The sequence below is a fragment of the Hibiscus syriacus genome, unplaced genomic scaffold (assembly GCF_006381635.1).
Source record: "Hibiscus syriacus cultivar Baekdansim isolate YM2019G1 unplaced genomic scaffold, ASM638163v2 tig00116983_pilon, whole genome shotgun sequence".
NCBI classification, from domain to species: Eukaryota; Viridiplantae; Streptophyta; class Magnoliopsida; order Malvales; family Malvaceae; genus Hibiscus; species Hibiscus syriacus.
The window spans coordinates 1,255,717-1,327,805 of NW_024063506.1; the positions used below are offsets into that span (position 1 = coordinate 1,255,717).

Consider the following 72,089-nt stretch of genomic DNA (forward strand, 5'->3'; position numbering starts at 1 on the left):
AACAATGGAAGGTAGGGTCTCCAACGTTTATGTTTGTTTATGTTCGTGTTCATTTATGTTCGTGTTCGTTTATGTTCGTGTTCATTTATGTTCGTTTATTTATTAAATGAACGAACATGAACAACTTATATTCCTTAATAAACGAACATGAACAAAAAAAATTTTGTTCGTTTATGTTCGTGTTCGTTTATGTTCGTTTATTTATTAAATGAACGAACATGAACATACCTTCGTTCGTGTGCGTTCGATTCGTTTACAGGCCTAGTCTTAAACAATGAAAATTAGCAGATACAATCCCCTGCATATTTGTCTGAGTTCGGCAGCTAGCTTGTTTATTATATAAATTCAAGGAATGTTTATTTCAGTACGTCCCTTGCAAACCTAGCTTGTTCAACAAGAAAACTAGACATCGGTTAAACCTGTGGTCCTGCGTTACAGTCTTCTTCTACCTGTGTCTTTTTCAGCTGTTGAGATTCTTCTGCCTCACAGTTTCTTCCCCCGAGCAGGATGTACAATCCAATTACGACTATAAAAGATCCGATAAAACTGTTCATAGCGAATAAAGGGATATTAGAAGCCATATAAACATTTGATAAACAACGATTAATATTTTCGGAAATAAAGTTCGACATAGTCACAGTCGAAATGACAAGGTTATCGTAAGATACAAACCTTCCGAGGTAGATTTGTCAGTGCAGAACGGAGAAATCGAACATGGCAACGAATATCTGCACCAGTGGTGTGAAAGCTGATGTGAAGACAGGACCCTTTTGTTGCACACACCAGGACATTAGCACGTAGCACAAGGCTGATCCCACCACCCCCACATATGCAACCGTTATGAGTTCCAGTTTTTCGTTCAAGATCCATCTGGTGAAGTCCCTCTCGGTTATCAAACTTATGATGGCTAATTGAATCGCCTGAAGAAAGAAAAAATCACGGTGCTTGAATATTGGCATGGATATTCTGGCTTGCAGAAGGAACTATGATGACCAAAAGACAGTACCCGCAGCCAGAAATATCGAACCGACAGCCCATCTCTCTTTCTTACTCTTAGTCTTTCTTATTCTTAGTCGAAACCATCGTAGTAGCAGAGTTCACAGCAAATGGTCGCTTTACCATTTGTAAAGCGACAACACCAAATGGTATGACATCAAAGAGTTAGGAAAGGGCCGGACCTAGTTTAGAAGATAGCGAAAAGCACTTGGCATTTAAGAAATTACCCAAATGGTAGCGCCAACACAAAGGTAATTGCAGGAACCATGTTGAGGAATGCATATGAGAAAGTTGCAGATGTTATTCAAGTCCCAGAAGGAAAAGGTAATGATTGGTGTTTCCCTGGATGAAATTCGATAATGATTTTCTAGTATAATTCATATAGTTGAGCATAACAAACTCAGCTAGCTATTCAGGATTTTATAACTAACCCTATAAGAATTGAAGAAAAGCTGGAATATGATGCGAGCTCTGAGCTTCGGTCTATTTTTTCTGCAAGGAAAACACATATGAAACATATTGCAGCTAGATAAAACTCCAGCAACCAACAGCAATCAAACCAGCTGACATAGTTAAGTAAACACTAGAACCAGAAAACCTACACCTTCACCTTTCCAAAAAGTAGGCAATCGGTGCCACAAAAACAGCAGAAATCGCGTGACAGTACATCAAGATGATAACAATGCTCGTACCATCATCAAGAATCTTTTTGATAAGCACATTCGTTATAGCCATCGCGAAGTTGATAGCTACCATTGCAGTAACAATCTTCTATTGTTGGCAGCAGTTCATCTCAAGCTAACAAAGCAATTAGAGAAAAGACTTGAGCTTCGAAGCATAATTCAGTCTTTCCCAGTTTGGCTATAAATAAACGCTTTCCCTCATTATTTGGAATATGAATTGTTCTCACATTTCAATCACGTCCATGCTTTTAAGCAACAACTTTGCCGCATTGTTTCATTCATGAACTTTCTCTACGTCACCTTTTTGAACAGTGAGAGACTTAAAGAATCAGTGGGGAAAGAAAGATAATGCATCATCAGATATTATGAGTTTCAGATAGATAGATAGATAGAGAGAGATTCATTACTAGATAATACTAAATACTTATCGTGTTTACGAAATTTAATCACGATTAGAGAGCTTGTGTTAATTGCTTAATTCTCCGGTAGACTATTGGTCATAAGCATCTATGAAAGTGGTGACAGACAAGACCAGGCATCTAGTTTTTGAAGAGCATCCAACCCTGAGGATACACATATTGACTGGGCAATGGGAATAGCAGTGAGAAGTGAGAAATATGTCTAGTCTTGGAAGAAAAGAATGAAAAAGAAATGATATTTATTATCTACAATCAATTAATTAGTTGCTTATTTTTTTTTGTTCTTGAATTTAACAGTGACGAAAAATGTGCAGAATATAAAGCTTTACTGAAATCAACGAAGCAATTAGAATAAAAATGAATCAAATTGGTATACAATCGAAAGAATTTGATTTACAAATAGTAGACAAACAAATACAGATCGAATCCAGGTGAAAAAAAAATTACACAAAACGTCTCTGCTTTGAATAATTAGAAAATACCACACAATACAGAAAAACCGAGCAAGATGAGCCAGACAATGTGAACCAAAAGCATAGCTTGGCCAGTAAGCGACGCGCTACCACCACTTCCAACTTCACAGAACCCTAATTTCGCCACACGCGTTCCGGCACAATAGGCGTCGGCGCAACCGCACCAGTAGGCCACCCCGTCAATGCCGCAAACGGGCTCCGTTCGGAAGCATTTGACAGGGCAGGACGTCGGCTTGATGAATCGTGTGCAGATGCCTTCGTTATCTCCGGTGTGGGTGAATCCATCGGAAGGTAAGCGGATAGATCCCGAATTATCTGGCGAAGGTTACGCAATCGGCGCAGAAAAACAAAAGAAGAGGAGAAGGATGGTTAAGACGTGGAAGGGAAATGTCGTGAAGCACAGCATGGGGCTACAATCGAAAGGATCTCCTGCAATGAAGTTTCGATCCGTAACCCTAATCCCCAAATTTGGGAAAATAATCAATTGAGTTGAAGCAAGTCAGATTCGAGCTTTTAACGAGGCAAAGAAAATTAGAAAAGTCGGTTCAACCACCGTCCAGTTTGTCTACCCGACTTTTCATTTTTAATTATTTTCTTATACTTTATTATGCATGAAATCATTATGTATCTTAATTAATATCTAATAAAATAAAATTTGAGTTAATTATGTCAGGAAAATTCTAAAGTGGATGTCAAACACCACTAATTTGATAAGGTAAAATTTATAAATGGACGTTAAACTATATTGAAATGATTTAGATGATAATTTTCGAAACTTATATATTAAGCATTAAACTTTAAATTTTATTACATACAGCAATGCTATCTATTATTAAAAAGATGATGTGTGACATATTAAATTAAAAAAATCATTTAACCTTTAATTGTAAATACAATTTTAATTTATTGATAATTTAATTAAAATAATTTTTATTATATTCGTTGAATTAAAAACAAAATAGATATAAATAAATTAAATATTATTTTAGTGTCATATTATAAATATTGAATTTATATAATATAAATTACTTGATACATTATTAAAAGTTAAGGATTGTCTCAATTATTTTTATTTAAGTTTAGATGTATTTAATTTTATTGATGTGATACTATAATTTTTTGGATGCATTTTTTAAAATTGTGTTTAAACTTCTTAAACAAAAATCAAATGCTTGAATCATATCATTTCACAAAATAATTATATCGGTTGATACTTAAACTTTTTGAATCTCGAAAATTATTTTTTTTTATAAAAAGGGGAGATCTCTTTTAAAATCCATCTTCATACTTCTCGACACACCATAAAATATGCCAAAAAATAGCGAAAAGAGGAAAAAGAATATCTCGAATTTATTAAAACTTCAAATAAATAAAACAAAGTTCAACCAAGTATCAGATAATACAACCAAAATACCAGAAAACTATCCTACAAATAACCCAATAAAGCCAAAGCTAAATCTACAATCCCATTCCTAGTTTGGCTAATTCATCCGCCCTGGAGTTTGCACACCGACTAATGTGGCGCAGAATAACACGATCCTTAGCTATCGCTTCGATCTCTCGGATAAGATGCACGAAAGGGCAAGGGCTTGAAGTGGGCTAGCAATCCATTCTATGGCCGATTTGCAGTCACATTTTAAGATCAATCTAAGCTTCTTGCTCGCATTTAAGTTGAGAAGAAGATTAAGACCACGCATAATTGCTAACAATTAGGCCAATACGGGAGGGCCTTGCCCAATAGCTTTAGAAAAAGATGTCAAACCATTGTTGTTCGAGTCACAAACGATTCCCCCTATGCCACCACCACTCCAATCCCGCTTCGTTGCTCCATCGACATTAATTTTAAGGAAGTTGGGGGGAGGGGGACCAAATCACTGGACTAACGATCTAAAGTCTTTTTAATTAGAGTAGAATCAGCCAATGAAGGATCGCAAACTAAACTGTCGAACAATATTACAGACGCTAGAAAATTGGCTTTAAACCAAGAAGTAAGTCTGAATTTAGTTAAGAATAAGAGTTGGGACGGGTTGACTAGCCATTATAGAACACAACGGCATTTCTAAACTTCCAAATCGACCATAATACAACATACTGAATAAATATTCAGATCGAGTTCTCTGAAGATGAGGAGCAGCAACAAACCATGAAATTAAGAAAGAAGACATGTCACCAGGAAAAACTGAGGAAACACACTATAACCGGAAGAATCTGTTCCAAAGTTCCCAAGACACCTTGCAACCAATGAAAAGATGAGCCACTGTTTCAATTTCTTATTTATATAACGGGCAAAGAGAATCTAAAACAGCCGAGACCCCACGTTTTACCAACTCGGACTTGACAGTGATTTTTGAATGCACCACTTGCCAAACAAAAATTTCCACCCTTGGTAGCGCCAGACCCAACCATATAACCTTTCTCCGGGAAGGAAAATCTGGGTTCGTCTTTGACCAAACAGAGCAGAAGGATTTGATTAAGAACATTCCATCTCCACTCCCACTCCACAAAAGCTAGTTAGACTCCGAGCTGATCAATTTGAAGTTGTTCAACAAGACAAGTAATTCCTCCCACTGAACCAGCTCCCAGTCGAACAGCCTTCTACGCAGGGGAATGCTCCACACCCAACCGGACAGGATCTTCGTTCTGAAATCCGAGATTTTGCCAACCTTATTTTAGCGAGGGCGATAATTCTTGGAAATTTTGTTTTCAATGGATCATCACTCACTCAACAATCAAACCAAAACAGAATTGATTCACCCTTACCCATCTGTGTCCGAAAATTCTCTCTAAGGTAGCATCCAATTGTATCCTCCTTGAAAAACGAATTGTTGATATCCCTCTATAACCAGTATACATAATAAGGTTACTTTTTCTTTGAGAGAACCGCTCCAACATCCATATTATATTTTGAGTAGATTACACCCTTCCACAAGCTATCTTTTTCATTTGTGAATCTCAAGTAGAGCTCAGTTTAATAAGTCATGGTCTAAGATGCCTAATCCACCACTCACCTTTGGTTTACATATGGAAGCCTAATTGATCTAATGAATTCTGCTCCCCTCCTTAGAATCATTCCACAAAAATTTACTCATCATGGAATTCAGCTTCTTATGAACCTGCATCGACATCCCAAACAGCGAAAGGAAGTATAGAGGCAAAGAGGTGAGGACCGACTAGACAAGAAAGAGTCTACCTGCGACCAATAAATTGCTTGATTTCTAGCTATCCAATCTTATATGGAATTTCTGAATCACAAGCTCCCAAAGAGATTGAATTTTTCGTGGGACCAAGCGGGAGGCCAAGAAACGAAGAGAGAAAAGAACCTGGCTCACATTCAATAATCACTGCCCAAGAGTTTAGAATTAATTCCTCAACATTTACTCCATAGAGTTTGCTTTTTGTGAGATTCAATTGAAGTCCCGATGTTAGTTCGAACACACGTAATTTTTTTTTTAACATTCTTGATCTAGCACTACAAAAGATGATTAAATTATCCTCAAACTGCAGATGAGACAGCATAACCGAGCTCTCTTTCCTATCGAAATGGAAACCGCTAAACAATCCCAATTTCATTGCTTTTAATAGCATGAGATTAAGAACTTCGCCAATAAGATTAAATAGTAGTAGTGATATGGAGCATCCCTGTCGAAGTCCTCTATTCATTTGAAAGCTCTCCTAAGGAACACCATTCGATATCAAGGCGGTGGAAATACACTTTAATATCCAAGCACACCATCTATCCTCGAAACCTATTTTCTTCATCACTCAAAACAAAATGCGTTAATTGATAGTATCATATACTCTTTTAAAGTCGATTTTGAAGACCACCTCTTTCAACCCTCTTTTGCGTATCTTCATTTGTAATGAATGAATAATCGAGTATTTGCCTCCCTGGGATAAACACAAACTGAGATTGACCTACTAAAGACCCCATGCATGACCTGCGTCTTCTCCAGAGAACCTTTGATAGAATCTTATAAATCCCCCCACTAAACTCATGGGTCGATATTCCTCCAAGGATTCCGGGTTGACTTTATTTGAAATGAGCGTTTCGAAGGAGTAATTCACACTGAAATCCCATATCTTTTCCTTGTAAAAGTCCTTGAGAAATTTCATAACATCATCCTTTAGTTCAAACCAGAATTAAAAAAAACCATATTGAATCTGTTAGGCCCTAGAGCTCTATTGTGGTCACTAGAAACTACGGCTTCCCGTACATCTTCCTCCGAAAATTGACCTGCCAGAGATGTTCGTTGATCAGTAGACAATTTCAAAAATTCCAAATTGATGTTTTCCACTTCAATCATGGATCGAGGCTTAAAAATGTTTGAGAATAAATCTTTCACACAAGACTTGATGGTGGCAGTATCAGTCGTGAGAATTTCATTGTATTCAATGTGGGATACTTCTTCTAATCCTGACTTGAAAAACGTTGAAATCTCCTCTCAATCATAACAGAACCTTTTAATTTTCCAGACATGCAGCCAGTTCTAAGAAAAATAATTATTTCTCTGACTCAACAGGTAGGCCGTAGATGTTAACGAAATCATAAAGGAACTGATTCTTTTTTTTTTCTTTACAATCAGTACAATAAATCTTCTATTAATGTATCTGTCCATGATACCAAAGCAATTATCATCCCACGGAAATAGGAGCCCTCTCGATGCACCTTGTGACGATGATACTAGATTTTTTTTAAATGTGCCTCCCATATTCCTTGGAAGCGACGGGCTAAAAGATTGTCTTAGTTTCTTGCAGAAGTAGAAAAAGTGGTTTCCTTCTAATAATTAAGTTGCGAACCACCCTAGACTTTTCTTTATTTCCCAAGCCCCTGATATTCTAAGAGATAACGGACAGACCCTTCATTAGCATAGAATAAAAACATCAAAATAACCCAAATAGGTGCTTAACAATCCCCACCCTTATTTCTCTTTTCCAAATTCATAATTTTCTCAATGAAGTTATTCCCTCCCACCCCCACACGAAGGAAAGTTCAGTCAATTTGCTCACCTCCCAGGTGGCCATAGGTTCCTCATAAGCCTCCAAGGAAGAATCGGAGAAATCAAGGGGACTCGAGTCATTATTTACCTGATTGAAGGTTAGGCGTATTTGGTTCCTAATTTTCCTCCTATACACCTTGCTATAGAAATTATCTCCCGCCTCCACGAGTATTGGCTCAACTCGATTTTTGGCTGACAAACCCTGTCGGTCAATATTAGCTTTTGCTTCACAGACTTGGCCATTGTCTAATAAATCTGAGAGGTTATCTTCTTGTTGCAATTCTAAACTATTTGGGATCACTTCTGAATCAATTGGATTTGTAACACCCTGAATCTCGAGTTAGAAGTTTTGAGTTTATTTAAACGGACCTTAGAATAAATTTCTCATAGCTTATGAAGAGTGTGACTCAAGTGGATTTGATTTGGGCTTGAGATGAGCCCAATAAGAGTTAAATAAGATGCTTTTAATCACGAACCAAATGGGGAAGGACTAAATGAGTAATTAGCCCTTTAATTCAAAACAAAGTTGAATCCCATTTATGTGGGATGATCTTACGTCTGGGGCACCTCTTCCTCCCCCCCACACACAATCCTTTGTCTTCTTCCTTCTTTTTTGTCTTCATCTTCCTCTCCAAGCTTCAAGCAAAAGCTTTGGACTTTAAGGTTTCCAAGCATCATTTAAAACTACTATGGTAAGAGCTATAATCTACTTATTCCAAGCTTCAATTCAAGCCCATAATTAAAAGTTTTGGCTGGGTTAGCAAAAAGTAGGTTTAAGTGGGTTTAGGAAATCTTTGGGTTTCAATATGTTTTTAGGGAGTTTTGTGTTGTAGAAATCATTCTAGCCTCATCCTATGTTCAAAAAAGTTAACAACTCACTTTCTTTGTTTTGGTTAGTGAAAGGGCAAGGGGAGAGTTCCAAAGCAAGAGGCAAAGAGAAATTGGTCCTTGGTTGAGTTAAGGATGTTTTCAGCTACTAAACAACAAAGTAACATGTTTTAACTTGTCCATATCACATGTAGGTCATTAAATGTGCATAAATGGTTCGTTTAGCTCATGAAGCATGCTAGAGCAAATCTATGGTAAATTCTATGTTGATGTTTGTAAGTATGAAAGATGACACCTTTTGACCTATAAGACCTTAAATAAGACTCTAGTAACATTTTTTAGTCTTAGGGGAGTGAATAGGTAAGATTAAGATGCAATTACGTGCCCAAACAGGGTACTTCAGGTCGTCAGTAAGTACTGGAAAAATAGTATCGATACTGTTATTCGTGTAGGATAAAAACAAAGTCAAATTTTGAGGGTAGTATCAATACTCCTTCAAGAAGTATCGGTACTGGAGGTTCGATTTCGATACTCAAGGAGTGATATCAATACCAGAGGTAATTTAAGGATTCTAATAGCCATTTTTTGTACTGATACTCATGAGAGTATTGATACCAAGTGTAGAGTATCGATACTCCCCATAGGGGTATCGATACCGAGGTATTTTCAAAACATCAAAGCTAGCTTTGGTATCGATACCCTCATCATATTTTGGGCGGTCTGAGTCAATTGGTTTGGGTGTTCAGGTTTGAGTTTCATAAGGTCATACAAGCTTTAAGTATTCGATACAAGTGAAAACAATCAAGTTAACTGAAATCTCACCTAGAAATCAAGCAAGTTAGGATGACATAAGATTGGCCTTTGTATGACGCTCGACAAATGATCAAGACACCTGAGTTACTTCAGCATTATGAAAATCGTCCCCTATTTGTGAAATATCCAGATATTGTTTGACCAGGTACGTATCCGATGCACATAAAATTTTGGATCGTACCCAACACTCGAGAGCCTATATGTGGGTTTAGGATGTGAATTTTCGATGTACGTAAAAGTTCGGTCCTCACCCCGAAACTCTTGAGTAGGTAGGATAGACGAGGGAGATTGTAATACCCCATGGGGTTAGTTACTAAAATGTAAGGATTTAAAATTTTGCGGTTAAATTTGATAAATTGAAAAGTACATGGACTGATTTTGGAAAATTTTGTCTAGACTTATTATCAAATATTGAATAATGGAAATGCATTATGGTCTTTTAGCAGGAAATGAATTTAATATTCATTCTAAAGTTATTAAAGCAAGTGGGAAAAAGAGATAAAAGAAAGAAAAATCTGGAAACACTGGTTATTTTTTATTCTTCTTCTCCCACCGTAAACCCCATTGTCAAGGTGAGTTCCTTTAAAGTTGGTTATTTCTTTAATTTTTGGGTTAGTTTTAAAGCTTTGAGTGGCATAGAAGATTAAGGAAAGCTTTAAGATGAATAGAAACTAAGAGTTGGTGAATTAAGGATGAATTAGTAAAATGAGTTTTTAAGTGAATGGATGAAATTTGGTTAGTAATTGGATTCTAGAAGCATATTTGACTTGTCAAAGGTGTAAATAAGAAATTTGAAGTCTTAGAAGTGATTGAGAACATGTTTGGATAATTGGTATGATTTTAATTTTAGGTTATATGGAGAAATTTGGATGTTAAAAGGAGATTATTGGATATAAGTTAGTTGGGGCAAGTGATAAGGAGTTTAAAGGGATACATAGAGTTAATGGTAAGAGATTTAAATGAGTTTTGGGTAAAGTTTGAATTAAAATAGATGAAGTCTGAGCAAGGGTATCGGTATTGGAAGAACAGTACCGATACTATAAGGTTAAATTGAAGGATAATATATGAATCAGATAAACAATATTGATACTGATTGAAGTAATATCGAAACTGATGCGGAGGTATCGATACCAAGAGTAAGATATCGATACTGTAATTGAAAATGAAATTCCAGAATGCCAAAATGGTATCAGTACTAAAGTGGGTATTAATATCATATAAGAGAAGTATCAGTACTGATACTATTCGGTCAGAAATGTTAAATTAGGTGTTTTCTTTTCGTTTATGTAAGTTCTAATTGGTTATCCGTTAATGGAAAATCGGTATTGATCTTGGACTTATTGATGTATAGATTTAGATCGTAAGCGTACCGAAAGAATTAATATAGTATGAGATTGAACGAACGAAAAAAAGGATTTCATTTAGGACTTTCGTGAGGCTAATGTGAGGGCAATTTATTATTTTATATTAGATATGAGGCGACTTACGTTAAACCAACCTTGAAGGTTTTCGATCAAAAATAGTTTTATTTATTTTATTTTATGCAATATTTTTATGATCTTTTATATAAATTGTATTTCCAAAGTATTGTTTGATTTTATTAAAATATGAACGTGTTCTATGTAAAAGTGCTTTATGTGAATGTGTTCTACGTAAAAATGCTCTATGCGAAAGTGTTCTATATGGATGAAAGACACTTGAATAAAGTAATGAAAATTAATTATAAAGCTAAAGCCCAAAGTATATGTATGAGAATTAGAGGTATAGTTGGCATGCCAAGAGTCGAGGGTTCTACGCGGTCCTTCGGGACAATTCTACATGGTCCTTCGAGACAAATTCTACGCGGTCCTTTAGGACATATCTATGTGGCACTTTGGTGCATATTCTACGTGGCACTTCAGTGCAAATTTTATGAGCAGTGGTGACTGCAATTATAGTGCACAACCTCAATGTACTCAGATACCTGGAGTTCTCAATGATATGCATTGTGCTACTGAAACAAAGTGATATAAATTGAACAATGTATAAAAGTATACATTATTTTCATGAAATGTATATTGATTTCAGTATACAACGTTTTCTATGAGATGAATAATCAAGTGTTTTTAAATGTTTTATTATACTCATTATTGCCTCACTAAGTCAACGACTTAGCGTGTGATTGTTTCATACATAGGTTCAAAGAGATCCGAGGGTTAAAGCTAGGAGAGGAAAACATATACTTGAAGAAAATCATATCAAAACAATTGGAACTGTAGGTTTCTTATTATTTTGTAATTTTGTTGACATGTATCATATAGTTTTAAATTGTAACGTTCTGATCAGTTTTTGTAATCATACTATTTTACATTCTTGTAAATTATCAAGTATTTATTTTCATTTTAAAATATGAATTTTCAATATTAACTTTTGTTTTTATTCCTCAATGTGACACCTCAGATTCGTATACGGGTCAGTTACGAGTTGGGGGTGTTACATTTATTAGTATCAGAGCTATGGTTTAACTGATTTTAAGTTCAAAACAAAGTAAATTGTGTTTTAAAAAGTGTACATACCAACGAAATGTTAAAAATTTCTGACCTGATAGGGTAATTAGTATGATGTCCTTGCTAATAGAGTTAGTGATTATATCTTAATATATGTCAGACTACGAGGGCTCCCGAAGTGAATCGGGAGATGGACACGAGGGAAGTTGTAATTCACATGCCCCAGTTAGGCAGGGTGAAGAACAGACGCCTCAAGGAGTACCTGTGCAAGATCAAGGAGTATTTTTCAGGAAGTTGAGCACGATTCTGACGCGTTTCCAACTGTTTGCTTCCTCAGCTCCTAGATTGAATGTGGCAAAGGAGCTTAAAAGTCTAAGAGTACCGGAATTTAGAGGAGAAGTTGAGGAAGGTCTCGTTGTTGTGGATCTTTGGTTAAACAACATTAAGATTATGCTGAAGGGTCTCTATTGTTCTGAAATGAAAAAGATGGATGGAGTAGTCTTATTACTATGAGGGCAAACACGGATATGGTGGACTAACGTGACGATGAGAGCTCCTAGGAATCAAGTAATATGTTCGTTCGTTTTAGAAGAATTCAAGAACAAATAGATCGGCGATTAGTTTATTAGACAAATGAAATACAAGTTTATGAATTTGAACCAAGGGAATTGCGCGATGTATGAGTATGAGTGCGAGTTTAATAAATTAAGAAGATTTGTAGCTGAACTGGTCCCGACAGAAAAATACTCATGTGATTGGTTCGTAGAGGGTTTGAGCCCCATATTGAAGGAGCTACTGTTAGTGCCTTTTTATATTTCAAGAGGTGCTAAATCGAGCTAAAACCTTAGAGTGAGCTCAGAATGAAAAATATGGGGAGTAGAAGACCCAGTTGAACAAGACAGCAAGTGTATCACAATCGAAGAAAAGTCGAGGTTCAGGTTTTTGACCTCAATCTAGATCTGAGTCAGATATATCCTAAGGTAGAGGATCAAACCCAGTGAGAGTTAAGCAGACTCAATCTACTGAATATGGAGCTATAAGACCAAGTCAATGTCAATATTGTGGTAAAAATCATAGTGACATATGTCGAATGGTCTCCAGAGCATGTTTCAGATGTAGGGAAAAGAGTCATTTTATATGGGATTACCCATTGATGATCGGAGAGCCTACACAGTCTGAGAGATCATCTATTATACCTCATAGAGATAGAGGATGAGGTAGAGGAAGAAATCAATATAAGTCGACCACTTAATTTGAAATGTGCTCGACTGCTCGGGTCTACAACCTTAAGACTAATGAAGATCGCGATGATCTGGAGATCATTCAAGGTATTTTTCAGTTAGTTGATAAACCTGTTTTGGTTTTGATTGACCCCTGATCAACTTATTCTTATATTAGTAGTAAATTGGTTAGAGAATTGAAAATCCAATTAGAAGATATATGTAATGATGTGATCGTGACTATTCCATTAGGACATAGTGCTCGGGTGAATCAATTGTGTCGAGGGTGTTCCATAAGAATTTAGAGAATTGAATTCCCTGCTAATTTGATGGAATTACCCTTTGACGAGTTCGAAGTTATTCTGGGAATGGATTGGTTGTATCGTTACTATTCCAATGTCGATTGTCGATTGAAGTGAGTAGTTTTGAGAAGTTCTAATGGATTAGAAGTAATTGTGGTAAGTGAAAGATTTGATCCATTAGTCAATGTGATATCGATAATATCGACCAAGAAGCTAATGTTACAAGGATGTCAAGCTTTCATCGCCAATGTGATCGATACTCGAGACATGGAGAGAATTTCCAGACGTATTTCCAGTTGAGTTACCGAAATTACCTCCAGATAGAGATGTTGAGTTTCAAATTGAGGTTATGCGAGAAACAACACTAATTTCGATGGCTCATTACCGAATGACCCCAAAGGAACTGAGTGAGTTAAAAGCTCAGTTGTAAGAACTATTGGATAAGGGATTCATCAGACCTAATATGTCACCTTGGGGTACACCAGTGCTATTTGTAAAAAAGAAAGATGGTTCGATTCGTCTTTGTATTGATTATCGATAGCTCAACAAGATGACAATAAAGAATAAGTATCATCTCCCCATAATCGATGATTTATTTGATCAACTCAAGGGAGCTGCGGTGTTTTCCAAAATTGATTTACGCTCAGGTTATCATCAATTGAAGATACAAGAAAAAGATATTCCAAAAATGACTTTTAGGACTCGGTATAGCCATTATGAATTCGTAGTAATGCCGTTTGGGTTAATTAATACACTGACATCGTTTATGAACCTTATGAATATAGTATTTTAACCATACCTCGATCAGTTCATGGTTGTATTCATTGACGATATCTTGGTTTATTCAAAGACAAATGAAGAGCATGGCGCACATCTTCGAGTGATTCTTCTAACAATTTGAGACAAGAATCTTTATGCTAAATTGTCTAACTGTGAATTTTGGTTACCTGAAGTGGCATTCCTTGGACATGTGGTTTATGTAGAAGAGATTCGAGTGGATCATTAAAAGATTAAAGCTATATTAGATTGGGAAATTCCAAGAAATATTTCTGAAGTACGAAGTTTCTTGGGATTATCTGGATATTATCGAAGATTCGTAAATGACTTTTCAATGATTTCCTCCCCTTTGACCAACTATTAAGGAAATATGTATCATTCACTTGGAAGAATAAATGACAAGAGAGTTTTGAATCCTTAAAGAAGGTACTAACGGAAGCTCCAGTGCTAGTACAACTAGAATTGGGCAAGGACTATACAATTTATAGTGACACTTCCCATAATGGTATGGGATGTGTTTTAATGCAAAATGGAAAAGTAGTAGCATATGCTTTTAGACAACTTAAGCCAAATGAGAATAATTATTTGACACATGATCTTGAGTTAGCTGCGGTGGTATTTGCGTTAAAGATATGACTCCACTATTTATATGGTGAGTGTTGTTACATTTACATGGATCACAAAAATTTGAAATATTTGCTTACTCAAAAGGAGCTAAACTTGAGACAAAGGAAATGGATTGAGCTACTTAAAGACTATAATGCAATCATATATTACTACCCTGGGAAAACTAATGTTGTAGCTGATGCACTTACCTGAAAGACTTTTGTAGCTTTAAGTATGTTAGACGCCCGATTTGCGTTAAAGGACAATGGTGCTCTGATGATCGAATTAAAGCTAAGACCACTATTATTGGAGCAAATAAAGGAGTAACAAAGAAGGGATGATAAGTTCTTAGCGAGAATAGAACAAGTAGAAAAATGTGAAATCAAGAACATTGAAGTAAAGGCAAATGGATGCTTATACTACAGAGACCGAGTTTGTATTCCAAATAATGAAGAGTTGAAGAGAGATATACTTTCTGAAGTACATTGTATTCCGTTGACTATGCATCTAGGAGGAAACAAGATGTATCAAGATTTAAAAGGGTGATACTGGTGGCCAGGCATGAAAAGAGCTATTACAGAGTTTGTTGCAAAGTGTCTAACCTACTAACAAGTGAAAGTCGAACATCAAGTTCCTTCAGGACTTTTACAATCGATCACTATTCCTCAATGGAAATGGGAAAGAGTTACGATGGATTTCGTAATGGGTTTACCTTTGACACCGAATAAAAAGGATTCAATCTGGGTAATTGTCGACAGATTGACAAAGACTGCACATTTCATTCCTGTTCGAATTGATTATATGTTGAACTATACATCAAAGAGTTAGTTCGACTACATGGAGTGCCAGTTTCAATAATATGTGACAGAGATCCAAGGTTCACTTCAAGATTTTGGAAGTCTTTACATGAAGCCTTAAGTACCCAATTGAACTTTAGCACGACTTTTCACTCACAGACAGATCGTCATTCAGAACAGGCAATTCAGGTTCTGGAAAACATGTTGAGGGCATGTGTGATTGATTTCAAAGGATTGTGGGAGAAGCATATGATGCTAGCAGAGTTTGCTTATAACAATAGTTATCAATCGAGTATTAAGATGGCCCCTACGAAGATTTATATAGAAGAAAATGTCGAACACCATTAAATTGGTTTGAATTAAAAGATTGAGACTTAGTAAGGCTAGATATGATCAAAGAAGTTGAAGAAAAAGTGAAGATTATTCAAGATAATCTTAAGATAGATGCTGATCGACAGAAGTCCTATGTAGATTTGAAGAGAAAGGAAATTGAATTCCAAGTATGTGGTAAAGTGTTTCTCAAAGTCTCATCTTGGAAGAAGATTATCTGTTTTGGATGCCAAGGAAAGCTCAGTCCTAGGTTCATTGGACCCTATGAGATCTTAAAAAGAGTTGGACCATTAGTATATTAGTTAAAATTGCCACCAGATATGGAAAAGGTTCACAATATCTTTCATGTTTTGATGCTAAAGAGATATCGATCAGATCATTCTCACATTATAGCACCAGAAAAAATAGAAGTTCAATCTGACATGACCTATGATAAAGAAACAATACAGATTTTAGCACATGAAGTCAAATAACTAAGGAACAAGACGATTTCGTTAGTTAAAGTTCTTTGGAGAAATCATAAAGTAGAAGAGTCAACATGAGAACGTGAAGAGGGACATGAGAAGACAATTTCCTCATCTCTTTGTATAATGAAAATTCGAGGATGAATTTTCTTAAGGGGAGATTTGTAATATCCCAAACATCGAGTCAGTGACTAAAATGTAAGGATTTAAAATTTAGCGGTTAAATTTGATAAATTGAAAAATTCAAGGACTGATTTTGGAAAATTTTGTTTAGGACTTATTATCAAAGATTGAAGAATGGAAGGACATTATGGTCTTTTAGAAGAAATAAATTTAATATTTTTTTAAAGTTATTAAAGCAAGTACGAATATTGATAAATGAAAGAAAAATCTGGAACACTTGGTTATCTTTTATTCTTCTTCTCCTACCGTAAACCCCCATTATCAAGATGAGTTCATTTAAAGTTGGTTATTTCTTTAATTTTTGGGTTAGTTGTAAAGCCTTGAGTTGTATAAAAGCTTAAGGAAAGCTTTAAGATGAATAGAAACTAAGAGTTGGTGAATTAAGGATGATTAGTTAAATGGGTTTTTAAGTGAATGTATGAAATTTGGTTAATAATGGATTCTAGGAGCATATTTGACTAGTTAAAGGTGTAATAAGAAATTTGAATTCTTATAAGTGATTGAGAACATGTTTGGATAATTGGTATGATTTTTAGTTTTAAGTGTTATATGGAGAAATTTGGATGTTAAAAGGATATTTGGATATAAGTTAGTTGGGGTAAGTGATAAGGAGTTTAAAGGCATACATAGAGTTAATGGTAAGAGATTTACGTGAGTTTTTGGTAAAGTTCGAATTAAATGGATGACGTCTAGGCTAGGGTATCATACTGGAAGAACAATACCGATACTATAAGGTTAAATTGAAGGATATATATGAATCGGATGAACAATATTGATACTGATTGAAGTAGTATCGATACTGATGTGAAGGTATCAATACCAAGAGTAAGGTATCGATACTGTAATTGAAAATAGAATCCTAGAATGCCAAAATGGTATCGGTACAGAAGTGGATATCGATACCATAGAAAAGAAGTATCGGTATTGTGGATAGAGTACCGATACTATTTAGTCGGAAATGTTAAATTAAGTGTTTTCTTTTCGTTTATGTGCTAATTTGTTATCCATTAATGGAAATTCGTTATTGATCTTGGACATATTGATGTGTAGATTTGGATCATAAGCGTACCAAAAGAATTGACATCGTACAAGACTGAACGAAAGAAAAAAAAAGATTTCGTATAGGACTTTCGTGAGGCAAATGTGAGTGTAATTTATTGTTTTATATTAGATATGAGGACGTCTTACGATGAGCAAACCTTGAAGGTTTTCAATCGGAAACAATTTTATTTATTTTATTTTATGCAATATTTTTGTGATGTTTTATATAAATTGTATTTCCAAAGTATTGTTTGATTTTATTAAAATATGAATGTGTTCCATGTGAAAGTGTTTTATGTGAATGTGTTCTACGTGAAAATGCTCTATGTGAAAGTGTTCTATGTGGATAAAAGACACTTGAATAAAGCAATAAAAATTAATTATAAAGCTAAAGCCCCAAGTATATGTATGAGAATTAGAGGTATAGTTGGCATGCCAAGAGTCGAGGGTTCTACGTGGTCCTTTGGGACAATTCTACGTGGTCTTTCAGGGCAAATTCTACGTAGTCCTTCGGGACATATCTATGTGACACTTCGGTGCATATTCTACGTGGTACTTTGGTGCAATTTTATGAGCAGTGGTGACTGCAATTATAGGGCACAACCTCAATGTACTCAGATACCTGGAGTTCTCAATGATATGCATTGGGTTATTAAAACAAGTGATATAATTGAACAATGTGTAAAATATACATTATTTTCATGAAATGTATCTTGATTTCAGTATACAACGTTTTCTATGATATGAATAAGCAAGTGTTTTAAATGTTTTATTATACTCATTATCGCCTCATTAAGTCAACGACTTAGTGTGTGATTATTTCACACGTAGGTTCAAAGAGATCCGAGGGTTAAAGCTAGGAGGGACAACATACACTTGAAGAAAATCATATCAGAACAATTGTAAATGTAGGTTTCTTATTATTTTGTAATTTTGTTGGCATGTATCATATAATTTTAAATTGTAATGCTCTGATCAGTTTTTGTAATCATACTATTTTACATTCATGTAAAATATCAAGTATTTATTTTCATTTTAAAATATGAATTTTCAATATTAACTTTTGCATAAAGATTCATCATTAAAGAAAATAAAAGTTTTAAATTGCAATGAATTTTCAGAGAGTCAAAGTTTTGAAAGTTAATGTGACACCTCGGATTCGTATCCGGTTGGTTACGGGTTGGGGGTGCTATAGAGATAAATTCTAATGCACATAAAATTCTAGATCTTACCTCGAGGCTATTCCGTATCAAGATAGGTTGGTGTGTTGTTTGAGATGCATGCAAAATTCCTCTGACCACAATTCTAGCCCTATCTCAATTTGTTTTATTGTACTTTCACATATTTATGACTTTACGCAGTGGATTGTTTATGTAATAAATGGATGTAGTATTACATAGTTATTTTAGTGGCACTAAGCTTGTGTGCTTATCATATGGAATGTGTTTCCATGAGTAAGTCAGTAGAGGATCGACGAGGAGTCTATCGCATAGATACATTCTATATCAACCGTTTTAGAGTATGTCTTGAGTCTGTTAGAGAGCGTGTATTTTATGTGGACCTTTATCTAGTCGAGTCATAAATTTGTTTTAGTTTAAAACTCAATGGTTGTATTTATATTTATTTGGAGACTATCGTATTTGTAAACTTGATTATGATTTTGTTTTATGTTCTGATGAATGATTAATGATAACTTATAATATTTTAAAAGAAATTTTTGGGTCAACTATTTATGATTTCATGAAATCTTGTAATCCATAGATCTTAGGTCGGACTAGATTAAGGTAAGTTATTCCCAAAATTAGGTTAGGAGGAAGACCGAAACCCACCACATGCACTATCATTTAAGTTTGAAAAATATCCCCAAATAAGAGGGCCCACACCAATAAACTTAGCAGGCCTTTGAGAATTTGTGTTATAATGTATAGGGATGGACATTGGAAACGAATCAGACATGTTTTAATTTGACCCGACCCGATTGGATTTTTTTAAAAAAAATTAGGTTCGGGTTTAGGGTGAAAAATATCTGACACGACTCGAAAAATATATAATTTATCTTATATATTTATGAATAATTACAATAATACTTCTCTATATATTTTTTTCAATTAAGTTACTGTTTTTATTGAATAAAAATAATATATTTTTTATTATTTCGAGTCGAGTTTCTAAGTTATATGTCGGGTCGAGTTCGGGTCGAGTGAAATTTTGTTTTAATCGAATCGGGTCAGATCTCAGGTAGATGATCCTTTATTCTCGGGACAGATCTGATGAACCAAAAATTCGACCCAACCCTACCTATGCCTATCTCTAAAAATATAAGCTAAACCCATCATCAACGTGGTCTAGGTCATTTAAAGTATTTCCCTTCGTGTATGAATTAAAAATACTTCTCTCATTAAAATTACCCTCATGCGCCGTCACTTGCTCCTAGCACCTTGAAATCTGTCTATCATCATTATTGGGGTAATTCCCAACCCCTGCCTCCGTTGGGACACCTGTCCTTACTGGACTCTGCACGTGTTCTCCATTAATGCAACCATTCTGGGCTATCGATTGAGGTTTTAAAAGTTCTGGAATGAATCATTCAGGCTCTATATCTCTTTTCGATGAATTATCCGACCAAATATCGATGGAGTTCCTTTCCTCCTTATCTACTTCAATCACATCACTTAACGAAGATATCCCTACTTTCACCGTGATCAGGAAAGACCTATCTTTCAGTCGAATGGTTAATGATCTTGGCACGCCAAAAGGGCTGGCCATTCTGATAATAAATTTTGTAACTGATAGATCTTCTTTAAGCATAGTGTCATCGATATGATCATGACAACACCACCTGACCCTGAAATCATGTCGCAAGGACCCATCACTCGTGCAAAGGCTAAGTTATTCAGGGAAACTCTAACTTTCAGTGTGCTCATATTTTAAATACCCTTATTGAAGAGCCTTTAAACATAGGTTATATAACATATTACATGTTGACATTTGATAAATCTACGTTCACATCTTTATTTTTAGCATACATTTCATCTTAGAGTTTGCATATTTACTTATATTTGTTTTCCATGCATATTTACTTAAGTTTAGTAGGATCATTTTCATCTTAAGCATGCATAATTTCTTATGTTGATTTTTGAGAACATTTCATCATGCAACATTTCTTTTGAGAGCATTTCTTTGAAAGCCTACAAACTTATGATTGCTTTGTTTGTATTGAAGGTATATTCCAAGCCATCCACCTACAAGCCTATTTATACTCATCCGAAGTCAAGTAAACAGACATGATGCTTCGTTTCCTTCATAAATGGCGTGTACATACATCAAGGAGGCTAAAGGACATGATTCATTCAAAGGGTAGTGGATGCATTGAAATCAAGGAGATCAAAAGCTTGCATGAAGCCGAAAAGTTGCTTCATAAAGGTGAGAATTTGAAGTCTTCATGCACGGCATTAAAGGATGCACCTAGACCCTTCATTTTCATCCATTTATGCATGACCTTTCAAGACACTAAAGGAACAACCCATCACTCATTATGCATGACTTTTCAAGCCACTAAGGGAGTTGAATCATCAGCCAATTAAGATGCATTTGGTGTGAACATGAGACACCATAGAGGGATGAATTCGGCCATAAATGAAGCTAGATACAATTGCATAAAACTCTTCAAATTCAAGGCTAAGTGGACTTCATAATTGAGTGCAAGAAGATGAAACATTTTTCTCTTTTAGTGGCTTGACTTTTCACCTTATGATTGTAGCCTATAAATTGCAAAGCATTTGTCAGCATCAATTATCTTTTCAATCAAACACCTTTTGTGAGTTTATCTCTCTTTTAAATTCTTTGATAACTATATCGATTGAGTAAGTTTTTCAAATTTGTGAAATCATTCTATCCACTTTGATACTTAGGTTCCTATCTCTTTATAGATAGTGGGTCTAAGCCCTTATTATCACCTTCTCAAATTAGTTTCTAAAGAACGGGGTTATGGTTCTATAGCATAGTTTCTTCTTTGACAAGTTCGAGATACTATCTTCATAACTCCATCATCCATCTTCACCAACATCCATCTATCATCATCTTCCACAGCAATACTTTGATTAACTGTCATTTCTTTTCCATTACTTATTACATATCTTATTTCATTATTAACTATGGTAATCCATCTTATTTACCTTTGTTGCAGCCATATTTCAATTCTGGGGCTATAGTTGATGTTTCTCCTCGATCAGGCCAACAACAAAGCTATGTATTCTTCTTCAACATTGGAGGAGTGTAGGTGGTCTTACATCATTCTTCGTTAATATACACTAAAGAACCCCACCAATTAGTTAGACCCTTAAAGAAAGACTCTTGCCAGTAGTTTAGAGGAACACCGAGAAGAGAGATAGAGCAAAAAGCCATCAAAATCCCACCTTCCGGGGCAATGGGAGCCAAATTATCAAACCAGAAAAACAACTGCTTCTGCTTATTCTTCCAGACATTCTCTCTTTTCTTCATCTGATTCGAAAGTGACGATACACATGTTAGTAACATATCCCCATCAAGCGATTTTAACATCCACTTCGTTATTACTTAGGGCTCCCTGAACTAAAATTCGATAAATCATTTCCCCCTTCACCTCCCTTATCGAATCTTCAGTGTGATTCGCTTCATTCTATTTGGAACTAATCCGATAACTGCCAATTACGACCTCCTTATATGACTTTCTCCTCTTTTCCGATTGAACACTTCCTCTCTCAACCTGGGATCCATGACATGTTTCCTTCGAGCATCACTTGACCTTTCGTCAACACTTTCTTAGTCACCTTGAATTGATTCCTCTGATATCTGGCTTTCTGTACCGTCACATTCCTTCCATCAATCAGAGTTTCATTGACCTTTTCGATGGCTGAATGAAGATCCTTTTGACCAAAAGTACAGAACTTGTATTTCGATCTTCTATTGTGAGAGGTATGAAAACTTTGACTACCCTGCCATGGTGACTAAACAGCTCCCATAAGGCTGCTCATCAATTCAGGATGTCAAAAAAGGTCGTCCATTCTCCTCCAGGAAATGGTTGCGAAACGTCTCTGATGTTGGGTTGCACGTTGACTCCTGAAACGTCTCCCATTTTTTTTCCTCGTTCTTTTAGAAAGGGATGTGTCGCAACCGTCTTTCGGTTGGGCCCTTTAATTGAGCTTCGACTTAGAAAAATGTGGATTGGAGTCGTCACCGATTATTTATTTAAAATAAATGGGTTGATCGGATACCTTATTTCTTATCTGATCTGCGTCTTACCAGAAATATGTCGGGCTCGGGAGTCGGTTACGGTCAAGGAAAGATTATCATCCTTGAACCGCCCTTTCGGTACTACGTAATTTTCAGTTGTCTTAATTAAGAAAAATAACAAGTTAAATTAAAAGGTAAAGTTTCGATCCTAATTACTTACCCTTGATTGATTTGAAAATATCCTTTAAAAAAATCGAGAAATGTGTTAGATAAATAAGATAAAGAAAACAAATAAGATACAAGGGAAAAATAAAATAAATAAATAATAAAGATAAAAAAAAATAGTAAAATATAATTATAATGTAATATTTGAAAAAAAGAAAAATAAATATATATATATATATATCAAAGTATTAATAAAATAAATAAGCTATATATATACACCAAATACTTAAAAATAGAAAAGTTACCCTCCCAATTCACCGAAAGTGGGGACTTTAGTAGAAATAAGACAAAAAATGGGCCCTCTAGGTTAGTATTATATAATGTTTAATAATAATGATAAAGACACAAATTTTTTTAAATAATATATAATATGAATAAAAAAACGAAATAATAAAAATAATATAAAGTTATAAAGTTAAATATATTACATAAATAAGAAATAATCAAATAAAAATATTAAGATATATATATTTAATAAGGTATATAATAAACTATTAAAAGTATAAAAAATATACGACTAGATAAAAATAATTACAATATATATAGTAATATTAGACTTAAAAGTAAATATTAAAGAAATATATATATATATATATATAATAATAATAAATATAGTAAAAAAATAAATGAAATATTTAATATATATATATATACATATAATAATAACATGAATAATAAAAATAAATGAATAAAATATACATATAATAAATAAAAGGATTAATATACATTTTTAAAAAGCTCTTCCCCTCCTTTAACCGAAAATCAAACCGGTTTTTAAAAATAAGCCTCGGGGTAGATCTAGGTTCGAAACTTCGAAACCCCACCCATTTTGGTCATCGGCGCAACCCATGTTTTGGGTTATTCGAACCAAATCTCAAGAAAAATAACGTGCACATGCAAAAGAAAGAAAAAAGAAAATGCTAAATTTTATTTCCTTTTCGAATCCTTTACAATAGTTTTGCCTTTGTATCTTCCCGTGCTTTCCTCTATGTTTTGTGTGTAAATCGTGTGTTACAATGGTGAGTTACAATGGCTATTTATAGTGCTTGTGGATCATATCTTTAGGAATTTAAATCTTAGTAGAACTCTATCCTATTTTTAGGAGTTTGAATCCTAGCAAAATTTTATCTTATTTTTAGGAGTTTGAATCCTAGTAGGACGAAAATGTGTGTATATAGCTGCCCCTCTTTGCCCATAGTCGTGTAACGGGAATAGGGAAAAGATTAAAAGACACACTTTTCGTTCAGTGGAGTTGAAAATTAACTCTGATGTTTCAATAACTCCCTGTCGAATTGAGTTACAGATGACTCCTCCATCGTGATCGAGTTCATCTTGAAATGATATGAAATTGAAGCCGTAGTTCGGAATTTGAATCAGCACGTGGCTTCCCGTTACCCTTCGATCTTCTTCTCGGTTTAAAGACCTTGGATCGGAATCGGACTCAGAAATCTTCATTGACAGATAGCTTTTTCTTGACTTAAGCTATGTTGTTTGAAAATGGTTGCTTGTCACTAAGGCACGGCTAACCCAGGTCATCTTCTCGACTTGAAAACCTCGACTGCAACCGGAAAGTGCGATTGATGTGTCATCGAGCTGAATGGAGTCGAACTCGACAATTTTGATGACAGATAATCCTTCTTTGAGTTGGATATCCTTCGTCGTGAAGTTAAAATCCAAGTAAGTAGCATTGTTCCGAGTCCAATATCCTCCGTCGTGAAGTTGAAATTGGCTCTGGAACAGGGAAATTGTTTGTTGACAACCAGCCGTCCCTTCGTTGTGAAGTTGAACTTGTGTTGTCTCGAGTCCAATATCCTTCGTTGTGAAGTTGAAATTGACTCTGAATGAAATTTTGTTGACAAGCAGCGGTCCCTTCGTCGTGGAGTTGAACTTGCGTTGTCTGGAGTCCAATATCCTTCGTTGTGAAGTTGAAATTGGCTCTGAGATTGGGAAGTTGTTGTTGACAAGTAGCGGTCCCTTCGTCGTGAAGTTGAACTTGCGTTGTCTGGAGTCCAATATCATTCGTTGTGAAGTTGAAATTGGCTCTGAGATTTGGAAGTTGTTGTTGACAAGCAGCGGTCCCTTCGTCGTGAAGTTGAACTTGCGTTGTCTGAAGTCCAATATCCTTTGTTGTGAAGTTGAAATTGGCTCTGAAATTGAGAAGTTGTTGTTTACAAGCAGCGGTCCCTTCATCGTGAAGTTGAACTTGCGTTGTCTGGAGTCCAATATCCTTCGTTGTGAAGTTGAAATTGGCTCTGAAATTGAGAAGTTGTTTGTTGACAACCAGCCGTCCCTTCGTTGTGAAGTTGAACTTGTGTTGTCTCGAGTGTCACGATATCCTCCGTCGTGGAGTTGAAATCGCGGATGTTTGGCTTCGAGCTAGACATCCTTCTTTGTGAAGTTGAAATCTATTCTCGAGCAAATTGTGTCGTTTCAAGAGAAACTGTCTCAAGGGAGACAAAATTTGTTTGAAGGAAAACATATTCAAAGATTTCGTTAAATTGCTTTCAAAGTTTATGTTTGGAGAGAAACTGTCTCAAGGGAGACAAAATTCGTTTCAAGGGAAACTATCTCAAGCGAGATAAAATTCATTTCAAGGGAAATGTTTTCAATGTTTATGTTTCAAGAGAAACTGTCTCAAGGGAGACAAAATTTTCTGTTTCGAGGAAACTATCTCAAGAGAGAAAAAATCATTTCAAGGGAAATGTTTCAATGTTTATGTTTCAAGAGAAACTGTCTCAAGGGAGACAAAATTTTCTGTTTCGAGGGAAACTATCTCAAGCAAGATAAAATCTTCTTAAAAACAGCCTTGAGTGAAATGAAATGCCTTTTTTCGAGTGAAAACGGTCTCAAGCGAGACAAATTTGTTTTAAGAAAAACAATCTTGAGTGAAATAATCTTCTTTCGAGAAAAACAGTCTCAAGTGAGACAAGTATGTTTTAAGAAAAACAAATTTGAGTGATAATCATCTGCATTAAAAGACTGTCTTAAGTGAGATAAGTTTATATTGGAAATGTTGAATCTGGATGAATGTCGATCTTTCAATTTGTCGAGTTGGCTTTTAATCTCATCTTCTCCCTGAAAGATCTGTAAAATGTATATGGATGTAACTATCCTGATGATGTATGCTTGATGTATGCCCAAATGAAATTTATTTGCTGTTGAATTTGCCCTCAAGGGAGGAAAATCAAGGTTTTTATTGCTCATGATGATGAATTCAAAGATGCAAATTTCATGCGTCATGTATGTACGTGTTGATGTATATGTTGAGATGTGAGGGAATGGCTACGTGTGCAGTCTTCATTCTGACTTAATTTGTCTTCATTTCCACCAGGGTGTACTCTTGCAGACCTCAAGACAATTTTTTCCTTCCCTTATCAAATTTTGCCCCAAATGGTTTCCTTTGCCTCTGTTTCGATCTTGAGCTTCAAGCGATATTTGTTGAATTCCAATATGCTTCCAGAGAACTTATCTTGTTTGAAAATGCTTTTCTTCTTTCGAATTTTCAAATTTTGAAAAATATCAAAAGAACTTTTGAAAAAGTTACTTCTTTCTAGGTTCACAATTGAAGCAAATCATAAAACATGAGTTCATTGGATATCAAAAGAATCAAACACTCTTTTAATCTTTGATAGCTGCAATCTTTGACAAATATGAAGATCGAAAGTTGGTCTATAGGTGGGTTTGTTTCATCGATTTGGTTATCGTGAAGATCATGGCATGCCCCTCTTTCTTGATTTGGTATTTTGATCAGAGGCGAACAAAATGACACAACTAGCATAATCAATGACTAGACCTTTCAGAACACTTCTGTTTCAGTTCTCTGAAATCTTCCATTTGTTCAAGTTTCTTAAGCTCTTCTAACAAAGGTAGTGCAGAATATCGGTCTAAAAAATGAAATTCTTGAGTGCTCGTGTGAATTTGACTATAACAGGTGTTTCTCAACTCCCTTAGTCTATTATTACCGAAATTTCTTTTTAGATGAATTTGATTTATTTTACCATTATCTGGCTAGCCGAATCCATAAAGTCGGGGCGTTCAACCAATTGCTTTATAGGACAGCTTATAATCACTTTTATCAGGTTTAACTGAAGGGTTCATCATCACAAAGTCTTTGACCTGACAAAAGTAGTGGAGTAAACACCGAATTGCCAAGTGTCCGAGCAATGTCATGATTTGAATGTAATCTATTCATAAAGCCAGGGCTTTCGAGTTTCCTCTATAACCAATTGCCTTAGTGGAATAGCTCAGCTTTAGAGGGACAAATCACTGAAGGGTTCGTCTCATCACAAAGTCTTTGGCCTGACAAAAGCAGTGGAGCAAACACCGAATTGCCAAGTGTCCGAGCAGTGTCATAGTTTGAACATAATCTATTCATAAAGCCAGGCTTTCGAGTTTCCTCTATAACTATTGCCTTAGTGGAATAGCTCAGCTTTAGAGGGACAAATCACTGAAGGGTTTCATCTCATCACAAAGTCTTGGCCTGACAAAGCAGTGGAGCAAACATCGATTGCCAAGTGTCTGAGCAGTGTCATAGTTTGAACATAATCTATTCATAAAGCCAGGGCTTTCGAGTTTCCTATATAACCAATTGCCTTAGTGGAATAGCTCAGCTTTACGGATTTAATTTCTTAAGATTGTCAAGAAGAACTTGTTATAGTCTAGGTGTTTTTGAAAGTCAAGGGATCTCATCTTTAGAGTTCAATTTCCAAACAACTGACCTAAACTAGATTTGCTTACTCGACTATTCCCTCTGTGAAGATCATTATCATCCCTGAACATCATAAACAAGTGTATAAACCAATTAGTTTTGCAATCTCATGTGCTAGTTGCCCTATTCTGTTCGCTCTTAATACTGTCTGAATACCAAACCTTGGATGGACTCTTCATCTTTAGAGTTCAATTTCCAAACAACTGACCTAAACTAGATTTGCTTACTCGACTATTCCATCTGTGAAGATCATTATCATCCCTGAACATCATAAACAAGTGTATAAACCAATTAGTTTTGCAATCTCATGTGCTAGTTGCCCTATTCTGTTCGCTCTTAATACGTGTCTGAATACCAAACCTTGGATGGACTCTTCATGAGAAGAGAAAACTTAGCTCGGTAAGAGAAAAATATATAGTCTGATGTATCTTTTAAATTAGGACCAAGGAGTCTTTGTTTTGCAGGTTTCAATCTTATCATTTGTCAAAGATTTACAACCTCAATTATTAAACAGTTTTTAATTAGGTGATATTCAAGGAATTCAAGATTAAAATTTGCTCATCTCCTAATAAGGAAGCATTTTATTTAAAATGTTTAAACGTCAAGTGACTTAAAAATATTCACGCATAAGAAGTACGAAAGAAAAACAAGTTCAAACAAGATGATATACTTGATAATGCAACAAAATTCGTAATGGATGCCCCACATGACTCTCGATCAGAATGCCCCATTACATATTGAAAGTGAATGACCCTGAATCGATCAGATCTCTTACGTTTTAATGCCCCACAATTCTCAGTGGTGTGCCCTGAGCTCCCAATATGATAGTTGTATACGGCGTTAATATCATGACCTTTAGGATATGGGGCCTCTCTAGGTTTTGATTGAACTAGAGTCACAAGATTTTTTTCAACTAGCGTTGGGAGTATGTAACATCCCAAATTATGGGTTAGTGACCAAATTGTAAAGTTTCAGAATTTGATGATTATAGTAGAAGAATGAAGTAGTTCAATGATTATAGTTAAACGACATAGACATATGTGATTATATGAAAAAGAATATAAGTTATGTGATTATGAACATGTGGATATAGGTCTAGTTGAGGATATAATAACAAGATATAAATTACACGAGTTAAATATATGAGAATTAGTATAACCAACTTATGAGATGAAATGAAAAGTGAGACAAGTTAAATAACATTGACCTATAGGACAATATGAAAATAATATATAAATTAGGAGACATTGACAGAAGTGATATATGACATGTAAGATAAGCTATATGGGAAGAGTTATGGGCTTAAATGAACATATAATATGAGTCATATAGTAAAGATCTATGAAGCTATAGGAAGATGTTATGGGAGTTATGTGATGATAAGTTATAAGAATATATATGGGTAACAAGTTATGTGAAATTGAATTAAGTAAATATATGAAACTAGGATATAAATAATGTGAGATAAGTTATAGGGAATTGATATATGAACTATATGAAAGTATGTACATGAATATATGTATAAGTTTATATGTTATTCTATGTGATATATGATGTATATATGAACATATGTGAATAGATATGACATGTGTTACATGAAAAAATGAGAAATGATATAATCCATATGAAATGATCTACGTGATTACATGTAATACGTGATTACATGCACTTGAGATAAAGGTTATATGATATGAGATGTATGTTCACAAATACATATGGTATGTGACAGAAGAAAAGGAACAAGTGATATGAAACATAAGAATAATGCCCATAGTATATGATGAGAGCTATAGGTATAGTTGGCATGCCAAGAGTCGAGGGTTCTACGTGGTCCTTCGGGACATGTATGTAATTATGTGGAACCTATATGTAGTACTTCGGTACACTTATTGGAGCCATTGTATTATGTATGTGGTTCTTAAGGAGTAGTCCTTCGGGACATAGTGGTCCTACGGACATATACAGTGGTCCTTCGGGACATAGTGGTCCTACGGACGAATACTGAACTAAGGTTCGGTGCCCCATGAGGGAATTGATACGATCTGTGGTGACAGCATTAGTGCACAACCTCAATGTACTCACATACCTCTATTCTCAATAATATACATGGGCAATTGAAATACAAACTTTAAAGTGAAAGTGGTACAAAGAAGGTAAGTTTCGTATGTGCATGATATGATTATATGTTATCGTGTAATAGATACATGCATATTGAAATGTCATGATCAAATGTTTAGAATACATATTCGGATGAAATGGGTATTGATTGGAAAAATGTATGATATTATATGATATATTTAATGATAATGAGTATTTGTACAGGTATGTGTTTTGTTATATGAAATATTCTATGGTTTTTATTATATGTTTATGCCTCACTAGTCAACGACTTAGCGTGTGATTGTTTCACACGTAGGTTCGAGAAGAGTAAAGAGCAATATGGAGCAAGACAGGTCAGTTCTCCTTACCAAATGTCATCAGAAAAGAGGTGAATATACGTATTTTAATAAATAAGTTTTAGTTGGCATGTAATCAAAAGAATATATTGTATAAGCTCTGAATAGTTTTGTAAACGTTTGAATAAGTTCAATGTTATAAAAGTTTTTAAATTACTCACTATTTTATATGAATAAATGTTTGAAAAGACAATGTGACACTTCGGACTCGTATCCGGGTCGGATACGGGTTGGGGGTGTTACATTTAATAGTATCAGAGCTACGGTTTAGCCGATTCTAGGCTTAAATCAAAGTCAGAAGTGTTTTAAAAATGTACATGCCAACTCAAAGTGAAAAATTCTGATCTGATAGTGTAAGGAGTATGCTGTCTTGCTAAAATAAAAAATAGATTATTATGTGATAATAGAAGTATGATATTAAGAGCTTCGAAAGAAGTGAAAGGTAATAAACCTGAAGGTATAGCATTCACCTGCCCTGGCCAGGCAGGGAGAAGAGCGAACACCTCAGGAAATGCCTGTATAAAATTTGGAAATTATTCTTCATGATTGAAGAATGTTCTGATGTGTTTTCAATTTACTTCTTTAACTCATAGAATGAATGTATCAAATTAGTTGATAAAGTTGCGAGCACCCAAGTTCAAGGGTGGATTTGAGGAAGGTTCTATTGTTATAGACCTTTGGTTGAATGATATGATAGAAGGTTTTCATTCTTCAAAGTGGAGATGTTGAATTGAGTAGTTTTTGTTACTACTTTGGTAAGTTAGAGTATGGTGGACAATTGTCACCATAAGAACGTTAAAGATTAAATGGTGATTAGAATTGTATAAGAGTTTCAAGAATAAGTGCATGATGACCAGTTTAAAAACAGATGAAACTGGAATACACGAGCTTGAAACAAGGGAATTACACTTCCGACTGAAAATGATATATGTGATATTTTGTTAGGACTTGCGCCTTAAATTAAAAGAGTGTTACTGGTTTGAATTGTTATTGTTTCAAGAAATGTTTAATTGTGTTAAAGCTTTAAAGAGAAAAAGCTCAGAACGAAAAGTTTGGAGAAATAAAATCTCATATGATTAAGCGAATTAGTGCTTCATAGAGTTCAGTACCGTCAAAGAGAGGTAGAGATTCTGGTTTTCAATTTCAGACAAGGTATGAATTAGTTGCATTCTCTGCCAGAGAATCAAATCCGATGAGAGTCAGACAGACTCAGTTAGTATGGTCTAGTACTGAAAGATTAAACAAGGATTTAATTGATAATAAGCCAGGGTTAAAGACAACCTTCGAGAATTAGGGTAAAAGTTTTGTTAGAACTTATGAAAATTGAAGCGGGGAAAAGTATATTAAAGGGGTGAGATAAGTATTGAGATTTGATAATTATTGAAATAGTTCTGACTGCAAAGAATGCATATGAGATGGTAAAGAATGAGGTTTGTATAAGTAAAGAGGATTATCAAAGTTATGACGATGCAATGAAGATCAGTAATCAGAAATGAGTGTACGAGATATAAAAGAATATGGGAGTATGAAGGACATGATATGGCTTAGTTATGTATAAGAAGATCTTGATTATAAAAGGATATATGAATAAAGAAATGAAAATGGTTGAGTTTAAAGGATCAGATATGAGAAAGATTTTATGGAAGTGTAGATGATAAGTTTGATATAGAAGTAAATAAAAATGTGTAGGATGATGTGGAAAAGATTGTTTGAATTTGTAAAGTCTATGTTTAATCACATTTGAAGAAGATTTAAATTTGTTTTTTTGGTCAAGTGATGACGAAAGAAGAGGTTGGTTACTATTGTAAGGTAATTAGAGATGGATTTATAATGTTGAGTGAGGATATGGATTTTATTGTCTATATGATAAGTGGCAAGATAGAAAGTATAAAGGGAAAAGGTGCTTGAAAAAATTTAAGGATTGAAAAGTAAGTTTTCTAACATGATAAGAAGTATTAAGTTCAGAAAGCCATGAGAACGTTAGAAGATATGTCCTTTTCAGGATGTGTAGTGAAAATTCGACGACGAATTTTTTAAAAGGAGGGGAGATTTGTAACATCCCAAATTATGGGTTAGTGACCAAATTGTAAAGTTTCAGAATTTGATGACTATAGTAGAAGAATGATGTAGTTCAATGATTATTGGATATACATGATGAAGGTTTTTAGTAATTATTAAAGGAAAAAGGGTAAAATGGTCATTGATCATTTAAGGAAAAAATGGAATTATATACACATGGAAAGGAAGAGAATTCTCCAGAATTCTCTTCTCCTTTCTTATTCTTCTTCACGTGGAAGCCAAGAGCAAAGGTAAGTTTGATTTAGCTTTGATTTCTTGAAAGTTTTAATTTGGATTTGAGTCTTTGAGGGTTAATAAGCTTAAGGAAAGCTTATATAAGTTTAAAACACCAAAGAGATAGAATTAGAAAGGAATTTTATTAAGGGTTTATAAATAAACTTTTGTTATAGAAGGTTTTTGAAGTTCTAAAGTTGGATTTGACTTGTATCAGCTTAATTAAGAAGTATTAAGTGTTAGATTAGATTTGAAACATGTGGAAAATAGGGTATGATCTTGAAATTCCTAAAGAGAGGAGGATATAAGGTTAAAGATGAGATAAATGAATATTAATGAGTTTAATTATGTATATGAAAGTTAGGAATATGAAAGGGGTTGAAATATGAAGGATTTAATCCAAATGAATGAGTTTTCGGGTTCAAAAAGAGGATTCTGGGCAGAGTGCATCGATGCACATTCATAGTGCATCGATGCATCAAGGTTAAAACCCAGAAATTGGTTGAAGGTGTATCGATGCATTGGTAGTGCATCGATGCACTCTTTTAAGATAAAACATCGAATGCAATTAATGCACGATGCATCGATGCATCCCAGTAATAATACAACATCGAATGCATTTTATGCACCGATGCATCAGTGGTGCATCGATGCATACCTTCATTAAAAGATGAAATTGACTTTTCTTAGTCTAAATAGTGAACCGTAAGCTTCTTCCGGAACAATCGATTGATTCAAATCAAAGCAAAGCTAAGGTGAGTGCAATTTAAATTGTACTTATGTACCAATAAACATTGGCTTGCGATGAGCCAGTGATGGAGTCACTATGGTAAGAAGGGACTCCTAAAAATGTTATTTGAATTGTGATTCTTATGTTGCATGAGTGCATGAAAATGGGTACATATGTTATATGTATTGCATATGTTATGAATTGAATGAATATGTTAGTGTGATAAGCTATGTGAACTGGTTTAAATAGTATATGTGATTATATAAGTTTATAATATAAATATGTGATATAAGACATAAGTTAAAGAACTATATGATATTAGATAAGATAAACATATGCTATTATAATTGACTATAGGATCGCGAACTATGTAAAATAGCAAGGACTTATGTGATAGCAAGAGAAATGATATAAATAGATGATATAGATGTAAATGATAAGTTAAACGACATAGACATATGTGATTATATGAAAAAGAATATAAGTTATGTGATTATGAACATGTGGATATAGGTCTAGTTGAGGATATAATAACAAGATATAAATTACACGTTAAATATATGAGAATTAGTATAACTAACTTATGAGATGAAATGAAAAGTGAGACAAGTTAAATAACACTGACTTATAGGACAATATGAAAATATATAATTAGGAGACATTGACAGAAGTGATTATATGAACATGTAAGATAAGCTATATGGGAAGAGTTATGGGCTTAAATGAACATATATATGAGTCATATAAAGATCTATGAAGCTATAGGAAAATGTTATGGGAGTTATGATGATAAGTTATAAGAATATATGGGTAACAAGTTATGTGAAATTGAATTAAGTAATATGAAACTAGGATATAAATAATGTGAGATAAGTTATAGGGCATTGATATACGAACTATGAAAGTATGTATGAATATATGTATAAGTTTATATGTTTTCTATGTGATATGATGTATATATGAACATATGTGAATAGATATGACATGTGTGTTTACATAAAAAATGAGAAATGATAATCCATATGAAATGATCTACGTGATTACATGTAATACGTGATTACATGCACTTGAGATAAAGGTTATATGATATGAGATGTATGTTCACACATACATATGGTATGTGACAGAAGAAAGGAACAAGTGATATGAAACATAAGAATAATGCCCATAGTATATATGAGAGCTATAGGTATAGTTGGCATGCCAAGAGTCGAGGGTTCGTGGTCCTTCGGGACATGTATGTAATTATGTGGAACCTATATGTAGTACTTCGGTACACTTATTGGAGCCATTGTATTATGTATGTGGTTCTTAAGGAGTAGTCCTTCGGGACATAGTGGTCCTACGGGACATATACAGTGGTCCTTCGGGGCATAGTGGTCCTACGGGACGAATACTGAACTAAGGTTTGGTGCCCCATGAGGGAATTGATACGAGTTGTGGTGACAGCATTAGTGCACAACCTCAATGTACTCACATACCTCTATTCTCAATAATTTACATGAGCAATTGAAATACAAACTTTAAAGTGAAAGTGGTACAAGAGGTAAGTTTCGTATGTGCATGATGATTATATTTTATCGTGTAATAGATACATGCATATTGAAATGTCATGATCAAATGTTTAGAATACATATTCATCGGATGAAATGGGTATTGATTGGAAAAATGTATGATATTATACGATAGATATGTTAATGATAATGATAGTATTTGTACAAGTATGTGTTTTGTTATATGAAATGTTCTATGGTTTTTATTATATGTTTATATGCCTCACTAAGTCAACGACTTAGCGTGTGATTGTTTCACACGTAGGTTTCGAGAAGAGTAAAGAGCAATATGGAGCAAGACAGGTCAGTTCTCCTTACCAAATGTCAAATCAGAAAAGAGATGAATAATACGTATTTTAATAAATAAAGTTTTAGTTGGCATGTAATCAAAAGAATATATTGTATAAGCTCTGAATAGTTTTGTAAACATTTTGAATAAGTTCAATGTTATAAAAGTTTTTAAATTACTCACTATTTTATATGAATAAATGTTTGAAAAGACAATGTGACACTTCGGACTCGTATCCGGGTCGGATACGGGTTGGGGGTGTTATAGAGTAACTCCTCATATGTCATTGGGATTGGACTGATGAAAATATTTTCTTTCCTTGGTCCTCTCTGAGTTTGTTTAGAAGTACTAGACGACACAACTGCAACAGTTTTTGGACTTGAGACCGTAACACCTTTGTTGGCGTTGTAGGTACTGACATTGTTGATATCTCCCTCAATTTTTCCTTGTTTTATAGCTAGCTCGATCATCTCACCAACCATAACTAGATCTGAGAAAGTTCCCGATGTAATTGCCACCAGGTGCCCGAAGTAAGGTGCCTTCAGGGTCTGTAAAAATAACTTTTTAGTTTCATTTTCATCCAAGGGTGGATGAACTTGGAAAGACAAATCCCTCCAACGCTGTGCGTATTGTCAGAAACTTTCATTGTGCTTTTTCTCTAGGCTTTGTAGCATAACTCGGTCTGGTCTCATATCGTTGATATGCATGTATTGTTCCAAGAAAGACTTGGCTAAGTCTTTCCATGTCTTGATATGAGTTCGGCTGAGCTGGTTGTACCACCGAATAGCTGAACCGGACATGTTCTTTTGGAAGCAGTGGATCAGGAGTTGGTCATTCCCTACATATCCTGTCATCTTCCGACAGAACATAGTGATATGGGCTGAAGGGCAGCTGTTCCCGTCGAACTTCTCAAACTCAGGAACTTTAAACTTTGGTGGAAGCACCAAATCTGGAACCAGGCTCAGCTCCATTGCATCCACTCCATAATAATCATGGTCCCCTTGGACCATCTTCATTTGATCTTCTAACATCTTGATCTTCTTTTCCATCTTCTTTTCCTTATCCTCCTCGTCAAAATCTGGGACATGATAGCTTCCGGATGAGTGGTCGCGGAATCTTGTATTTGCACCAGATAGCTTTCCCCTTGATAGCATATGAGTCCTCTTGTAATCTGGGTAAGATTTCAGGTGAGACAACCCCTTGTGGGGTAGGTGGTATAGTTACCCCTTCCGGTGAACCTGCCCCAAGCGCACTGGTCTGTTGTAGGCCAACTAACTTGGCAACGATCTGATCAACCAAAGATTCTTGGTTCTTCATGATTGTATTCAGAGTACTCAGACTAATCTGGTTTATCTTATCTTCAAGTTCTTTCTGTAATTTTGCCATGTTCTCCTCGATTTGAGCCATTCTGGCCTCCATTTGTGTTTTTCTTTTTCAAGCGGGTGTTATGCGGATGAGGTGTGTTGAACGCTTGAGGCGGTGTATCCAGTATTTATTCCTTCATTGAGACATTCTTCCGTTAGTTGATGTGAATGCAAAGAAAATAACGAAATGCAGATATGTCTAAATGCATGATACATGAAATATCCGAGGCATTGATCCAAAAATGTGCCTGTTATTGAATATCCTCATTGGGGACAAAAGTGTTTTATCTATTAAGAGACAAAAATATTCTGACAGCTTTTGACATGTTGACTAGTCTTCTGTATTCGTATGTCACTGGTTGAATAACATGTCGAACCACTCCGGTTTCTCTAGATGGGTCGTGCCAATGTTGAGTTACTTTTTGCACTGGCCCAAGAAGTCTTGAATGACTGCATCTCTAGCATCTATCTTTTGTTGAGCATGTCCCCAACGAATGCGTCATTGGAGCCCTCGATTGATAGGAAATATATAAAGTCATTAGTTTGTTCCTTGAATTCGTCAGCAATGATCTCCTATTCCAGCTATCGTTTTGTAATTGTTATCTCTGAAGGGACTCCTAAGATTAGTAACCTTCATCTTGCCCCTGCAACCTCTGACAATCAATTTTTCCAAGATAGACTTTCATTGTGCTTGATGCAGACCCGATTCATTCTGAGTCCTTTATAACGCAGCAAAGTGATATATTCCTCAATTGTGGGCACCACGCCTTCAGGATTGAATATGACATAGTCGCCTTGTAGACTGTCCTCTGTATTTTTATCTCTTATTACAACCCCTTTTCAGTTAATTCAGATTATTTATGTTTAACAAACACATTTTTGGTGGATCAACACCTCTTTTAAATGATGCAGGTGATGAACAACAAAAAAGAGAATAAAACAAAAAGAGTTAGTGAGGTAAATCAAAATAATAATAAAAATGAAAATCCTACCCCACATGATATCTACCCCTCATGCTTATTATTCCTACCGACATGATCTCTATCCCGTTGGTTTGAACAAGTCCTAACGCATAAATTTCTAGTTCACATGCTTTGAACAGAAAGTAAAGCAGGAAAAATTCTGGCATCCTAGGGTTTGAAATGAGGTCTTGAGGTGGGCCCTAACTCCTTGTAGTCTCCGGGTTTAGGTTCTAAAAAGGTACCCGAGTTCTCCTTGCTGGTGCCCCCTTGGGCTTACCAGACCCTTAGTCCTAAACCCATCACAGGCTTGTGTAGACTAAGTTAAACTCGAGAGGACACATTCCCTTATGCCCATAGAATAAATTCACATGAAGGCATAAGGTATATGAATCCCGAAGGTTACTTGCTAGGCCCAAACGATGAATAAATTCACACGAAGGCGTCGTTTTCACCCCCCACTTAAAACGGGTTCGGAGCTCGGGTATAGCCTTTAGATGAAAAAAAATAAAACTTTGAAGGCTGAAATCATGAAAACGATTAGTCCAACTATTTACTCGAAAATAATCAAAAGTAAGTAAAAAGATCGAAATATTACCTTAACATTTAAACTTACTTACCCTTTTCGTTAAAATACAATTGGAAATTACCTTAGCCTGACTCACTTACCATTCCCAGGAGTCGCCAAGCTGTCGCAACCGTCTTTCGGTTGGGCCCTGGAATTGGGCTTCGACTTAGAAATGTGGATTGGAGTCGCCACCGATCATTTATTTAAAAATAAATGGGTTTATCGGATACCCTATTTCTTACCTGATCTGCGTCTTACCAGAAATATGTCGGGCTCGGGAGTCGGTTACGGTCAAGGAAGGATTAGCACCCTTGAACCGCCCTTTCGGTACTACGTAATTTTCAGTTGTCTTAATTAAGAAAAATAACAAGTTAAATTAAAAGGTAAAGTTTCGATCCTAATTACTTACCCTTGATTGATTTGAATATCCTTTAAAAAAAATCGAGAAATGTGTTAGATAAACAAGGTAAGAAAACAAATAAGATACAAGGGAAAATAAAATAAATAAATAATAGTAGATAAGAAAAAAATAGTAAAATAATATTATATATAGTAATATTTGAAAAAAGGAAAAAATATAAATATATATATATATATATATATATATATATATCAAAGTATTAATAAATAAATAAGCTATATATATACACCAAATACTTAAAAATAGAAAAGCTACCCTCCCAATTCACCGAAAGTGGGGGGCTTTAGTAAGAAAGACAAAAATGGGTCCTCTAGGTTAGTAGTATATATAATGTTTAATAATAATAATGATAAAGATACAAGGTTTTTTTAAAAAAAAATAATAATATATAATAATGAATAAAAAAATGAAAATAAAAAATAATATAAAGTTATAAGTTATAATATATACATAAATAAAGAAATAATCAAATAAAATAATTAAAAATATATATTTTAATATAGGTATAAATAAACTATTAAAAGTATAAAAATATACGACTAGATAAGATAATTACAATATATATATAGTAATATTAAACTTATAAGTAAAATATTAAAGAAATATATATATATAATAATAAAATATAGTAAAAATAATAAATTTAATATATATATATATATACATATAATAATAATACATGAATAATAAAAATAAATGAATAAAATATCCATATAAATAAAAGGATTAATTAGATTTTTAAAAAGCTATTCCCCTCCTTTAACCGAAAATCAAACCGGTTTTTAAAAATAGCCTCGGGGTAGATCTAGGTTCGAAACTTCGAAACCCCACCCATTTTTGGTCATCGGTGCAACCCACGTTTTGGGTTATTCGAACCAATCTCAAGAAAAATAACGTGCACATGCAAAAGAAAGAAAAATGAAAATGCTACATTTTATTTCCTTTTCGAATCCTTTACAATAGTTTTGTCTTTGTATCTTCCCGTGCTTTCCTCTATGTTTTGTGTGTAAATCGTGTGTTTACAATGGTGAGTTACAATGGCTATTTATAGTGCTTGTGGATCCTATCTTTAGGAATTTAAATCTTAGTAGAACTCTATCCTATTTTTAGGAGTTTGAATCCTAGTAAAATTTTATCCGATTTTTAGGAGTTTGAATCCTAGTAGGACGAAAATGTGTGTTGACATGATGGATCTCGAAACTTATATAATTTTAATTTTACAAATACAATAACGATTAATAATAATTAGTTATAAATAATTTGATGAATGAAATGTTTCTAAAAATTATAATTTTTAATTTTAAAAATAAATTGTTTTCAAATATTTTTTAAATTCTAATTTTTCTAATTTTTTTGAAATTATTATTAAAAATGTTGAAAAAATCAAAATAAAATTTAGTTATGAATTTTCACCATATTTTTATATTAGTGGTGCATGGTGCACATTATTAGTAATGTACATCAATGTGTCACTAAACTCATCTATTATATGAAGTTTCCCGAAACAAATTTATAGTTCAAATTGTAATATATATACACATGTAACATAACATACAAAACTTTTGAAAAAGAAAGTAACATGATATACACAGGTTATCCATATAATGATGCATGATGTTTAAAATTTAATATAAATTTTAAATATGTTTCACATACTAGATTGACATTTAATACATAAGTAGATCGTTAAACTAATATAAATATAAATTTGAAATTATATAGTTTGAGGATATCTAATGCAATTAATTCATAAAATCAAATAAATGATTGTCGACTAAATGCGTAATACTCGTAGAAGGAAATATAATATGAATGGGTAAACTATGCGTTTAATACATAATTATCAATGTTGATCCATTTTAATACCCAAACTTTCATTTTTTTCAAATCATACCTAAAGTTTAGTTTAGTTTTTTTTTTTTTTAGTACCCCAGTTCAAAATTTAACATTGAGTTTTGAAAAAAGAATTGAATTTAGGAACTAAAATAGACCAAAATTGATAGTTTATGTACTAGACATGATAAGCTTTTAACGGAGGGAGTACTAAAATGAAACAAAACTAAACATTACGAATGATTTTGAAATAATTGAAAGTTAAAGTATTAAAATGGATCAAAATGATAGTTTAGGTACTAATGCATGGTTTAGTCTATATATATAGTTTAGAAAAAAATTGAACTTTGAAAGCAATGTTTCAGATGTATACAATCACAATTCACAGGTTTATTACAAACCAGCACAGCACCATTGACTACAAAGGCTTCAAGTCTGGATTAAATCCTTGTTGCATAGTAGTTGAAACTCGAAAGCCTGTCGAGATCAAAATATATAGCAATATTATTGTAACAATGATATCAGTCGTCTATCGATGAAGTCAAGCACTGCCCTTTGTATGTTTTCCTTACACCAGTACCTGCACAATGCCAATTGCCTAACCATATATGACTTCCATAGCAACTTCTGAAATAAGTAAATGAATTTGAAACCCCCACAGTCATGTCTTAAATATTTTGAGGTTGAAGCAGAAAATTAAAGCATGGCGTGATCATTGGGTTTGCTTAATTTTCTATGCATGTCATATCTATGCTAACCAGACACGAGAAACAGCATGTTTTTTCCATTCCTAGGAATTTATATTATGTAATGGATTAAATATCATGTGTTTTTAATCCAAAAGAACAGACAATATGTCAGATCGATTCCTAATTCAAAATATCAGTCATTTCATCAACACTGCTGCTCATTTGGATATAGGTTGAGATGACATCTACATTCTACAACATGCAAGTCTATGACTCATCCCATATTCGATAAGCTACCCTCAACTTTTGCCTGTATGGTTCAAGCAAGTTTGGTCACAGTCCTGTTTAGTGGCTATTGACTAACGTCTACAGTTCAGTCATAAAGGATTTAAAAACCCTTCATGCAGATGTTCCTCAATAGCTTCCTAAATTTATATGTAGTGAAAACATGACCAAAGACTTTACCAGCAGAATGCTTGCTCCAGAGGACCTCCCCATCAATAGCAGTGAGATGTTGATCATCGAGGCGCTTTCATGTCTTGATTGATTTTACGGCACCCCAACTTCCTCCCTCCATCTTCTCTAAAGATGCTAGTACCACTCTTGCTCTCCTGAACCATCCAGCTTTCCATAGGCATGGTATCCAAAGCCACCGCCATAACACAGTTGTATACCGGTCAACTGACCACAGAAGTCGTTGATGTGATCGTGACCTGTAAACAGCCTTCACATCCCCTGCTTCTACCAAAGTTGTGAAGAAACCCGAGTTCACAGAAGAAGAACCAATGCCTTCTTGTTTCACCCCCCAGTGAAGTTAGACGAGTCAAAACTTGCGACTTCATGCAATGGGATGTGAAAATAGGCAAGCCCAGGTGCAGATGATTTCTGAGCCATTGGTGGGCTCATGTAGGCTCTCTGCAATACAAATAAAATGATTCTATAGGTGTAAAGATGGAATCCAATCAGTCGAATGACAAGCATGCTTATTAAATATGAGTGGCCTTCAAATATTGTACGATTAGAGTCAAACTAGGTTCATACCCGAAGATTTGCAGAAATGCGTTAAAACCACAACTGCTGAGAGGGTTTAATCCAACCATAGTCAGGGATAGCTGGGACCGTCGAGTAATCACCACTGTCAAGGAAGTAGAGATTGAGAATAGATTTGTTTACAAAGCCAGACCCTTCGACTCCACCAGCCTGCAGGATGTAGTTCCCAAATCCATCAATAGCATGTACTCCAATTGGATTGAACTGAGACAGTGTATGATTCAATCCGACTGTGTTTCATGACCCCTTCCCTCGACAATGTGCCTTCCTGGTCATGGTTCCCCAAAACAGCAGCCATGGAATTCTAGCAGCAATTGCAGGGAAAACGCTGCATCCATCGACTTGGCTGAATCCTTGGAATAGAATCCATAGATGTTATCCCCTAACATACATGCAAAAAGTTTAAATAGGGTGAATTCGTATATCACAATAAACATAGTTTAAGGAATGATTATATATGTTATGCTATTAAAACCTAGCAAGAATAAAATTCAGGGTTTAGGCCAATGTCCTCTTGAATCAACATTAAAACCATTAAAACCAAAGCATGAAGATCGTTAAATGCAAAAAACAAAGCAAGCTTGCTCTGCAAGTTAACTACACAATTACAAGTTCAAGATTAAATCTTTCACACCTTCATCTCATAAAGTTCAATATTTTCTACAAACAGCTTCACTTTGTTCTAATTAATAAAGAAAAGAAGAAAAAAAAGGATCATAGGATTACCGGTGAAAACAATAAAATCGGTTTTCTCAGCTTCAATCATGCGGTGGATAAAAGCGGTAGTGTTGAGGTCAGAGCAACCTTGAACCTGACTAGGCAACACATGTTGAAAGTCAAGCCATTTCGGTGCAATTAATGCGTCGAATGAAAATTGTCAAAAACGGTTGGTTTTGTGTTGAAAATTAACAATGGTAAAATTACACATTTAGTCATTATACTTTAGGGTATTTACAAGATTAATCCTTAAGCTTTAACTATAAATACCCTAACCCATTTAGCTTCAAAACCATCCCAAATCATTCTAGCTTTCTCCCAATACTAGAGAATTTAGAGAGTTTTCTTGAGAGTTGTTTTATCATTTTTATCAAGAGATAATTATCATTGTTTTCTCCTTGGTAGATCGAGAGAGGTTGTAATTCTTATTTTCTCATAGTGAAATTCTTTTACGGTTGCCTGTTGTTTTTACCCTATATTATTTAGGGGTTTTCCACGTAAATTTTGTGTCTTCTTTATCTTTATTTTTATTTTCTTAAATTATCAGTTGCGATTTTGCTCTATTCGATAGCCGTATTCCGCAACAATTGGCATCAGAGCCAGATTAGAGTGTGTAATATCTACTTATTATCTTTGTGGTTGCCACCAAAAGATGGATCCTCCAACGTAATAAAGTAAGAAGGTATTACCCATTCTTTGAAGGTTCTAGAGAACTATTCACGATAGTGAAATAGTGAGAGCTATCCGTAATAGAAGCTCTGGCAATGAAATTTGATATTGAAAAGTTCAATGGGGGAAATTTCTCATTGTGGAAATTAAAGATGAAGGCCATCCTGAGGAAAGACGGTTGTCTAGTAGCTATTAGTGAAAGACCGGTGGATTTCATAGATGACAGCAAATGAACGAGATGGACGAAAATGCTATGTCAAACTTTCATTTACTATTAACATATGAAGTATTGTCAAGCATCGAGGAGAAGAAGACAACTAAGGAGATGAGATCATCTCACCAAATTATACGAGGCCACATCGTTGCACAATAAAATTTCCTTAAAGGAAATTGTACACTCTCCAGATGCCAGAATCTACTTCAATGACGGAGTACTTAAACACGTTGAACACTTTTTTTCTCAGCTTACATCCCTAAGATGTATAATAGGAGAACAAGAACGTGTTGAACTTCTACTTCAAAGTCTATCGGATTCGTATGATCAACTCATCATCAACTTGACAAACGTAATGTCACCAGTCTAGTCTTCGATGACGCTGCAGCTGCTGTTCTACAAGAAGAAAATCGATGCAAGAACAAGGAAGACAAACAAGTAAATCTGCAACAAACAGAAGCGTTGACAACGATAAGAGGGAGATTAACAGAATGTGGCCAAAGCAGCAGTCAGAAACATGGTAGATCAAAGTCGAGAAGCAAAAACAATTTAAAGTGCTACAACTATGAAAAGAAAGGTCACTTGAAGAAGGATTGTTGAAGTCTAAATAAAAACTCCAATCCACAAGGCGATACCGTAAATACTTCAGATGATGGAGATGCTCTATGTTGTGAAGCGTCAACCACCGTGGAAGGTAGAAAAAGATTTGCAGATATATGACTCATTGATTCGGGAGCAACATATCACATGACTTTAAAAAGAGAATTGTTTCATCATTATGAACCTGTCTCAAGAGGATCTGTGTATAGTTGCAATGATCATTCCTTAGAGATCAATGGCGTGGGAACCATCAAATTAAAGATATATGATGGAACAATTAAAGTTGTTCAAGATGTGTGGAACGTGAAAAGCCTGAAGAAAAATTTATTATCCTACGGATTGTTGGATAATAATGCAAGAAAGATTGAAACACAGAAAGAAATCATGAAGGTGTTCCATGGAGCGCTTTGGTGATGAAAGGCGAAAAGATAGCAGTAAACTTATACATGCTGAAGGGAGAGACTTTGCTAGAAGCAGAAGCCTCTGTTGTCTCATTTAGTTCAGATTCTGTAATGCTATGGCATCAGAAACTTGGACACATGTCAGAACAAGGAATGAAAGTCCTTGTGGAGCAAAAACTACTTCTAGGCTTAACAAAGGTATCACTTACTTTGTGTGAGCATTGTATAACAAGTAAGCATCACCGATTGAAATTTAACACGTCAAATTCTAGAGGCAAAAATGTTCTAGAATTGGTTCATTTTGACGTATGGCAAGCACCCATTACATCCCTAGGTGGAGCAAAATACTTTGTTTGATTTATTGATGATTACTCTAGGAGATGTTGGGTGTATCCTATTAAGAAGAAGTCAGATGTGTTTTCAACTTTCAAAAACTTCAAAGCACGGGTGGAGCTTGATTCTAGAAATAAGATCAAGTGTTTCAGAACAGATAATGGAGGAGAAACACAAGTGAAGAATTTGATGACTTTTTCAGGAAAGAAGGCATCAAAAAACAGTTCACAGTGGCGAACACTCCTCAATAAATTGGAGTGACAAAGCGGATAAACAGAACCTTGTTTGAAAGAACAAGAGCAATGTTGAGATGCATGCCTAGAAAATCATTCTGGGCAGAAGCAGTCATATCGCCTGTTATTTAGTGAATCGAGCTCCATCAACTGAAATATAGTGAAGACACCAATGGAGATGTGGACTGGTAAACCAGGTGATTATTTAAACCTCCATGTATTTGGAAGTATTGTGTACGTGATGTACAACTTCCAAGAAATTTCAAAGTTGGATCCAAAATCCAGGAAATGCAAATTCTTGGGGTATGATGATGTTGTAAAGGGGTATCGCTTATGGGATCCCACTCCCGCAAAGTGATCATAAGTAGGGATGTTATCTTTGTAGAAGATAAACTACGAAGAAAAGAATGATGATAGCGTTGAAAAGTTAGAGACTACACAGATACATGTGAAAAGAAGTTTGAACAATGAGATTTTCTGAAGCAGAACCAACATATGATGAACAAGAACCAGAGAGTTATGAAGATCCAACAACTCGTCAATCAGATCGTGTGAGAAGACGTCCTAATTGGCACTCAGATTATGTTATAGAAGGAAATATTGCATATTGCCTTTTAACAGAGGACGGTGAGCCATCAACATACCAGGAGGCAATAAACAACTCAGATGCTTCACTGTGGATGATGGCAATGCAAGAAGAAATTGAAGCCCTTCATAAAATAATATATGGGACCTTGTGTCACTACCACAAGGAAGAAAGCCGTTGGTAACAAATGAGTCTTTAAAATCAGCGAAATGGTGACGATCAAGTTGAAAGATATCGTGCAAGATGGTGGTAAAAGGATGCTCAAAAGAAGGTATTGATTTCAATGAATATTTCTCCAATGGTTCAACTAACAATAATTCGAGTAGTCTTGGCAATGTGTGCTACATTGAACTTACATCTAGAGCAGCTAGATGTTAAAACAACTTTTCTTCATGGAAATATTGAAGAAGATTTACTGCTCCAACCTTAAGGTTTTCAAGAAAAGAAAAGAAAAACTTGGTTTGCAGGTTAAACATATCTGTACGGTCTAAAGTAGGCGCCAGGTGTTGGTATAAGAGATTTGATTCATTCATTATGTGTCTTGTCTTGGATACAACAGACTTCCCTTGTGCTTATTTCAAGAGGTTTGGTGATAACGATTTTGTTATATTGTTGTTGTATGTGGATTACATATTGGTTGTAGGACCCAACAAAGATCTATTAAAGAATTGAAGGCACAACTGGCTAGGGAATTTGAAATGAAGGACTTGGGATCAGCAAACAAGATTATAGAGATGCAAATTCACCGAGACAGAAGTAATAGGAAGATTTGGGTTTCACAAAAGAATTACTTGAAGAAGATCTTATCACGTTTCAACATGCAAGATTGTAAGCAAATTTCTACCATTCTTCCTATTAACTTCAAATTATCCTCCAGTATGAGTCCTAACAGTAAACAAGAGGATGTAGATGTCTCGAGTATTGTATGCATCAGCAGTTAGAAGTTTAATGTTCGCTATGATATGCACAAGACCAGACATTGCACAAGTAGTGGGAGTGGTTAGTCGGTACATGGCGAATCCAGGAAAAGAGCATTGGAATACAGTAAAAAGGATCCTGAGATACATCAAAGGGACCTCAAATGGGCATTTTTACAGAGGATCAAATTTACTAATCAATGGTATGTAGATTCTGACTATGCAGAGGATTTGGATAAAAACAAATCTACTACAGGATATGTGTTCAAAGTTGATGGTGGAGCTGTAAGTTGGGTTTCAAAATTACAGTCAGTTGTGGCTACGTCCACAAAAGAAGCATAATATGTAGTAGCTATGTAACACCCCCACCCGTACCGACCCGGATTCGAGTCTGAGGTCACATTGACTTTTCAAACTTTGACTCATGACAAAAACTCGAGAAAATTTAAAACTTTCATTAAAGTCATAGCGGTTTATTTAACTCAATCATTAGTATATGCCACTATATTCAATATACAGAATCCATCTAATTCATACATCTTTCTGATATGACTTCGTAAGAAGTAACTGACCTGTCTTGCTCCTCTTTACTTTTTTTCTAGCTTTCCGGAATCTACGTGTGAAATACTCACACGCTAAGTCGATGACTTAGTGAGGCATAAAAACATATAATTCCTACTAATGCATTCATAATCTATACTACTATATCATGCACAATCACATTCTGTCATGCAACCACTATCCACTTGTACACACACATCGTTCACATATTCTTATCATATATCATTATAAGTAATTCAATTTAACAATTGATCTAGTACCTATTATATTAGTTTTGTCATATAAAAGACATATCATTTCTCAATGAAGGACACATCACAGCATATAATTCTTATAACAGGTTTCATAGCACAAAACATGTAAATCTTATGTAAGGTATTTATTATTATCTCTTTTAGTCTTATTTACGTTCTTTCTTTTTGTCATATTTCTTGCATCTATTCCTCTTAACCAAGCTATATAACATCCTCATATCATATATATCACTTCACACCATAAAGATTACAAACCAATCACATACTATCATGCAAGGTTCTTTATATTATTTCTTTTATTAGCCCATGTACATATGTGAGAACCATAGATATGTGAGTTTATAGAGGTTGTGCACTAATGTTGTCACCACAGCTCATATAAATTGCACCAAAGTACCACGTAGAATTGCACCATAGTGCCGCGTAGAAATGCACTGAAGTGCCATATAAGGTTGTCCCTAAAGACCACATATAATTCATTAAGAATCATATACATATGCCAAGGATCAAGTATGTGTCTCAAAAGACCTCACACATGTTCCAAGGAATACATATATGTCCCTAAACCATAGACCCTCGACTCTTGGCATGCCAACTATACCCCTAGCTCTCAGACACATAATGGGCATCTTCTTTTATACTTATCATTTCACATAACACATAGTTCACTTTCACATACCATGTAGCTTATATAACTTTTCGTGTCATTTTACATTTCTTGACACCTTGCTTACATTCTATTATTATGACTTCTCATAATTACATATACACATAATCTTATAGTTCATTCACATAGCTCATCATAATTTTCATAGATCACCCCATTCACGTAGTTCATTTCCATATATTCACCTGCACCTATTATGCATTTCACATAACACATAGTTCACTTTCACATACCATGTAGCTTATATAACTTTTCGTGTCATTTTACATTTCTTGACACCTTGCTTACATTCTATTATTATGACTTTCATAATTACATATACACATAATCTATAGTTCATTCACATAGCTCATAAATTTTCATAAGATCACACCCATTCACGTAGTTCATTTCCATATAATTCACCTGCACCTATTATGTTTCTCATATAATCGCATAGTCTTATAATATTTCATACTACCTCATACATCACATCACCTAGATACATACTCAAATACTCATAATTATATAGTATTTAAATTATTCCTATTCACATCATTCATGGTCATATAGCTTCCATTCTCCATAAATCTTATAACTCAAATGCACAATTTCCAATAATTGATCATATCATTACTACTGTCTCATTTATGTTTCTATTATTTATATAACCTTTACACATATTTACCTAATTCAGTTTCACATACTTATCACATATGCAAGTCTTCTAATAAATCATCAAAAGCTCCTATAACATCTTCCTATATCTTCATAGATCTTTACCATATAATTGATCTTACATATCCCTATAACCAGTTCTATCAATATCTCCTAATATACATATATTTAATCTCATATTGTTCTATATGTCAATGTTATTTAACTATATCACATTTTATTTAATCCCTTAAGTTGATTCCACCAATTCCCTTATATCTAAATCAGTAATTTATATATTTTTCCATATTTATGTCACTTTCCCTTGTTCACATAAGTCGTGGTTACTTTACATAATTTGTGATCCTATAAACTTATATCCCATGTTCATATATCTCATATAACAATTTTCCTATAATACATAAATCATTGTCATAAATACATATCATATAAATTCGTACAACATAACATATAATACGAACAAAAACATATCACACAATATCAAACATAATCATACTTCTACTCCTACAATCATATTGGAAACAGACTTGTCGCAAGTCTAATTTCCATATACAATTCGTATATTATAATAATACGCACTCACCTGGCCTCACAAGTCAATACCGATCTTATCTTTTTGATCGATCTTACTTGCCAAATATTCCGAAATTGCTTTACGCTTAGAATCTCAATAAATGTACATTTTAAGGCAATTATTAGATACCTACACCTTGTAATTGGTATTAGCAACTTAAACGAACCTATTAAACCAATATTCACAACTTTCCTTTAGAGGGGGAATCGATTCCCTACTGTGGGGGAATCGGTTCCCCTTGAATGGGTACCGATTCCCATTGAATGGGTACCGATTCCCCTAGCCCAGGAAATCATGTTTTGAGCTCGAAAATCACTTCTTTTCAGCTCCACACTTCTATTTCACTTCCTTTAATATTCTTAATCATATATACATACTTAAACTAATTTATACCCATTTATTTCATCTTAAACCTCAAAATTATCTCCATATAGAAATCAATAATCACACCAAATTTTCCATGTTACTCAAACTTAATTCTAACACTTCTAGCTTCTCATTCATATATGACAAGTCAAATTCATCCTCTAAATTCATTTAAACTTTCTTATTCAAAATTTCACTTAAAAACTCCAATCTTTGATCCATATTATTTTTCATCTTATAGTTTTAAGATAACTTAAGCTTTCCTTAAGCTTAAGTATCATCTTATGATTAAAACCCAAGCTTAATTTCAACTAAAAACCAACTAATAAGAAATCTCACCTTTGCTCTTGGCTTCCACATGAAGAAGAATGAGAGAAGAGAACTCTGGAAACTGGAATCTTGCTCCCTTCATTTCCACGTGTTATATCTATATAAAGGAGGAAGAAAAAAAATCTTTCTTGTGAAATTACTATTATACCCTTCATATAATCCAATAAGGAATTATTCATATCTAAATCATTAAACTTTCAACTATCCTACTTTTATCCCCAAATTCTAAAATTTTACCATTTAATCACTAACCCGGTATGAGGATGTTACAAATCTCCCCTCCTTTTAAGAAAATCCCTGAATTTTCATTGCACACTTATTGATAAGAACATTCTCCTAATGTTCTTATGTTGTCTCATCTACTTACTCTATCCTTCCTTTGGTTCTTCAACTAATTTTTATATTCATTCATTTACTGTCGCTTATCATATAACCAGTAGCATCAATTTTTTATCGCTCAAAATTCATAACTCAATCAAATTCTTGAGCAATCTTTAATTGCCTTGCAATAATAACCAACTTTTATTCCAACATCACTTAACTACTTCTTAACTTCCTTAATACATATAAATCATTCTTTATTCCTCTGATTAAATCTGCTTGACCAAGAACCATAACCTTTATCACATCTGCTTCTTTAAACTTTATCTTTCATTTCCTTATTCCATTATTCCTTTATTCAATAAGAATAAAAATCTTCTTATACAAATCATATTTCTTTCATGCTCACATGCTCTTTTCCTCACTTATGCTCATCTCAGATTACTGATCTTTATCATCTCTTCATACTTTGATAATCAACACTCCTTGCACAGATCTTATTCTTCGTAAAGTCCTTATTCAAATCACAATACATATCCTTGACTTCCTTCAAATATAATAAGTTTTATCTTTCACCACATCACCCTTACATAATCAAATCCATAACCATTTACAAATTTACGCCATACTCTGTTAGCTTATCCTGTCATCATCTTTAATCTTTTAACTACATTCTTCATCACTTAACTTTTTTAGTAACAGTTCTTCCAATCATATGCACTCTTTCGGTCGAAACTAACTTAGTATTTATTTGTTTAACTTATTCAAACTCACATTCTTACTCGTTCACAACACAATTTTTCCTGGGTTCAAACTCAGACATTACCCTTTCCTTCTAAATTAATATCATATTCATTCTTAACTCCTTATTTAATCTTCCAGTACCAAACTCTATTATTCAAACGTATCTGTCTTTCCTCAGATTTGATCATTTGATATGGAATAAACTAATTCCAACCAAGGTTGTATTTGAAACCCAAACTACCAGTTCTTTAATCTTCTGAACTCTCTCATTAGAACTTTAACACTATAACACTCCTTCCATCGGAGCACAATCCATTCACAACTACTTGCATATCTCATTCCTTACTTAGCCTAATAGTAATTCCTTCAGTTTATCAAATTGCACTCTTATCCATACACGTTGCAATTCCCTTTGTTTCAAATTCATAACCTATATCCATATATTTTATACATTTTACTGATGCACTTATTGAGCTCTTCTGCAAATACTCACCACATCATTTGATCTTTTAACTTTCTTATGATGACACTTGTTCACCATATTCTATCGTATCCATGAAATAAGAATACTTCATATCACTTTCCGATTCGAACCTGTGAAAACTCTATCATTATTCTAATATGATTTCAACTTTCTGAAATCAGTCTTTGATCTTATGAGACACTTCGAGGTGTCCGCTCTTCCTCCTTCCTGGCCAGGGTACTATATTAAACTATATTCTATTAGCAAGACAACATACTCCTTACAATGTCAGATTAGAAAATTTTTCACTCTGTTTGGCATGTACACATTTTATGACACTTTGGACTTCGGTTTATGCCGAGGATCGGCTAAACCATAGCTCTGATATCATTAATGTAACACCCCTAACCTGTACCCGACCGGATACGAGTCCGAGGTGTCACATTGACTTTTCAAACTTTGACTCATGACAAAACTCGAGAAAATTTAAAAACTTTCATTAAAGTCACAATGGTTTATTTAACTCAATCAATTAGTACATGCCAACTATATTCAATATAAAATCCATCTAATTCAAGACATCTTTTCTGATCTGATCTTTGGTAAGAAGTAATGACATGTCTTGCTCCTCTTCACTTTTCTTCTAACTTTCCGGAACCTACGTGTGAAATACTCACACGCTAAGTCGATGACTTAGTGAGGCATAAAAACATATAATTCCTACTAATTCATTCATAATCTATACTTGCTATATCATACACAATCATACATTCTATCATGTAACCACTATCCACTTGTACACACACACCATTCACATATTCTTATCATATATCATTATAAGTAATTCAATTTAACAATTGATCTAGTACATATTATATTAGTTTTGTCATATAACACGCATATCATTTCTCAAGGAAGGACACATCACATCATATAATTCTTATAACAGGTTTCATAGCACAAAACATGTAAATCTTATGTAAGGTATTTATTATCTCTTTATTAGTCTATTTTCGTTCTTTATCTTTTTGTCATATGTTCTTGCATCTATTCCTCTTAACCAAGCTATATACACATCATCATTCATATATATCACTTCACACCATAAAGATTAAAAAACAATCACATACTATCATGCAAGGTTCTTTTATTATTTCCTTTATTAGCCCATGTACACATGTAAGAACCATAGATATGTGAGTCTATAGAGGTTGTGCACTAATGCTGTCACCACAGCTCATATAAATTGCACCGAAGTGCCATGTAGAATTGCACCGTAGTGCCGCGTAGAAATGCACTGAAGTGCCATATAAGGTTGTTCATAAGGACCACATATCATTCCTTAAGAATCATATACATATGCCAATGATCAAGTATGTGTCTCAAAATACCTCACACATGTTCCAGGGAATACATATATGTCCCTAAGGACCGCATAGACCCTCGACTCTTGGCATGCCAACTATACCCCTAGCTCTCAAGACACATAACATGGGCATCTTCTTTTATACTTATCATTTCACATAACGCATAGTTCACTTTCACATATCACATAGCTTATATAACTTTTCGTGTCATTTTACATTTCTTGACACCTTGCTTACTTCTATTATTATGACTTCTCATAATAGTATACACATAATCTTATAGTTTATTCACATAGCTCATCATAAATTTTCATAAGATCACACCCATTCGCGTAGTTCATTTCCATATTCACCTGTACCTATTATGTTTCTCATATAATCGCATAGTCTTATAATATTCATACTACCTCATACATCACATCACCTAGATACATACAAATACTCATAATTATATAGTATTTAAATTTCCTATTCACATCATTCATGGTCATAGCTTCTATTCTCCATAAATCTTATAACTCTAATGCACAATTTCCAATAATTGATCATATTATTACTTACTTGTCTCATTTAAGTTTCTATTATTTATGTAACCTTTACACATATTTACCTAATTCAGTTTCATATACTTATCATATATGCAAGTCTTCTAATAAATTATCATCAAAAGTTCCTATAACATCTTCCTATAGCTTCATAGATCTTTACCATATAATTGATCTTACTTATCCCTATAACCAGTTCTATCAATATCTCATATATACATATATCTATTAATCTCATATATTCTATAATTCAATGTTATTAAGTTATCTCACATTTTATTTAATCCATTAAGTTGATTCCACCAATTTCCTTATATCTAAATCATGTAATTTATATATTGTTCCATATTTTATGTCACTTTCTCTTGTTCACATAAGTCGTGGTTACTTTACATAATTTGTGATCCTATAACTTATATCCCATGTTCATATAGCTCATATAACAATTTTCCTATAATACATAAATCATTGTCATATAACATATATCATATAAATTCATACCACATAACATATAATACGAACAAAACATATTCACACAATATCAAACATAATCATACTTATACTCCTACAATCATATTGGAAACAGACATGTCGCAAGTCCAATTTCCATATACAATTCGTATATTATAATAATACGCACTCACCTGGCCTCACTAGTCAATACCGATCTCTTATATTTTCCTTGATCGATCTTACTTGCCAAATATTCCGGAATTGCTTTATGCTTAGAATCTACATAAATGTACATTTTAAGGCAATTATTAGATACCTACACCTTGTAATTGGATATTAGCAACTTAAACGAACCTATTTAACCAATATTCACAACTTTACTTTAGAGGGGGAATCGGTTCCCTATTGTGGGGGAATCGGTTCCCCTATGACATTCTGGAATTTTTGGTTCAGTTGAGGGGGTATCGATTCCCCTTGAATGGGTACCGATTCCCATTGAATGGGTACTGATTCCCATTGAATGGGTATCGATTCCCCTAGCCCAGAAATCATGTTTTGAGCTCAAAAATCACTTCATTTTCAGCTCCACACTTCCTATTTCACTTCCTTTAATATTCTTAACTCATATATACATACTTAAACTAATTTATACCCATTTATTTCATCTTAAACCTCAAAATTCTATTCTCCATATAGAAATCAATAATCACACCAAATTTTCCATGTTACTCAAACTTAATTCTAACACTTCTAGCTTCTCATCTCATATATGACAAGCCAAATTCATCCTCTAAATTCATTTAAACCTTCTTATTCAAAATTTCACTTAAAAACTCCGATCTTTGATCCATATTATCTTTTTCATCTTATAGTTTTAAGATAACTTAAGCTTTCCTTAAGCTTAAGTATCATCTTATGATTAAAACCCAAGCTTAATTTCAACTAAAAACCAACTAATAAGAAATCTCACCTTTGCTCTTGGCTTTCACACGTGAAGAAGAAAGGAGAAGAAGAGAACTCTGGAAACTGGAACCTTTCTCCCTTCATTTCCACGTGTTATATCCTATATAAAGGAGGAAGAAAAAAATCTTTCTTGTGAAATTACTATTATACCCTTCATATAATCCAATAAGGAATTATTCATATATAAATCATTAAACTTTCAACTATCCTACTTTTATCCCCAAATTCTGAAATTTTACCATTTAATCACTAACCCTGTATTGAGGATGTTACAAGCTACACAAGCCGGTAAAGAAACAATCTGGTTGAAGATGCTACTGGAGGAGCTTGAGCACAATCAAGAGTATGTCTCTCTCTTTTGTGATAGTCAAATCACCTTGCATCTAGTAAGGAATCCAGCATTTCATTTAAGAACAAAACACATACTAGTTCGGTACCACTTCATTCGTGAAAAGGTGGAAGAAAGGACGATAGATATGCAGAAAATCCATACCAAAGACAACATAGCATATTTCTTGACAGAGGCGATAAATGCCTGATACGTTTACTTGGTGTCGATCCTCTTGTGGCATGTTAGAAATGTAAGCAACATGAAGTTACAAGGTATAAATAATTGTGTGAAGATATGATGTTCCAATCAAATCTTCAAGTGGGAGATTATTGAAAGTCAAGCCATTTCGGTGCAATTAATGCACTGAATGGCAATTGTCAAAAAGGGTTGGTTTTGTGTTGAAAATTAGCAATGGTAAAATTACACATTTAATAATTATACTTTAGGGTATTTGCAAGATTAGTCCTTAAGCTTCAACTATAAATACCCTAACCCATTTAGCTTCAAAACCATCTCAAATCATTCTTGCTTTCTCCCAATACTAGAGAATTTAGAGAGTTTTCTTTAGAGTTGTTTTCTCCTTTTTATCAAGAGAGAATTATCATTGTTTTATCCTTGGTAGATCGAGAGAGGTTGTAATTCTTATTTTCTCATAGTGAAATTCTTCTACCGTTCCCGTGGTTTTTACCCTATATTATTTAGGGGTTTTTCACGTAAATTTTGTGTCTTCTTTATCTTTATTTTTATTTTCTCAAATTATCAGTTGCGATTTTGCTCTATCCGATAGTCGTATTCCGTAACAGCACATCCTCACACGGTGTCATTCTACAATCAACATAGTGCATGTCCGCCACTTGTAGTATCTTAAACTTCCCGTTCAGACCGAACCTCAACGTACGCGGTGGCTCCTGCGTTATATGGTAGTTTCGCGACTGGGAGGAGGCTGAGGCGTTAATAGGTACAAAACAAAGGCAAAGCAGAGCAATCGCAACAATAAATCCTTGAAATGGAAGTGAAACCCAAAGTTTCCTCTTGTTGAGGTCAACAAATATGAAAGAAGAAGCTTGAGCCATTGTTGCTCTTTCTCCTTCCCCTTTTTCTTCCCGGTTTATAGATAATGACACAGCAAAGTTTCCCCTTTGCTGGGTTTTAGGCAATCAGATAGTCGATAAGTAAACCACTAAGAAAGAGGACCACAGATTCAGAGTCATGTGATGCCCTTTGGTTTCTCCGTTTACCATCATCATATGTCGTTCCTATTAAATATTTTTAAAATATTAAAATCTTTTAATATATATAAGTATTAATTTTTTTTCAGTATTTATTCATATAAAAATAGGCCAAAGAGTACAAATGGTTCCGACCATAGAGTAATACTTTATTAAGTATAAACTATTAAAAGTTATAAAATGATCATTTGATTATTCATTATGTTCTAAATTTTTCATTGTTCGTTAAAAAATAGACGATATTTTTAGTTGAACATTAAATTGTTGAATGTTATATGATAAAATTTAATTCCAAAATCTCAAACAACTATCATATCTTAGTCATCGTGTTAATGTCCAACTTAAACAACCGTCAATTTTTTAACGGAAAAGGATGAGTCTGAAATATAATTAATAGTCGGGTGACCATCTTGTAACTTTTAATAGTCGAGAGACTCAACAAAGCAACACTCTATAGTCGAATGATCAATTTATAACTTTTAATAGTCGAGAGACTTAATAAATCAGTAACCTATTGTCGGGCACATTTGCATTATTTAGCCAAAAAATCAAATCAGCATCACTGTTGTTTGTCGTCGGGATCCAATATATGCTTAAAATGAGATCTACTTTGGAGTCAGAATTGAAATAAACTGGAGAGTGCCAACCAGGCAAAGTCTAAAATCACGAGATTGAGAATCCGTGAGCTTTAATATTTTTACATGTTTTTTTCGAAGTCAAAATCTGCTGCTTGAGAGTTACTTTCGGTAAATATTTCAATCATTTTACATTTAGATTTCAATCAAAGCAGAAGATTTGAGCCAAGGAACACATGCTTAGGTTGTCTTTAGATATAACCTGTATGCTTCAGCTCTGCACTCTTGCTTCAACATCACGGTAACATAAGCTAAGCACATACTATTGTTAATCAAGGCTCCAAGCAAACACGACCAGCCACCCCGCCACTAGGGGAGTACAAATTCGGATATCGGATACGATTCGATCCGAAAATTTAGATCACTATTTTTATGATCAGTGTCCGATTTTGAAAAACCGTTTATCCAAATTTTTGGATATTCGAATTTTCAGATTGGGTATCTGAATATCCGATATGAATATATCACTAAATAAAATAATAAATTTATATTTGAAACAAATAATTTTATTCATCATAGACTTGAAGCACCTGGCAAATTCCTTCTCATCTTGTAGCTTTCTAAGAAGCACAGGAACGAAAAAGGAATCTATTTTCAAGTACCCAATACGTCCCTGACACGGGTACGTGCCACTGTGGCGGGTATGGTAGACCAAACTCGAGGACGACAAATGCTTATCTGGGGACGTTTCGATGACAACATGTGACTATCACATGCATCTCTGGGGTAATTTTAGTATTTTACATTAAAAAACAAAACCTAATTTTGAGAAGCACGGATCTCAGCATTTGCACCTCTCATCTTCGCTTTTTCTTATTGGAAATTGTCGAGGTTCCTTGGAAATGAAAGGGATAATAGAAACTTGGAACAAGATGGGCAAAGGAAAACCGACCGATAAAGAACTCAAGGAGGAGGTAAACAACTTTCTCACCTTTGAGTTTTTGCTTTGTGTTGGAATTTGTAAAATTCTCTTGTTAAGCTTGAAAAGCTTTTCATAAAATGATTTTCCAGTGTTCATTTTTCTTATTTTATTGCTTGTTTTTCATCTTTTAGAAGAGAAAAATGTCCCAATGTAATTTCAATATTAAAACTTAGTTCAAATTAGTTTCAGTCTTGAAGCTTAGGTAAGCAGCTTTCCAGTGTGCTTAGTCCGGTTAAGAATGTTGTTTGCACTTCTCTTCACCAGGTTCGTATAAAAATTAAAGAAGTTAATCTCTGGATTTGGTCTATTTACCATGTTAAACTGTAATTTAGTATATTTTAGCACTTTTGTTTAAATGTTTATTTTGATTGAATTTTTTTTATCAAATAAGTCTCTTCATTATAATTAAAAATTATTTTAAACTATTTTTAGGAAAAAATCTCATTAGTATAACATTGTAAAACACAAATATTAGTACTATACTATATCAAAATAGTAAAAAAAATGAAAGTATATCAAATTAAGAAGTACTGAACTCCAAATTTTAATATAGTAGAAAAGTCAATGATTAAATAAGAACTCGTAATATACTTTGAGCTTCTTAGAAAATTGTTTGAGTTCCTATAAAAATAATTGATGCTGATGTTTGAGTTTCTTGTTTTCGTACCTGTCTTATGTATGATTTTGAACTCAATTGATTTATTTTTTTTAATTTAAATAGATCAATTTAGTTTAAATATAACATCTCAAAGTGATAGTGGGACTGGAAGTAATAGTGGGAGTGCGTCAATTTCATCGTCCCAAAATGAGAATTTTTCTCCAATGTGGGATTATGTGACAAAGATAGCAAAACAAGGGACAATTAGAGGAACTTGAAATTTTCGATGTAACAATTATGATGAAACTCGTACTGAAAGTTATACTAAGATAAATGCACATTTGCTTCAAATTTCAAGTGAAGGAGTTGCAATTTGCAAAAAAGTAACTACAAATCAAAAACTTGAAATGGTAATATTGGCCGAGGAGTGGGAGAAGAAAAAGAAACAATGATCAACTAGAGATGTTCCTTTACCCTCTCAATCTCAAGCTAGAGTTGAGATTGATTCTTCTTCTAAGAAGAGAAAATCTAGCTTGTCACCTCTTGCTAGATCATTCGGCATGAATACTAAGGCTCATCTAGATGAAAAAATTGCAAGAATGTTATATACCGGTAGTTTACCCTTTAATATTGCTAAAAATTCTCATTATTATCATAGGGCTTTCACTTTTGTTGAAACTCACAATATATATTATTATTTCCCCTGGTTATAATAAATTGCAGAAACTCCTGCAACCGATTAAAGCAACATGACAAGAAAAAAGGGTTGATTATTATGTGTGATGGTTGGAGTGACCTAACAAGAAAACCTCTAATTAATTTCATGGCTACTTCTAGAAATGGGCCTATGTTTCTTTAAGCTATGAATTGTTTTGGTGAAGTCAAAGATAAGTTTTTCATTGCCAATTTGATGAATGAAGTCATTGATGAGGTGGATCATCAACATGTGGTGCAGATTATTACTGACAATGCAACTAATTGCAAGGGGCAGGAGAGATTATTGAAAGCATGTATCCTCATATTTATTGGACATCATGTGTTGTCCATACACTTAATCTTGCCTTGAAGAACATTTGTTCGGTAAAAAATATCGAGGAAAATGAGGAAACATATGACTTGTGTCATTGGATTACTGAAATTCATGGGGATGCCATATAAATCAATAATTTCATCATGAACCACATCACAAGATTGGTAATCTTCCAAAGACTTAGTCCTGTTAAGTTACTTTCAGTTACCAATTTGTTTTGATCATTGTGATGATTAAGAGGTTTAAGCTCATCATGCATGGACTTCAATCAATGATCATAAATGATGAATGGAATTCTTATAGAGAGGGGGAAAGCAAACTTTGTGAAGAAAAAACTTGTGAGTGATGATTGGTGGGCTAAAGTAGCTTACATCATTGATTTCACACAACCCATTTATGACATGCTTAGAGTATATGACACTGGCAAGCCATGTCTTCATTTGGTATATGAGATGTGGGATTCTATGATTGAGAAAGTGAAGTGTGAAATTTACAAGAAGGAAAAACATTCTCTTTCAGATTTCAATCCTTTTTATCATGTTGTTTATGAGATTCTTATAGCTTGTTGGACAAAGAGTTAAACTCCTCTTCAATGTCTAGCTCATTCACTAAATCCAAGGTATGTAGCTTTGTTAGTTTAGAATTTTATATTCTCAACTCTTAGTTAGTTGATATATGTGTAATTTTCTTTTTAATACGTTGAAGGTTTTATAGTGATGGTTGGTTAACCGGGGATCCTAGTAGAGTTGTTCCTCATAGAGTTTGTGAAATATCTTAAGAGATAATGAAGTGATTTCGTAAGTTATTTCCAAATGATGATGATTATGACAAATTCTTAGACTAATATTTTTGTTTCTCACTTAAAAGTAGGCCTTTTGAAGATTTGATTTCTCTTACAAAGAGGTATTCTTCGGATCTGAAAAGTTGGTGGGCTAACTGTTGAAACATTTTAATATTTCGATATAACAAATTAAGTTAAATGGATTTTAAGATTTTCCAAATGATTTTCTAAGTATATTCGATATAACTATTCGAATATCAAAACATTACTCCAAATATTTCAAAAATCATTTTTGATCCTTACTTAAGTGTAAAATTAAGTTTTAATCATAAAACAATTTCAAAATATTTTATAAAGTATTTCGAACCAATTCAAAGTCAAAAATTCCAGATTACTCAGAGGGAACCGATTCCCCCCCATAGGAGGAACCGATTCCCCCCTGAATGGTTTGGCTCCGAGATTTCCAGAATGCTCGGAGGGAACCGATTCCCCCCAAGGGGGTACCGATTCCCCCCTGTTCAACGGTCGAAATATTTGAATTTTACACTTAGGGAACCGATTCCCTATGAGAGGGAACCGATTCCCCCCACTGTCCAAGCTGTTTTATTAAATGTTTTCACACTAAAACGGCTATAATATCTTCTCTAATTATCCCCAACGTTCAGAAGTGATCCAAGGTGTATTTAAGCAAGCTTAGAAGCCATTGATCAATAACAAGAAATATCAAGCAACTAGAATCAAGAGAAAATCAAAGAGAAAGCATCAAACCTCAAGTTTGAGCATTTCAAGCCCATTTTCATTCAATATTCATTTTGCTTTCAATAACACTTTTTGTGCTCAGTTGTATTCATCTTTGAGTGTTCTTTTCTTTGTTCTAGAATTGTGCAAACATCTTACCTTGTGAGGTTTTCTTGTAAGTTTGCAAATTTGTATCTTCTCTTTGAGAAAAGAGTGTTCTCAAGAGTTGGGGTATACTCTTGAGGGAATTGTAAGGTTATCTCTTTGGCCTCAAAAGAAAGAACAAATTAGTGAATTTGTTGGAAAATCCTTAGTGTGGATAGCTAAGGTAGTGGACGTAGACTTTGTTTGAGAAAGTCGAACCACTGTAAATCGCTGTGCAATTATTTTCAATTTTCTGCAAAAGCTTCCACAAAATTTTTATTGCCAATTCACCCCCCTCTTGGCCAATTTCGTCATTCGATTAACTCAACAATTGGCATCAGAGCCTAACTCATTTGAAGGTTTAATCGCCTCTTGAGTCGATCCGGGAAGAGTTACATCGATTACAAAGTCATCAATGGCCTCCACTTCAAACTTCGATTCCGGTCTCGATTCGATGCCCGTCAACAAGCCTCATTTCTTCAATGGAGCTAACTATGCCTATTGGAAGAATAGAATGATGTACTTCATTCAAGCAAGTGACATGGGAGCATGGAATGCTGTAGAAGAAGGATACATCAAACCTCTCACTCATCCAAGGTTGTGGAGTGAAGGAGAGACAAAAATGTTCCAGCTCAACTCCAAAGCCATCCATATTATTTTTTGTGCTCTTGGACCAGATGAATACGGAAGAGTTTCATCGTGTACAACCGCCAAAGAAATATGGGACAAACTTCAAGTCACACATGAAGGTACAGATGAGGTAAAGAAATCAAAATTAGTATTCTAACGCATAGCTATGAAAATTTCAGGATGAAACCAAATGAAGACATCAAAGCTATGACGGATAGATTTTCAACGATTGTCAATGGTCTCAAATCATATGGAGAGATCATCTCAAATGAAAAGCTTGTGAGGAAGTTAGTCTACTCCCTCCCAAAATCATGGCAATCAAAGAAGACGGCAATCATCGAGTCTAAGGACCTATCGTCCTTAACTCTTGAAGAACTTATCGGTTCACTCTCACTCATGAGATGATGCTTGAAGATGAGGTGGACCTTGATAAAGTTGAAGAGACACCAAAGGAGAAGGAGAAGAAGAAAAACATTGGAGTTGCTCTCAAATCCACAAAAGATGAGAGTGATTATAATGATGATGATGACGAGGAAATGGCATTGTTTGCCAAACGGTTCAGAAAAATGATGAGACCTTACCAAGGAAGAAAAATTCAAACGAAACGAAGGCCTCAAAAATGAACCAAAAGAGAAGGACCCAATCATTTGCTATGAATGCAAAAAAGCCGGGGCATGTCAAATATGATTGCCCACAATTGAAGAAAAAGGGTCAATCAAAGAATAAGCACAAGGCTCATGTGGCTACATGGAGCGATGAAGAAGGTTCCGATGAAGAGGAACAAGAAGTAGCAAACTTGTGCTTGATGGCATTCGGGGAAGATTCTAAGGTAACCTCTAACTCATCCGATTTGATGATTTATCTTATGATGAGTTATTTGAGGAGTACAATGGGTTGGCTTCGGATTATGAGAAATTGTTTTTAAAATATAAAAATGATGTTTCAAAATTGAAAAATGAAAACAAACTCATATCCAAAACCAACAACGATCTTGAAAGTAAAATCAAAAATTTGCAAATCAAACTAGAAGAGTTTGAAAAGAAAAAATTTAGATTTGCAAAATTTACTTTCAAAGATCAATGATGATCATCAAAAGAAAATTGATGATCTTAAAACTTCTTTTGATAAAGTTGGAACAAAAACATTTTGAAAAAGGTGAAAATTCAAAATCCAACTTTGTTAGAAAAAGTTTTAGAAACTACAATCATAGAGGTCCCCAAAGAACCTCTAATGGAAAAATCATTAGAAGTGTGTGGGTTCCTAAAGAACTCATTACTACTAAAGATAAAAATATCCTACACAATGGATACCTAAAGGGACTAGGATTTTGGAAACTAATGAATATGGACCCAAAAGAATTTGGGTACCAAAAATCAAAAATTAATCTATGTTTGTAGGGAAAGGAGCATTGCTACAAGGCACGGGAAACAAATTCAAACTCATGGTACCTTGATAGTGGATGCTCAAGACATATGACCGGAGACAAAAGCCGGTTCATTGAGCTTAACGCCAAAAATGGAGGAGAAGTGACTTTTGGAGACAATTCAAAAGGTCACATTGAAGGTATTGGTACAATAGGTAATACCTCTTCCATACAAATTAAGAATGTTTTATATGTGAATGGATTAAAGCATAATCTATTGAGTATTAGTCAATTATGCGATAAAGGATTCAATGTCTTATTTGAAATTAATGGTTGTAAAGTCATTGACATTGCATCTAATCGGATTATGTTTGTTGGTCATAGAATAGGAAACATTTACATGGTGCATTTAGATTCTATTGATATGACTAATTTATGCCTAGTTGCTAAGGATGAGCATGATAGTTGGTTATGGCATAGGAGACTAGGTCATGCTAGTATGAGTGTTTGCAACGGCTAATTCAAGGTGATTTAGTTCGAGGGTTGCCTAAGCTTAAATTTGATAATGATAAAATCTGTGATGCTTGTGCTAAAGGAAAACAAAGACGAGTTCTTTTAAATCTATTAATGATGTATCAACTAGTAGAGTATTACAATTGATCCATTTAGATCTTTTTGGGCCAACTAGAACTACTAGCTTGGGAGGAAAACAATATGCATTTGTCTTGGTAGATGACTATTCTAGATACACTTGGGTTCTATTCTTAAGTACTAAAGATGAAGCATTAGAAAATTTTATCACATTTTCAAAAATAATCCAAAATGAAAAAGGATACTCTATCACTAGTGTTAGAAGTGATCATGGAACTGAATTTGAAAATCTTGGATTTATTGAGTTTTGTAATTCTAATGGTATTAGCCACAATTTTTCAGCACCTAGAACCCCTCAACAAAATGGAGTTGTTGAGAGGAAAAATCGAACTTAGAAGAAATGGCTAGAACCATGCTTTGTGAAAATAATTTGCCAAAATATTTTTGGGCGGAAGCCACAAATACCGCTTGTTATGTTATAAATCGAGTAATGATTAGGCCAATTTTAAAGAAAACTCCATATGAAATTCTCAAAAATAAAAAGCCTAACATTAGCTATTTTCATCCTTTTGGATGTAAATGTTTTGTTTTAAACAACGGTAAAGAAAATCTTGGTAAATTTGATGCTAAAAGTGATGAAGGAATTTTTCTGGGTTATTCCTTAAACTCTAAAGCTTATCGTGTATTTAATAAAAGAACTTTAGTTGTAGAAGAGTCTATACATGTTGTTTTCGATGATAATCCCCTTCCGAGGAAGGATTCTTCTGTTAATTATGATGTAGGTATTGTACAAGCAAATGACGTTAGATATAACGTTGGAGAATCATCATCAAAGGAAGAAACAAAAGATGAGGAAACTCATGATCCCCTCGAGAATCCAACCATTGAATAAAGGGAAGTATCTTTTCCAAGAGAGTACAACTATGTCAAAGATGGTGAAATTATAGGTGATCCATCAAAAGGGGTAACTACTCGATCTTCTCTTAGAAATATCTGTAATTATGTTGCATTTATTTCATGCATAGAGCCTAAGAACATCAAAGAAGCATTAAAAGATGAACATTGGATTATGGCTATGCAAGAAGAATTAAATCAATTTGAGAGAAGTAAAGTATGGACATTAATTGAAAGGCCTAGTAATAAATCTACTGTAGGTACTAGATGGGTTTTTAGAAATAAACTTGATGAAAGTGGTAATATAGTGAGGAACAAGGCTAGACTTGTTGCTCAAGGCTATACTCAAGAAGAAGGCATAGACTATGATGAAACATACGCTCCCGTAGCTAGGATGGAAGCAATTAGAATGTTATTAGCATTTGCATGTTTCAATGAATTTAAATTATATCAAATGGATGTTAAAAGTGCATTTTTAAATGGTTTTATAAAAGAAGAAGTGTACGTGGAACAACCTCCAGGTTTTGAAGATTCAAATTTCCGGATCATGTTTTAAAATTGACAAAAGCTCTTTATGGTTTAAAACAAGCTCCTAGAGCTTGGTATGAAAGATTGTCAAATTTTTTAATTGAAAAAGATTTTTTAAAAGGAAAGGTTGACACTACATTGTTTTTAAAGAGAAAAGGTAAAGATTTATTAGTAGTTCAAATTTATGTTGATGATATAATATTTGGTTCTACTAATGATGTTCTTTGCCAAGAATTTTCTAAGCTAATGCAAAGTGAGTTTGAGATGAGCATGATGGGGGAGCTCTCATTTTTCTTGGGACTCCAAATCAAGCAAAGAAAAGATGGCATCTTCATTAATCAAGCTAAGTACGTCAAAGATATGCTCAAGAAGTTTGGACTGGAAAATGGAAAACCTCATAACACTCCAATGAGCTCTTCAACAAAGCTTGACTTAGATGAAGGAGGTAAATGTGTAGATGTTAAATTATAGGTCAATGATTGGATCTTTGCTTTATCTAACTGCAAGTAGACCGGACATTATGTTTAGTGTTGCTTATGTGCTAGATTTCAATCATGTCCTAAGGAATCACATTTACTAGCTGTTAAGAGAATCTTTAGATACCTTAAGGACACTCCTAGTTTAGGACTTTGGTATCCTAGAGACTCTAGTTTTAGCTTGCATGCTTTTTCTGATGCGGATTATGGAGGATGCAAATTAGATAGGAAAAGCACCTCCGGTACTTGCCAATTCCTTGGAAATATGCTGATTTCTTGGTTTTCAAAGAAACAAAATTGTGTGCATTATCTACCACTGAAGCTGAATACATTTCAGCTGGTAGTTGCTGTGCACAAGTTTTATGGATGAAACAACAACTTTTTGATTATGGAATTGAAGTAGGTACTATTCCTATCAAGTGTGACAATACTAGTGCTATTTGTCTCACTAAAAATCCCATCCAACACTCTAGAACTAAGCACATTGAAATAAGACATCACTTCATTAGAGACCATGTCACTAAGGAAGATGTAGTTCTAGAATTTGTTGATACTTTGCACCAATTAGCGGATATCTTTACAAAACCCTTAGACAAGGAAAGATTTTGGACACTTAGGAGAGAATTAGGTTGACCAACCTATCTTCACTTAGTGTTTAAAATAATTTTAGCACTTTTAATAAAGCTTGAAAAATGCTTATAATAATAATTTTTGATTGCATTCTTGCTATTAGTTAGGGGGAGTTTGTGATTCTTAATGAAAATTAATTTTATGTTCAAAAATCAATTAAAGATTAATTTAATTATTTGAACATAATTAATGTTTTGATATATGAGTTGCCAATACCACTAGAAAAGATTAATTTAGCATTTTGTGCTTAAAAAATCGGATTTTAGCATTTTGGTGCAGAGGGAATCGATCCCCCCCTGAGGGAACCGATTCCCCCTTTGAAGGGGAACCGATTCCCCCCACAGGGGAATCGATACCCCCTGGGGTTCTGTTAAAATCGAACAGAACACCCCAAAATCCCAAACCCTCATTTTATTATATATTCCGCCGTTCTCACCCTCTAAACCCCTCAAATCTCCATTTTTGCCTCAAATCAACGATATTAATCGGAATTTGCTTCATAAATCAACTTCCAAACCTGTTGGAATCATTAAAATCGTGCAAACAACATCTAAATCCCCTCAATCTTTATATTTCAAGGTAAATTTTTCTAAACTCTTTATTTCATTATTTTTGAACATAGGATTAGTTTCAATTAGTTCTAGGTTGAAATAGTGATCGGGCATTGATTATTTAGTGATTAGAAACTAGATGTTACAACTAATTTCATCAAAAACACAAGAATTTTTCAAATTTTTTAAAATTTTTGAAATAATAATAAAAAAAAATGTTATTTTTCAAATTATTGTGTTTTGATCAAATTATATTGTTGTTATGAAAAACTATACATATATTGTTTCTCAAAACCATATTTTTCAAAAGTTTTTCAAAAACTTTGCCCATTAGGATTGATTTAGAGAATCTTGAAATATTGAGGACTCATTTGAGTTTTGGGATTAATTGAATTGCATACACTTGTTTTAAAATTGCAGGTTATTATATCTATTCCGATTTCCTTCACCATGTCAAATCCTAAACGACCTAGGTCTTCATCTAGTCGTTCTAGTCGTCAACCAAATCCACCTCCAAATCCTCATTCTATTCCAATTTCTAATACCAATCCCACTGATCCTAACTTGACTATCCAAAATTCGTGTTTCAATCATCCTGGGTCTAGAAATCACCGATATTGGTATTATCAATATTTCGATTCTTACAAAATCCGGGAAGAACGTATTCCTTCTCGTCAAGCTATGTTAGCTATCGATTTTAAATATCTTCCCATTTTACAAGAATGGAAATTTGATAAACTATTTGATCTTGAACCCATCGTTTACCATCAACTTGTTCGTATATTCTACTCTAATGCTGTATGTGTTAAAAACCAAGCTGAAACCGAAACCATAGGAATTCGTTCCTACCTTCTAGGACAATTCTTATATATTGATCTGGCATATATAGCCAATACATTTGGATTAGATAATGATGGTATTTCGAATGAAAAACAAATTTTAGGTTCTCGTTATAAAAGAAGGGATAGTGCGAGTGTCTTAGACCTACATGAGCGTTTTCTTCATCTAATGATTTCTTGGTGGTTTCGACCATCCGGAGGTCGTTATTCTACTCTTAGAGCTTTGGATCTTTGGTGGTTACATTGTTTTGAAAACCGTATTAAAATTAACCTACCACAGATTATTTTTGCTGAAATTGTTGAAACCGTAAATCTTGTTCCTAACAAGAAACACTGTTCATCTCTAGTTTACGGTTGCTTTTTGAGTAATCTGTTTTCCAAAGCTGGGCTTAGAGTCAGTCTAGATGTCGTTTTTCCTCTTAAGAAACAAATAAATCTTCTTTCCTTAACGAGAGCGGGATGGGTAAAGGACAAAGAAACCGGTGAATGGATTCGTTCTTCTACTCCGGGAGCTAGTTCTTCACAAGCTCCACCCGAGGCTGACGAAGATCCCGAGTTTGAACAATTAATGAGGGATATTGACGAAGCTGAAGAAGAACCTGAACAACCCGAAGAGCAGCCCGAGGAGCACGCACAACAAACGCATCAAATGCCTCCATATTTTCAATCCTTTATGGAGACATTCGATTTCCGATACGCTACCATGGACTCGCGCTTTTCCTCTATAGAGTCTCATTTATCCACAATGGGAGCTCAACAATTAGAGATTCTTCGGGAGATGCGTGCAAACAATGAATCAACCAACGCTCGTATCAATGAACTCACACACGAGATGGCCGCTATGCGAGCCCGTTTTCCTCCTACCGATCCGGATGCTTGATTTTATGTTTAGCTTTAAAACTTTGAACAAAATGAATATTGTTTCAACATTTTGATTTGTTTTGATTTTGTGGATTGTTGGATTTTGGATATATGAATGGTGTGAACTTATATGTTTGGAGTGTTTTATTTATTTTTGCATCATTTACATTATCAATATGACCAATTTTGCCATATCACATTATTTATGAATATTGATTTATGAAACCTCTCTTTTGATTGTGATCTTAGCAGCTTAATCTTATAATTAATAAATCAATTGGCTAAATGATTTTCAAAACCTTGTTTTACAATGTCTTTTTGATTTAACAAAAAGGGGGAGAAGAATAAGTGTTAAAGTAAGGGGGAGTAATTTCTAATTTCAAAACTTGATTTCAAAAATCTTAAAATTACTAAAATGTTTTGTTATATCAAAAAGGGGGAGATTGTTGAAACATTTTAATATTTCGATATAACAAATTAAGTTAAATGGATTTTTAAGATTTTCCAAATGATTTTCTAAGTATATTCGATATAACTATTCGAATATCAAAACATTACTCCAAATATTTCAAAAATCATTTTTGATCCTTACTTAAGTGTAAAATTAAGTTTTAATCATAAAACAATTTCAAAATATTTTATAAAGTATTTCGAACCAATTCAAAATCAAAAATTCCAGATTACTCAGAGGGAACCGATTCCCCCCATAGGAGGAACCGATTCCCCCCTGAATGGTTTGGCTCCGAGATTTCCAGAATGCTCGGAGGGAACCGATTCCCCCCAAGGGGGTACCGATTCCCCCCTGTTCAACGGTCGAAATATTTGAATTTTACACTTAGAGAACCGATTCCCTATGAGAGGGAACCGATTCCCCCCATTGTCCAAGCTGTTTTATTAAATGTTTTCACACTAAAACGGCTATAATATCTTCTCTAATTATCCCCAACGTTCAGAAGTGATCCAAGGTGTATTTAAGCAAGATTAGAAGCCATTGATCAATAACAAGAAATATCAAGCAACTAGAATCAAGAGAGAATCAAAGAGAAAGCATCAAACCTCAAGTTTGAGCATTTCAAGCCCATTTTCATTCAATATTCATTTTGCTTTCAAGAACACTTTTTGTGCTCAGTTGTATTCATCTTTGAGTGTTCTTTTCTTTGTTCTAGAATTGTGCAAACATCTTACCTTGTGAGGTTTTCTTGTAAGTTTGCAAATTTGTAATCTTCTCTTTGAGAAAAGAGTGTTCTCAAGAGTTGGGGTATACTCTTGAGGGAATTGTAAGGTTATCTCTTTGGCCTCAAAAGAAAGAACAAATTAGTGAATTTGTTGGAAAATCCTTAGTGTGGATAACTAAGGTAGTGGACGTAGACTTTGTTTGAGAAAGTCGAACCACTGTAAATCGCTGTGCAATTATTTTCAATTTTCTGCAAAAGCTTCCACAAAATTTTTATTGCCAATTCACCCCCCTCTTGGCCAATTTCGTCATTCGATTAACTCAACACTAACTTTGGTGTTGAAACTCCATTTCTCCAATCTTTGGCTTTCAAAGTGCTTAGACAACCTTCTTCATCTTTTTGTTTTGAAATAAATTGAAGTATTTATTCCTTTATCCACTAACATAGGAGGAGTAAGTTGAATCCGAGTCGTGCCGAAGATTTAGTTTATATCCACTACAATCTTCATTTTTTATCAAGGAGTTTTAGTCAATACGAGGATAAGAAAACCAAGATGTGAGATGTTGGTGGAGGTGTTTTTGATTCATTGGGAGGTGTTTTTGATTCATTGGGAGATGTTGGATACATAAAGTTTACCAAACTCTATCTTGATGAGCCAGATTTAGAGAGCGAGTAATCTTAGAAGATGTTAACAATGTTTGATTTGTGTTGTTTAATATTGTTGTAGACTTAATATTGTGTTGTTTAATATTGTTGTAGACTTAATATTGTGGTTTGAGTCTTGAGATTTGACACTTTAATATTATGGTTTGTTTATGGATTTTATTGTTTTAGACTTAATATTACAGTTTATTTATGGATTTTATTGTTCTAGAGTTAATATTGTGGTTATAATCTTGAGATTTAAAATCTATTTATAATTTTGAAATTTTTTATATGTCATACCCTTGTCGTCTCTATACCCTGTAATTTTAAAAATTATCATTTTCCGTCCCCATCCCCGTATCTGTATCAATTCAACATAGGTAGCTTTGGTTTCATTAGAAGAATCAATAAAAAAAAGTTGCACATATAATAACAATTGAAGGCCTCACTAGCTTTTGGATAGAAGAAGCACCGACTAGAGCCCTCCAAATGACATATGAAGATCATCGATTGATTAACCTTCATGACCATTTTGGTTCTCTTTGTAAATGGGATTCTTAAATTAAGCTCAAGCAACCCCTTTATTTCTTCCCCTTTGTATATTGTATCACTTATTGCAATATCCCTCCTCAGTAGGTGCTTGTGTCAAGTGTCGACTGCTTTTTCTTCTGGGTCGATGACTTGTTTAGTTTCCAATTATTTTTCTTTCATTCCCTTCAGTTTGTTTTTTCAATCGGTTTAGATCTTGTTTTCTGGATATTAGGTACACTAAATTTATGGTGGGCCATATTCATTTCTTTATAAATAAACAAAGGTTGATTTATAATAAAAAAGTAAACTAAAAAACATAAAGGCATAATGGTTCATGAATGAACCATGAGTTGTGACATTGCTTTTCCCGGTGAAATACGACTAGGCTTAGGGCTAAAGGCCCATTACTTTTCAGATTTTTGGATAATCCAAAATCAAGATTTATTTGATATGTATCTGATTTAATTATTTAAACTTTTTATCGGATATTCGATTCAAATTATCTAAAAAAATCAAACATGATATCCGAAAATTTTGATTGGATAACTGGATAAACGGATCATATTATTTAAATCAAATATTTTTACACATCTCTACCCGTCTTCACGATTGCTCATCGAAATAGTTCGGATGACACGAGTAGTGGAACGATAGGCTTTCCAAGCTCTTTTAGCTTGCGATTTCTAGTCACAAAACGTGTAGTTGTGTGTCTACATAACATACTATGACAATGCCACACAAATTAAACAGTTTCGTGACTGAGACTAACTTTGATAAAAGCAAAGATCTATGAAGCAATGAAATTAGAGATTTGTCGATAAAGAAAACCCCACATAGAATTGATGTAAAAAGAAGAAACTTTAACAGAACCCTTTATATGGAAATAAATCTAGAACAAAAAGTGGGCTCAAGCAAGAGTTCATGTGGGCATTAAAGCTCAGTTTTCTTGGCTCAATAGGGAAAATATAAAAATATTTAGCCCAATATGGCAGGCAAAATTGTATTTTGGGATTTATGATAATTGCTTTAGTACTCTACTTGAAAATATATTTTATTCGTTACATTCATATTTAATTATTTTTCTTGGAACTCTTCATCTCGACATGATGAGTTTTATTAAAATAATGTTTTTTAGATTTGAATTTTTTTAAATTTAAAAAAAATAGAACTCATCACCTCGACATGACAAGTTACTTTAAGTAGCCGTTTATAGCCGTTGGCTAACGATAGAATTCAAATTTATGGAACTCGCCACGCCCATATGACGAG

At 34.2% G+C, this 72,089-nt stretch overlaps 2 pseudogenes; both read right to left on the bottom strand.

Moving 5' to 3' along the window:
- Nucleotides 1-334: 334 nt before the first annotated feature.
- Nucleotides 335-1,866, bottom strand: LOC120192880 (annotated as a pseudogene).
- A 39,172-nt stretch (nt 1,867-41,038) lies between these two features.
- Nucleotides 41,039-56,185, bottom strand: LOC120192940 (annotated as a pseudogene).
- Between the last annotated feature and the right edge of the window lie 15,904 nt (nt 56,186-72,089).